This window comes from Sorex fumeus, unplaced genomic scaffold (assembly GCF_029834395.1).
Source record: "Sorex fumeus unplaced genomic scaffold, SorFum_2.1 ptg000002l, whole genome shotgun sequence".
In the NCBI taxonomy this organism is placed as follows: Eukaryota; Metazoa; Chordata; class Mammalia; order Eulipotyphla; family Soricidae; genus Sorex; species Sorex fumeus.
Genome location: NW_026606059.1, coordinates 3,953,797 through 4,025,885, shown reverse-complemented (window position 1 = coordinate 4,025,885; position 72,089 = coordinate 3,953,797). Strand labels below are relative to the sequence as shown.

General features: G+C 42.1%; 1 protein-coding gene across 2 annotated transcripts; it reads left to right on the top strand.

Annotated features, from left to right (window-relative positions):
• The first annotated feature begins 26,557 nt into the window (after positions 1–26,557).
• OPRK1 (opioid receptor kappa 1) lies at positions 26,558–57,151 on the top strand. 2 transcript variants are annotated; one of them, XM_056110659.1, is made up of 4 exons: positions 26,558–26,650; positions 27,337–27,579; positions 45,659–46,011; positions 56,489–57,151. In XM_056110659.1, exons 2-4 carry the CDS (start codon positions 27,344–27,346, stop codon positions 57,019–57,021), a joined length of 1,122 nt encoding a protein of 373 aa, XP_055966634.1. In that variant the 5' UTR covers positions 26,558–26,650; positions 27,337–27,343; the 3' UTR covers positions 57,022–57,151. The 2 variants fall into 2 exon arrangements, with proteins under 2 accessions (XP_055966634.1, XP_055966625.1); XM_056110650.1 differs by lacking the exon at positions 26,558–26,650 and adding an exon at positions 27,042–27,137.
• The last annotated feature ends 14,938 nt before the right edge of the window (positions 57,152–72,089 follow it).

Here is a 72,089-nt window from a genome sequence, read left to right as displayed (position 1 = left end):
TTCCCTCTGCTAACTTCACAGCTTCCCTAAGAATCAGTCTCTGCAGACTCACCCAGTTCTACAGTTCCTGAAGTCTCTGCACTGCACAGCTGCCTTATTGCACTCAGTCATGTGACACCTCCAAATTCCACAGTAATGGGATTCCAGTAGGAGCACACCAAATTAGATGAGAAAGTAACAAGAAGCCCACAAACCCGATAATTCAGAAGGCTCAAGCAGGGACAAAAAGCTTAGTAAATCCAAGGCCAGAGCAATAGCACAGCGGGTAGGGCGTTTGCCATGCACACGGCCAGCCCGGGTTCAATCCCTGGCATCCCATATGGTTCTCAGGGCACCGCCAGGAGTAATTCCTGAGCTGCAGAGCCAGGAGTAACCCCTGAATATCGCCGGGTGTGACCCAAAAAGCAAAAAAAAAAAAGAAGTTTAGTAAATCCTTAAACAAAGACTTAACAACACCAAGGTAAGAAAGAGCAAAATCTTCACAGATTTTCTTTTACAGATTTTCGTTATGGACATTCTAAAGTCTTCTTGCCATTTGTATAATGGTGCTAATACCTTGTGTCGGTGATCTGTAGGAAAAAGACTTTAACAAATATTGCAGAGTACAAATTTGTTGTGAGATTTGAAAAATTAAAGGAACTCGAGGTTTCCACTATCATTGTTTTTGTTTAAACTGTATTTTTCACCTCTATAGTTTTTAGAGATTTTTAACGGCTCTTTTTTGACCTATGACCTGAAAGGAATAGATATATTGCACTGTGTCATGAGTGAAGTAAACCATTTAAGGTGCCTGTCGAAAGGGCAGGCTGGGGGAAGGGGTGTGTGAGAGGAACCTGGGAACGCTGGCAGGCTGTGACACTCCCAGGAAATAATAAAACAGCAGTGTCAAGGCTGTGAACACAGGAACCAAAGCCTGATAAGACTCACCTGGTGCAACAGACCCAGGGAAGACCAGACCCTCCTCAGAGAGAAACGCCAGCAAAAAACAAAGACCAGGAAAGGAATTTCATAAAGGACCATCAACCCCTCCCAACGGTACTCCCTTAGCAACCACCCTAGCAACAGACTTTTACCTACATAGAAGCCCACGTGGGGGCAGGTTGGAGAAACCTTATAAAAGGCACCTTGAGCAAAGGAAGGGTGTGTATATGCTTCCAAGCCAAGCATTAAAGATGTAAGGGGATGAAATATCTGGCAGAAATGTTGTAGGTGGATAGATAGAGAGGGGACTGGTAGTCAGGTTTTTTGTTTTAATTTTTTTTTTTGAATAATAGCATTGTCCTCCCATTGTTCATGGATTTGCTGGAGTGGGCTCTAGTAAAGTCTCCTTTGTGAGACTTGTTGTTACTGTTTATGGCATATCGAATACGCCATGGGGAGCTTGCCAGGCTCTGCTGTGCGGGTGGAGGAATCGAACCGGGGTCGGCTACATGCAAAGCAAACGCCCTACCCGCTGTGCTACTGCTCCAGCCCACGCGTATAATATGTCTTATATGGCTTAATTTTTTCTTTTTGACAGTTTCCCTGGAAGCAAGTTTTACAAGAACATAGAATATTACAAACACGAATATGGGTGAGAATCTAGGTATAAAATGTCACTAAAAATGTCATTTGAGCCAGAGGAACAAATTCAAGAGGATTAGGCACTGTCCAAATACATAATGTCTGATATAGTTCATAGTCAAGCCTGACACAATAAAATACCAAAGCCTTGTAATTTAATAATTCATGAGCCTTGATAATATCACCTTTAACGACATGTATGTGTTCTTTTATACTTTTGAAATATTGTGCTAGAATATGACTTCCAAAGTATAGATTTTATTCTTGGAGTAAAAGGAAAGTCTTTAGTAATCACTTCCCAGGTCCACGGCTGTGATTCATAGATTTGCTATGATTATTCTCAGTATTCGCTTCCCTGGGAGGGAGCAGAGATACGTTCAAGCTCAGGCCCACACAGCTCCCGCCACGTGTGAGATCCTGTGGCCTGGTCTAAATACAGAAGAGCTTGACCTGTATAGTCTTTTCAGAACACCACAGACTAATTCAGAGGTAGCCTTGTCCAATCAGCCTGAAAAAGGATCATTATATTTATACCAAACTGCGTGACTATGAAATTTTAAATGAGTGGCCATTTCATTTCATCTTGAGTTAATATTTTTAGCCTTAAACATTCAGAATACACAGTGACACCAAGTCCACTTAACTTGTGGATCCACTTAACTTAAGTGGACACCAAGTCCACTTAACTTCCGATCAACTTGTGGGCAGTGATGTGTGGCTCCGCCTGGCCCGGACACACACAAGAATCCTATGTGGTCTAGACATCCCTGTCTTTTGTGGGACCTGTAAGGACTTGAGTCTGAGACTATGGTGAAGTTGATAGAAAGGAAAAAAAAAACACCATCACCTCCGGGCCAGAGAGATAGTACACTGGGTGGTTTGCCTTGCACACCGCTGACCCTGGTTGGATCCCCAGAATCCCAGATGGTACCCTACACGCCACCAGGAGTGATATCTGAACTCAAGGCCAGATATAAAGTCTTGAACACAGCCTGGTGTGCCCCCAAACAAAAAAAATCACATCATGTGATAAATGCCTTAATAGATGTGTTGACATGAAGCTATCCATGGAACATAAACTCTGTGCATGTCTATTTGTATGTGTGTGTGTGTGAGAGAGAAAAAGAGAGAGAGAGACAGAGACAGAGACAGACAGACAGACACACAGATTTATATATACCCCAAAAGCCAAGTAGTAGAGTGGAATGTGAGCTTGATTCATGTTGCCTGCCACTCCAGGTTGTCAATCTGTCATTCTATTCACGCAATCAAGTACCAGTCGTACGCCATTAAATAATTGATGTGAGGTATTTTAGGTCACTCCAGGGAGATATTATTATCTATATCCAGCTATTTCTCTGCTTTTGAAATTTATGGCCTTGCTTGGTTAGAATCACCCTTCAGGTAGTAGGAATCACTTTAGCAGTTATGATCTCCTCAGAGGCCTGTGAATTTGAATAGAGAGCCCTTTAATCTAAGACACCTGTAGCTAGAAAGAATGGAGTTCTATCAGTGAAATGTTCTTCATTACGACAGGCCAATGTTTGTACATAGGTGCCCATAAAATTTTGTTGTAGAGACATAGACGTTCAACTTGTTTTTGAGAGAAGACTTGAGTGAATGCTTGGTGAGGGAGGTGAATTAATTTTGAGAGCTAAAGAAGGGGTAAATGAACTAAATCCAAAAAGCTCTCTCTGGTGTAACCGAAGACGTCTAACCACAGGGAGAGGGGGCGCGGTGAGGAAGGACACGGGAGTTAGCCTGGAACTTGAATGCTGGGGAAGCTCGTTCTGCTTTATTCATATTTAAGAAAACTGACAGTCAGCAGGCTGGTGAAGTAGAGGCAGCAAAGTGTTTGCTTGTCAACAAGCTCTTTCATGTTTGTTTGTGTCCTCACAAAACTCACGCAGTTAACATTGAAGCTTCAATCTAGAAGCAACAAAGAATATGATATTCATAAGTATGAAATATGATGTTGGTACTTTACAAGAACCATAAAAGGCCAAAGGAAAAGAAATTTATTGCTTCCTTTGACATCAACCAGATTACTGTAAGCAAAATGAAATGAATATTGAAGCATTAAATTATACTGTTTAAACTATTTTCCACTGAAAAATAGATGGTCTCAGAAAACCAAGGACTCTAAATTGATAGTGTACAGTGGTAAAAATCATTATTTTGTTTCTTGATTCATGATTTCATTGTACCTGGTTAAAAAGAATTACAGTCACAAATAGCTATATATCTAGTTGCTTCCCTTTTTGTGTGATTGATTACTTCTCTGCAATTCATACTGACACTGAAAGGGGAAAAAAATCATAGCTGACCAAAGGATCACTCTAATTTACTGCATAGGCAGGTGGTGTTAAATACCAAAGATGAATTGACCTACAGAGATCAGCTGTAGACTTTAATTTAACATCCCAATAAATTTATTAATTATCTTGGAATAGTGTATATTACTTATTACCTTCTACTTTAAAACTAATGGGCAATGAAATAATAGAGATAAGAAAGGCTAATTAAGAATTAAATCAATTAAGAATTTGTAGGACTGGTTAGAGGAGAAAATAATTGACATCATAAAAAGATGAAATTTTTTTACTGCTTAAAAATTCTACATCTTTATTGGGTACCACGTCACTAATCATTACAAATAAATACAATTTTTTAATGAGATTAAAAAATGCCAAGTGTGCTTTACTACCCCCCAACCAGCCAATCACTACTTGGAATGCTTTAGATATTAGCATCTTAAATTCCATCTTCAAGTACAGCTACTCTGTTTTGTTTTAATGATTGACTCCTATGTCAGATATATTGGCCTTAATTAAAACGTAAAGTATTGCTGAACGTAAATGATAAAAACTCTCCAAAAGGGGGAGTCATAAGAGATTAGAGGAATTTTGGCATCTTAGCTTGTTTTGCTTTTCCCCAAGAAAGTTTGGAACAAGTGCTTATATCTTTAATAACTTGGAAACAGGCTTGACATGTATATATTCTGGAGCAGATTCATCAGTAAGTCTGCTCTCCTTATTCACATGAGTATAGGGAGTGAGAGGAGGAGGTTTATAAAATTAAGAAATTTGATTTCAGGCTGGAGCGATAGCACAGCGGGGAAGGCGTTTGCCTTGCAAGTGGCCAACCCGGGTTCAATTCCCAGCATCCCATATGGTCCCCCAGCACTGCCAGGAATAATTCCTGAGTGCAGAGTCAGGGGTAACCGCTGTGTATCGCTGGGTATGACCCAAAAAATCAAAAAAAATTTTTTTTTTGATTTCATAAAACTTTGTAGACAAAGCAATTTTGTAAATTATTGATTTTAAGATTTTTAAAATAATGTATGCTTTTTTTTGGTTTGTTTTGTTTTCTGGGTCACACCCAGTGGTGCTCCAATGCTCAGGGGTTAGTCTTGGCTCTGCATTCAGGAATTACTTCTGAAGTTGCTCAGGGGACCACATGGAGTGCCAGTTGTGTGCAAGGCAAGTGAACTACCCGCTGTGCTATCTCCAGTCCCAGCCCAAACAATTTTGAGGTTAAAGAAGAATTGCATTCCCCTTCCTTCCTTCCTTCCTTCCTTCCTTCCTTCCTTCCTTCCTTCCTTCCTTCCTCCCTCCCTCCCTCCCTCCCTCCCTCCCTCCCTCCCTGCTTCCTTCCTTTCTTTCTTTCTTTCTTTCTTTCTTTCTTTCTTTCTTTCTTTCTCTCTGTTTTGCATTTGTTTGCCTTTTTCAAGTCTTTGCCAAGAGATCCCTTTCTGAATACTTCCTAATCCCCTATCTAAAATATCATCCCTTAATGCCCATGGGTAGGTTATGGCCAGAAGTCCATCTTCTGGAACTGCTTCCTGCTGAAAAGAGGCTGTAAGCCTTATCCCTCTGGGACTGACATTCTCAGAGTCCCGGTCACATTGTGCTTCCTGGGGCTGGTACATCAGGTTGTGGTGCCCACACTCCCGTCACTCACTGTGCTTTGTGACCCCTCGTGGTGCTTTCTCACACGCTCACACGTTGTGTTTGTCGTGCTCGCCAGAGATCTCATGTACTGGTGTGGGGCTGCAGTACTGACGCCTCAGTCAAGTGGGGAACCCAAAGGGAGACCCAGGAATTGTGTTTCCACTCCCTCCTCTCAGGAGAGGCCTGGTCCGGAGCCTTCTCCACTCAGGGGCGCCCTGACCTTTCCCTCACAGAAAGGATTTCAGAGGGAGGGGAGGTGGTAAAGCAAGAAAGTTTTTTTTTTCCCCCTTTATTTTATTTTATTTTTTTTAAAGTTGTAGATTTACAATTTTTTGTGCTTTGGTTTCAATTATACAATGATCAGATACCCATCCCTCCACCAGTGCCCATTTAACACCACCATGGATAATATCCCTCCCACCCCCATCCCCCCATCCCCCCTGTCTCTGTGGTAGGGCAATCCCCTGTGTTCTCTCTCTCCTTTTGGGTGTTGTGGTCTGCAAAAGAGGCATCGAGTGGCAAACATGTTCAGTCCATAGTCTACTTTTGACATGCATCTCCCCTCCTGGGAGGATCCTCCAAACATCCTTTATTTGGTGCTCCCTTCTCTATCTGAACTGCCCTTTCCTCTAGGATACCCGGCTGGCCTCTAAGTTATGGAGTAATCCTCCTGGTGCTGATCTCAGCTATTCTTGGGTATTAATCTCATACTTTGTTACTTTATATCCCCCAGATGAATGCAATCTTTCTATGTCTATCCCTCTCTTTCTGACTCATTTCGCTTAGCATGATACTTTCCATATTGTACCACTTGTATGTAAATTTCATGACTTCATCTTTTCTAAGAGCTACATAGTACTCCATTGTGTAGATGTACCAAAGTTTCTTTAACCAGTCATCTGTTCTTGGGCATTCAGGTTTCTTCCAGTTTCTGGCTATTGTAAAGAGTGCTGCAATGAACAAACAAGTGCAGATGTCACTTCGACTATACATTTTTGCCTCTCTGGGATATATTCCCAGGAGTGGTATTGCTGGGTCAAATGGGAGCTCAATTTCTAATTTTTTGAGAATCGTCCATACTGTTTTCCAGAAGGGCTGAACCAGTGGACATTCCCACCAACAGTGAAGGAGTGTCCCTTTCTCACCACATCCACGCCAGCATCGGTTGCTTTTGTTCTTTTGAATGTGGGCCAGTCTCTGAGGTGTGAGATGGTATCTCATTGTGGTTTTGATCTGCATCTCTCTGATGATTAATGATGTAGAGCAAAAGTAAGATCAAAATGGATTAAAGACCTCAACATCAGACCAGAAACCATAAGGTACATTGAAGATAAAGTAGGCAAAACCCTCCATGACATTGAAGCTAATGGTATCTTCAAAGATGCCACGCCACTGGCCGAGCAAGTGAAAACAGAGATAGATAAATGGGACTATCTTAAACTAAGAAGCTTCTGCACCTCCAAAGAAACAGTGACCAAAATACAAAGACAGTCTACAGAATGGGAAAGGATATTCACCGAATACACATCTGACAAGGGGTTGATATCCAGGATATACAAAATACTGGTTAAACTCCACAAGAAGAAAACATCCAACCCCATCCAAAAATGGGGCAATGAAATGAACAGAAACTTTCTCAAAGAAGAAATCCGAATGGCAAAAAAGCACATGAGAAAATGCAAGAAAGTTTTTATTAAAACCTATTTAGAAAGATGTCAGAGATGGAGAGGTAAATGTTTGAGAGAGAATACTGGCTTCTCCAGAGTGGAAATCAGCAAGCAAAAAATCATGGAGACAAGGGGCCGTGTGGACACAGAGAGAGAAGCACTCCATCCTATAGACAAGAGGCCATGTGGGGGGGGGGAGAGAGAGAGAGAGAGAGAGAGAGAGAGAGAGAGAGCGTTTTTTCGGGGACTGGGAGGTGCAAGGTGGCATTTGGGTTTGATCCCACGTCCCGGTGATGTAGGCAGGTAGATAGGGAAAGGCCCTTTGCCATGAAACAAAGTTTCCTGGAAGAAGAATTCTAGGAATACTTTGCTTTGGCTACAAAGTTTTATGACCCACCTTGTGGATACAAAAAACAAAGACCTGATAAGACCATCCTCAGACCCTGAGGATGAAGGCGTCCTCTCCAAGAAGTTCCTCTTTTTGGACCTCCCCGGTAACCTCCTTAGCAACAGACTTTTACCTGGAAGGAAGCCCCACGTGGGGGCAGGCTGGACAAACCCTATAAAGGCCACCTTGAACAAAGGAAGGGCACACATATGCTGCCCGAGCCCATGTGCTGCTTGCGCCCATGTGGCCGAGCACATGTGGTGCCCGAGCACATGTGTCGCCCAAGCACATCTGTCACCCGCATCTCCCCTCTTGAGATGTGTACTTTCATGCTTTCGTGTCTAATGCTAGGATGTATGAAGGGGCTCTCTCCACCCTCGGAGAAGCCCACATTCTCTCTGGACGCGTTACTCTCTCTCTTACTCTCCATTCCCCCGCTTATCTGCTTATCCCTTTCTCTCCCTCTCCAAAAATCCTCCAAATAAAATCTATTTATTTCACTGCTTGTCTCCTCCTGAAATTCCTTTCTGCGAGGTGAGACAAGAACCCAGTAACCCTGGGTCCCGGGTGGCAGAGGCGGTTGGGGAGAAAGTGACCGGGGTCCCCGCTTCACATAAGTCACCCTACATAAGTTGGGGCCCACCGACATCAGAGGGACACTCTTGGCGAGATTCTGTCCTTAAATAGTTGCCAGTGGTTCTTATTGTGGGGAACAACATAGTTGGTCACAAAAAAGCTGTGACCACTATGGTGACCCCACTGTTTTCTTTCCAGAACTAGCTGGGGTATCCAAACCTGCCTGTGTGTTTTTTTTCCCCCTCCCAGGTGAGAAAAATACCTCAGTCATTATTTTTTTCATTGTTCAGTAAGTTTTAAAAATTTTTCAGTAAAATTTCTGTCTCTTCTTTCATACTTTTCTTTTCAGGACTCCTCTGGTGTCTCAGCTAGAAAGCAGGATGTGTTCTGTCTCGTTTCATTTGGGGAGCATATCTCGCTGTACTACGGGCTTCTTCTTAGCTCTCTGGTCAGTGCTCTCTCCTGATGGTTCTGGGGGAACCGTTCAAACGTGTGGCCGGGGTTGGTGCCTTTCTTACCCATTCATTGTACTATCTCTGGCCACTAGCTTGATACTTTCTCTTTGCTAAATGAAAGAATAACCACCATTCTTTTTCTTTGGGTGGGGGGGTGATTCAACCACCATTATTTTATTTATTTTTTCTTTTTGTTCTTCTGGTTGGGATGAATCCTATTTCCAAATGACTCATCATTTCTCTATTTGGTCAATTTCTGCCTTTAGTGGCCTGTACTGAATTTTTCATCCACTTACATTCTTCAGCTTTGTGATTTCTATTTGGGTCTTACTAATTTTTCTCTTTGTTAAAATTTTAACCTTTTATAACAAAATATGAGATTAATACCCAAGAATAGCTGAGATCAGCACCAGGAGGATTTCTCCATAGCTTAGAGGCCAGCCGGGCATTCTAGGGGAAAGGGCAGCTCAGATAGAGAAGGGAGCACCAAATAAAGGGTGTTGGGAGGATCCTCCCAGGAGGGGAGTTTCATGTTGAAAGTAGACTATGGACTGAACATGTTTGCCACTCAATGCCTCTTTTGCAGTCCACAACACCCAAAAGGAGAGAGAGAACAAAAGGGAATGCCCTGCCACAGAGGCAGGGTGGGATGGGGGATGGGGTGGGAGGGATATTATCCATGGTGGTGGAAAATGGGCACTGGTGGAGGGATGGGTATTTGATCATTGTATAATCGAAACCCAAGCACAAAAATTTGTAAATCTGGAAGCGTTCAGCATAAGAGAAAAAACACATGGAGGGTGCGGGATCCCGGAGGAAAAAAAAAAAGAAAAAACAGGTTCCAAAAAGAGACGAGATCACCCGCAAGTTCCAGATGGAGTAGGTGCCGCATCCCACCTCCCCCAGATGGAACCCCGGTGACCAGAAGCCTCTACAAACACAGCTCGAGTATGCGGGAACGAGGACTTTTTCTCAAATCTGCCAGACTACACCTCCCAGGTAACCTCTGATTCCGGAAGTCACGCCCACAGCCCGCCCCCCAGCGCCATCTTTGAAGCGTTCAGCATAAGAGAAAAAACACATGGAGGGTGCGGGATCCCGGAGGGAAAAAAAAAAAGAAAAAACAGGTTCCAAAAAGAGCCGAGATCACCCGCAAGTTCCAGATGGAGTAGGTGCCGCATCTCTCTATATACAAAGTGATCAATGAGAAGTAAACCACCCAATCTTTCTCCCTGAAAGTCAGAGTTAAGTTTGGAGCACGGCCACAGCCCCAGAAACACAAGGACTTAATGCAGAACCCAGCAGCTTAGAGCAGAAAAGTGAAAGGACTATGCGTTAATCCAGGCCATCAAGTCTGCCGGAGGGGAAAGGGTGTTGCTCCATTCGCCCTCTCCTCTCTGGAAAGAAAGATGGCGGCCACATGGGAGCCTTGCGGACAGCAGGTATGAGCCGGGGGTGTGGGGGCGACTAAAACCTCATGGGAAGGGGGGCGTTCCGGTCCGTCCTTCACGCCCTACCGAGGTCACCAGTCACCCCCCACGAGCGGCTCTCCAGCACAGCCACTGCCCCAGAAGCACAAGGACTTAATGCAGAACCCAGCAGCTTGGAGCAGAAAAGTGAACGGACTATGCTTTGACCCAGGCCATCAAGTCTGCCGGAGGGGAAAGGGTGTTGCTCCATTCGCCCTCTCCTCTCTGGAAAGAAAGATGGCGGCCACATGGGAGCCTTGTGGACAGCAGGTATGAGCCGGGGGAGTGGGGGTGACTAAAACCTCATGGGTCGGGGGGCGTTCTGGTCCGTCCTTCACGCCCTACCGAGGTCACAAGTCGCCCCCCGCGAGCGGCTCTCCAGCACGGCCATGGCCCCAGAAGCACAAGGACTTAATGCAGAACCCAGCAGCTTGGAGCAGAAAAGTGAACGGACTATGCGTTGATCCAGCCCATCAAGTCTGCCGGAGGGGAAAGGGTGTTGCCCCATTCGCCCTCTCCTCTCTGGAAAGAAAGATGGCGGCCACATGGGAGCCTTGTAGACAGCAGGTATGAGCCGGGAGTGTGGGGGCGACTAAAGCCTCATGGGAAGGGGGGCGTTTCGCTCCGCCCTTCACGCCCTACCGAGGCCACCGGTTGCCCCCCACGAGCGGCTCTCCAGCACGGCCACGACTCCAGAACACAGAAACCAGTTTCTTAACTATCTGACTTTCAGTAGAAATACTTCCAGGGTCAATAGGTAAAATAGCAGAAATCCAAAACCAACATTTAATTCTTTAACCCAGCTGTAGAAAGCAAATCACTTCACAATGCTTTTTCAGCATGTCTGATTTGCGGGGGGGGGGGGGGGGGGGGTAAACTCTAAATAATAGTGGTGAATCTTTTATTGAAACAATGAATCTAATCAAAGCAGATAGAGTGTTAACTAGAATTCATCTGCCTCACAGGGACGGGGAGGGGTGGGGGGTGGGGTTTTATTGGGGTTCTTCATGGTAAAAAATAAGTATTGGTAAAGGGAAATGTGTTTGATATTTGCATTACTGAGACATAAACCTGAAAGCTTTGTAACCTTTCCCACAGTGATTCAATAAATAAATAAATAAATAAATAAATTTAAAAAAAAAGAAGATACCAAAAAAAAAATTTGTAAATCTACAACTGTACCTCATGGTGTTTCACTAATAAAAATTTAAAAAAATTTTTTTTAACCTTTTAAATGTTTTGCTCTTACAGCCTGAATCCTTTGATTTTTAGTGTGTCTAGGAACAACTGACAGTGTTCAGGACTTATTTTCTGCTCAGGGATCACTCGAGGGGAGGGACGGGGAGGGAGGGGTTCAGTGGACCATATGAGATGCTGGGATTGAACCCAGGTTGGCTCTGGGCAAGGCAAGTGCCCTGTCTACTGTATTATCATTCTGGCCTCAATAAAATGTATATGCCCATTACTTAAAATGCTATCAGGGAACCACTTATCTCTGTTTTGTTAAGATCCACTTCTGGAGATTTATCTTGCTTTTTGGTTCAGATCCCATTCATCTATTTATTCAATTTCTTTGAAAGCCTGTGTTTGTATCTTCAGATTGAGGGAATGAACCACATCTCCATGTCTAGAGAGCAGCTTCCTGTGGCTGATGGGGTATTGTGTGGCAAATTTGCAAATCAAATGGTGAGCCAGGGCCCCATCTAAGCTCTGAGGTGTTCTCAAGCCATTGAAGTAATCCAAGTCATCTTCTTCTCTTTAATAACACCCCAGACGAACTGTCATTGAGAGAGAGAGAGAGAGAGAGAGAGAGAGAGAGAGAGAGAGAGAGAGAGAGGTCGCAGACAATACCTAGACTGCTCAGAAACAGGATTGGTATCATCCAGGTCTCAGCCAGAAAAGTGATTAATCATTTCCCAGGCTGAATTTAGGAGAAGGACAGTTATTTTCGGTTCCTTTTACTAAGTCCAAGGCATAGCCATGGTGCAATACTGCTATATCTACTTAAAGCTATTTCTTTCTGGGTAAGGAAGATAGTACAGAGGTTAAGGCACTTGCTTACACGTGGTTGACTCAAATTGAATCACTTGGTACTCATCTGGCCTCCTGAACCACACCAGGACTGAGACAGAGCCAGAAGTAGGCACCGAGGACCACTGAGTTTCTCTCCAAAATGAACAGACAAATAAGCCAAGGCTTTTTTGTCCTTTTATAATTCCGTGGTGTTCATAAATGTTGTCTCTGTTGGCTCCCAAAGCTGGGCTGCCTGGGGTGGTACACACAACTTGTGAGCGTGTCGTGATGATTCTCAAGTGCAGGGAAATTGGAACAAAGATGCATTCCTCGGACGACAAAATAAGCCTCTCAGTAGCATTCGAGATGAAGGCATTGGTGTAGGAGAAACAGACGTGAGTTCTTGAATTATAAAACCCTTACGAAGAGGATTGGGGGGGTGCTAGTGGTGGAAATTGATTAGTTCCTCTTAGTACAGATCATCCAAGCAGAAAAGGTTCTGCCTACTAGTTTCCAGAAGCTGTTTCTGTACAACAGGCAGAAAACCTGAGCCCCAAATGAGCATATTAGCTTCAGAGGACTAGAGCATGTAAACCAAGACTGTCTTGTTCTCAAACACAGTAGCTTAAAAATAAGTCCTTTGCATTTCAGTTGCCAATTAACAAAATAGAAAGTAAGAGGCTAGACGGTTTTCGGGAGATGCCTGAGACAGGAGGGTTTGGGCTCCTCCTCCTTACCCAGCTCTGCGAGGCTGTCATGGTGGATGGGCACGTGCCTATTAGAACTTTCCCGTTTGCTAAATTCCTGTGAGTCTCCTGGAGAGAAGCGTTTTAGTCTTCAGAGTTAGGTGTTTGGCTGGGAGCCCCTTGGAGGGAGATAATAGCCACAGTGCTGGCTGTGTGGTTCAAACTTTTTGACCAGGTGGGTGGGAGGTAGGAATTCTTCATGGCTTTGTGGCACAATCCTGGGGTGAAGCTTGTTTTTATTGTGTTTGGCATATTGAATATGTCACGGGCAGCTTGCCAGGCTTTGCCATGTGGGCGAGATATTCTCGGTAGCTTGCCGGGCTCTCCGAGAGGGGTGGAGGAATCGAACCCGGCTCGGCCGGGCTGGCTGTGCGCAAGGCAAACGCCCTACCGCTGATGATATATTTGACTACTTTGAGCTTTGTGTTATGTATTTATCATGTTTATTGCTGGACATTGATAATCTGAATTAATTTATTGTGGTGAGAGTTATTTTCACAAGTGCTATGTAATCTAGTTCATTTCAGTAATTTCCCACCAACAAACATTTTTGCAGTATTCACTGTTCCATATCTTTATAATTCCTCTGGAATTCTTTCTACTTGCCTTAGTTGTCTAAATAAATCAAATTTATAGGGCAGTTTTGCTCTTATCCTGGTTTTAAATAGCAGTGCCTTAAGTCATCTGAAATTCACAAAAATGCAGTGGACATACCTGAACCGCAAACAAAGCTGCCTTCACTGTCCTCCTGTTGTTCATCGATTTGCTCGAGCGGGCCCAGTAACGTCTCCATTGGAGACTTTGTTGTTACTGTGTTTGGCATATCGAATACATCACAGGGAGCTTGCCAGGCTCTGCCCTGCGGGCGAGATACTCTCGGTAGCTTGCCAGGCTCTCCGAGAGGGGCAGAGGAATCAAACTCGGGTCGGCCCAGTTGGCTGCGTGCAAGGCAAACGCCCTACCGCTGTGCTGTTGCTCTAGCCCTACCGCAAACAAAAATAATGGAAAATAATATCCTCTGTTGATCAGAACGACAGCTCTCAAAGGGCTCAGTGGCCTGAGTGTGATCAGAGGCACCACAACCACACACACACACACACACACACACACACACACACACACACACACACCCCTCTGTCCTGGTGGACACCACACCTCCAGGCCCACAAGCAAAATCATCTCTTTAAAATACATTCTATTAAGCAATTATAAAATCAAAAATGCTTATTATAAATTTCCACTATAATTTATCCCCCTTTTCAGGTGGATATCAAATCATTGATTCCTCAGAATGTTAAGTCAGGGCTATAATGGGTGTAGATAAAAATCAATTCAACAAAGGTCGTAGGATCTAACCAAAAATCCAACCAGCAAAAGAACAAATGGTCTTGCTAATCCAGTCAACATCAGTTGAAATTGGGTGGTCAAAGAAATGAGGTTATTCCTAAGTCTTTTCTGTCCGGTCCTAATCCTCAGTGGCATTGGTCCTAGCATTCAACCACCAGGCCTGCACCCCTGGGCTGGCTATCACCTGGAGTGACCCCAGGGGTACTGTTAAAGGGCCCCCCACCCCCCACCCAATTTTTCCATTGTGCCCATTTTTTTCATAAAGTACATTAACTTCTCTTGTATGCAGACAACAAATCCACAGTTCATGCTTTAATGTCAAACGAACCCTTGACATTCTTCTCACATTTTAATTTTACTCTGTGACTCATCTCTGGTTTCATTAAAACTAAAATTTTGTGCAACCGAGGGAGGTGAAGAGATCACTAGATGGAACTCAAAAGAACAATTCTATTCCAAGTTTTTCCGCTTATTAAATGATTATGGTTTAAGTGTCTTACCCCTCAGAGCCGATTTTGTTAATTATGACATAGTGGTAGGGTTATTTTATATAAAGCGAGAGGAAGTTATGGTCAAATGAGGTAGTGTATCATTTTATCAAAGTTCTCTGAGAAAATAAAAAGCTTACACAAATTTATATTGTCATCACAGCAAAAGCAAAAGGTATTTCAACATACTACATAAACCTTAAAATTCAAAAAATATTTTAAGGTGATTCAAAATTTGAAATAACATTGGGATCAAATAATGTTCGGTTCAACATTGTCTCTCACATTGAAAATATTTATCTATCAGTTCTATTTTTATTTGCTCTTATCTCTTTACCTAAAGCAATCTTTTATAGCACCTGCTCCCTCTGCTGTTGCCAAAACCTCATTTTCTTATTCTGTAATATCGGGACGAAAGGTAAATCAGCAATAAGATCAAACAAAATTCACCTCTGTATCTGCTAAAATTTTCTTACGTAATTAAATTTTTTCTTGAAGATACCATTTAAGAACTGTTTTATTCTTGTAAAGTCTTCTATGAGTGAAGTCTAGATTTTTAATCTTAGTGGCACATGAAACCTTTAATTTTAAGGTTTCAAGAAAAGCAGTAAGTTGGAAATAATTTTCTTGCAAGATGAAAGAGTCGATCTGACAGTGTTATTAGATGTCTTGAGCTATTGTGACTTCTGTAGTCCGGGGATTTTATTTCTAGACTCCAAATGCTAACTGGATAATTGTAAAATTTGTTGCAAAACCAGTAGCAATTTTTAAAGCTTATTTTGAGCCTGATATCTGTTGAGTCCTATGTTCTGTTAAGCTCAGGGATCTTATCGATCTTTGTAAACATACAAAATATGATAAGGATTCACAGAAATGTAGCAATTTATTTTCTCCATACTTATTTTGTCTTGCATACATATATATGTGTTTACATATATATTAGACATGTATTTTCCTTTGTTGTATGCTTTTTTTGTTTATAGTTTTGTTTTAAGAAGTATGTAAGAAAAGGGAAAAATTGCATTAATGCTTGTAAATCAAGTATGATCACTGTCTCAAGTTAATGGTACCTTTCAAATACGTACTGGAGTTCTATTAGTCCATCCTCCCAAATTTTTGTTTTCCTGTGAAACAGTAACATTTAACGTGATAGCAATCACGATCACGATCATCCTGTTGTTCATCGATTGCCTCGAGCAGGCACCAGTAACGTCTCCTTCTTCCTAGCCCTGAGATTTTTAAAGAGCCATATTCAAGGCTCTTTCAGGGCTAGGAGAATGAGACCTATCATTGTTACTGGTATTTGGCATATTGAGTATGACATGGGAAGTTTGCCAGACTCTGCCGTGTGGGCAGGATACTTTCGGTAGCCTGCCGGATTCTCCAAAGTAAAAAAGAGGTAATAAGATGTCACTTCTGGGACCTGGGTTTTATAGTTTCTGGGTCTTGGCTGTTGATGGTACCACCTGGTGACGGCGGCAGCTGGTGGGTATGACGCCTACCTACTGGAAGATGGGGGGTCTGGGTGGAGAAGGCCCAGTCCTGTTCTGAGCAGGCTTGGAGATCTCAGCCCCGGGATCCGCATGCCTGGGTTCCTCTGCCAGTTCCTTCATGCATGAGGCTTGTCTGGACATGTGGAGAGTGGTTTCAGCATGGCTGTGGCTAGTTCTGGAGGTCTTCGGCTGCCAGGGCTCTGCTCAGGGCGGGAGGGAAACTCAACTAACCCCCCTCCAAGGGGCCCCCGGTGAGGACAGCCAGGTGCAGGGGCAGAAGACTCAGAACATTTAACATGCCATTATTATTAATTCATTTGGTCTACATATACACACATGTAGTACGTGTAAATGTCGTGTTAGGGAAATGAGTAACCACATCATTGTGAATACTTATGAGATCAAATAACTTTTCTTATTTGCATATGGCATAGTGAGTTCTGTGAACTTGTGGGATGCTCTGACTCCACTCTGGGGGTTTCATCTGGGCCTAATTTCTCTTAGGTGATTCAGGGCACAGCAAAGGGGGAGAAGCTAGGGTGTGGGAGGTAGAAAGAGACAGATTGGAGGTAGCAGGGGTGGGGGTCAGCTGTGCCTTGATTTCATCGGTGGTGTAGAATTATGTTATAGGCATATACATGTACACCTGTGGTATATCTATGTGTGTGTATATACACATACATACACATGTATGTAAGTATGCATGTATATGTATATACACCCACTATAGAGTCAACAGCACTGCGAGCATGAGATCTAAACTACAATAACCAAAATCAAAAACATGCCTGCGAGGAAGCTGACTGGGCCTGGGAGGGGACCTGGGGTCTCTGGTGGAGGGCGGGTGACAATGCTGTTGGCATCGGTGTTGGGGCATTGTAGGCCTGAAACTCAACTATGAATGACTATATGAATTGTGGTACTTTAGAAGTTAATTTAGAGTCACTTCAAATTAAAAATGACTTTGGCTATTGAGCATCTAAGGAATCTCTGTTATTGGGGAAATCAGTTGTTTTCCCAAGTGGCAGTTGGCTGATTCCTCAACTGATGTGGCTTTTGTAAACATTCTTGCCAAGGAGTGCCTCGGCAGTTAAAATTTATCCTTTTAGTTCCCAACTAAAAGCTTTTGACCTTCGGCTCTCCCTTGAATCTCATGTTTTTGTGCTTAAGGCGAAATCATAAGATGACATATGAACTAGAATCAATACTTAAATATTGTGCTCATGTTTTAAAGATTTTTTTATTCAGTTCTCAGACATTGAAGGTCTATGTCCCTTTGGCTAGTGTTATTAAATAAAGGGGAGCATTGAAGATGGATGTGGAGAGTTACCCTCCTCTCTGTGTCTAGCTAGAGTGTTTTTTTAAATTTTTGCTTTTTTTTGAGGGGGGGGTTATACCAGGCGATGTACAGGGGTTACTCCTGGCTCTGGGCTCAGGAATTACTCCTGACAGTGCTTAGGGAACCACATGGGATGCTGGGAATCGAACCCAAGTCAGCCACGTGCAAGGCCAACACCCTACCTGCTGTGCTATTGCTCCAGCCCGAGAGTGGGTTTTATCAGAAAAAAAATGATTGGTTCTGAAATGTTTGTGAAAAGGATTGCCAGGTGAGATTGTGATCTCTTCTTTTTTATAATGAATCACTGTGAGATACAATGAACAAACACCCATCCCCCCACCAGTGCCCATTCTCCACCACCAATGTCCCTAGTATCCCTCCCACCACCCCCACCCCATCCCCCACCTGCCTCTGTGGCAGGCACATTTCCTCTTACTCTCTTCTTTTTGGTGTTATGGTAGCAATACAGATACTGAGAGGCCATCATATTTGGTCCTTTGTCTACTTTCAGCATGTATCTTCCATCCCAAGGAATCTCTCCAGCCATCATTGACTTAGTGATCCTTTCTCTATCCCAACTGTCTTCTCCCCAAGCACATGAGGCAGGCTTCCAACTGTGGAGCAATTGTCCTGGTCCTTGTCTCTACTATCCTTGAGTGTTAGTCTCATACTGTGTTATTCTATATTCCACAAATAAGTGCACTCATTCTATGTCTGTCTTCTCTTTCTGACTCATTTCACTTAGCATGATATTCTCCATGTTCATTTACTTGTAAGCGAATTTCATGACATCATTTTTTTCCTAATAGCTGCATAGCATTCCATTGTGTAGATATACCATATTTTCTTTAACCAGTCATCTGTTCTTGAGCACTCGGGTTGTTTTCAGATTCTGGCTATTGTGAACAGTACTGCAATGAACTTACAAGTGCAGATATCATTTCTACTGTTAATTTATTTATTTTTCACTCTATCTCTTCGAGTCAAACTGAGAGCAATAGAAGTTACTGGGAAAAAATAATTCCCAGAAGAGTATCCATGGTGGTGATTAATGTGCCATATTAACTAGATCTATGCTAGAGATAGAAAATCCATTTATTTTGAAATAAAATAACAAAACAAACTGAGGTAAAGGAAAAACAGAGAATTCTTTGCAATTCTTTAATGGTGGCTTTTTTTTTTTTTGCAAAAGACCTTAGACAAAACAAGCCGAGTTTGATGACATATCAGTAGAAATATTTTACCTTCTATAAATAATTTATATGATAGGTTAAAGTGAGTTTAGATCGATTTGGTATGGAAGTATGGAATCACTAAACCATCTCCACAGTCAGTGAAGATATCATTTGGTTGATATTTAATTTAGTCACAGCCTGTATCATGTAGAGATGTTTTCAGCACTGTGGAAATATTCGGTACTGATTGTTCAAAGGAAAAGGGGCTTCTGTCTGGATTTTCACCGTACGCATATTATTTTGCAGCTCACATGAACTGTTGCTGTCATTTAAAGACAACTCAAAGGCAAAATCCCTTAGAAAATCAAGACAATAACAGAATCTTTTCAGGGTCAACGATGGCTTTGGGGAAGACAGATGATCAGAGAGAAAAACGCATAATCTTTTGGAATAAGATCAAGGAAAAGCATGGCAACTTCCTTCTGTATGAATGTGGATTAATTGTGACAAAGGTAAATGCAGGAGTTTTGCTGACCAGCCACTTCTTTGCAGCAGGGGGAGTGAGTACAATGGCAATAGACCCCGAGTGATTTGAGGACCGGGGATCCTGAGGGGCGAGAGACCTATCCCGTAAACTCTGTAATGAGAGAGCTTAATAAAGGGATATTCATAGGTTGGGAGATGAACTGAGAGAAAGCATCAAAGCGTCAATTCAGTACCTCAGTGAGAGAAATAGGACAGTGGTCATTATTCCACCTTTCAGCCGGGATGGTCAAAAGAAAGAAGGTATAATGAGGTAAGAGACGATAGCCACATAGGAGGGCAGGCAGGAGCTGTGCCCCTCTGCAGGGGTGGTCACACCACGGAGCCTGATGACAAGGCACTGGAACAAAAGCAGAGCCTCATGCTTGGGTTTTCTGCTAATCATCGCCACACTGCTCCTCTCTGGGGACCCAGATCTTTAAAACACTGGGCAAAGAAGAGAAGGTAGAATGTATGTGTAGCGACAAATAAGACACATTGCCCGGTGAAACAGGAAGGTCGATATCCTCATGCACAAAGGCTAAGGGTTTTTTTTACAGGCTTTTAAAAATTTTTTTTATCTTATTTAAACACCATGCTTTGCAAAGTTGTTTGTAGTGCAGTTGTGAGCATTTAGTATTCCAACACCAAAACCACCACCAGTGTGATCTCAACTATTGTCCCTAGTTTCCCATCCATCCCCCAAGCTTGCACCCTTAGCAGACACACAAAAAAATTATGTTATACTGCTTATTACAACTGATTGGCCAATAGTATTATAAAAAATACTTCAGTAAAAGAAATTTGTGAAAGTTATTGTGTCTCATCATAGGGTCATCAAGTCCTTGTCTGAGGGTCTACTAAGCTGTTTGTTGCTAGTTGAGTCTTCTGCTGTTGTTTTTGCTTATTGAACTCAGTTGAATTCTGTGTTTTGTTCCTTCTGACTTGGTGTCCTTCTACTAGGATGTCAGTGTTGTGGGATTCAGAGGTGTTGGCCATCGTGGCAGAAGCGCCAGGATCTATGGAACAGATTCCTGGCAGTGGCTATGAGATGTGGGTGTGGCTGCCAGGGCTTCTGAAAGTATGCGGGTCTAGGGATGGAGGGAGCGATCCCACTGCCACTCCAGAAGACCCCAGAGCTCACAAAAGCTGAGTTTCGGCTTCCAGCATCATAGAAGCTAAAAGTCTGGGGTCATGGAAAGACATCCCCCACCACTAGAGTATCCAGACTTCCCACTCAGTACTGACTAGTCCAGGTGAATAGTCTCTTCCATAGAATTAAATGAAGTGAGGAATCGATTGGGATCAGAGCATGAGAAGAGAGAAGTACACTTCGCACTGGCCCCTCGACGGAGTTCTCTCTCCCCAGGGAAGAGTTCCTCCAGTACACAAGGCCCTGACTTCAGTCCCTGAACCATTCAAAAAGAAAAAGAAAAATCAAGCAGTCTTCAGACTTTCATTTACTTCTGTGTCAATGCATATCAGTACATTCTGATTTTAACTAAAGAAACCCCAGAGACATTTTCTCTCATATAGTACTTTCCATTTTTTGTTACACGAATGCTATATTGATGTCCTCTCTTTCCTGAAATTCTCTCTGTTCTGGATATTTTAATCATTCTCCTTCGCTGATTAGTTTTCTTTTCTTTACTTTTCCTTAAGTGTTTTTTAAAAAACTTTCCAGCATACTCTCATCATCTTGGTTCCTTTCTACAGCAATCACTACTCCTTTTTCTCTCCAACCATGAAACTCTCCAGCCTTGTAGAGAGCCTACACAGATACGTAGCACATGGACTAATATTTCACCGATGTCTCAAATAGAGCCATGCAGAACTTGAGCTGATTTCATCCGCCCACAAACTTGCTGTGGTTTCTCCCATATTTCCCATTTCAGTTAATGGCACCATCACACACTTGGCCAACCAAGCATAGGCCTAAAGAAGCCCTGTCTGCTTCTCTCTCCCTGAGTTCCATATTCTTCAAACCGATGTCTTGCCAATTTAATTTCCTAAATGGTTCTCATAACTATCATCGCCTCTCTGTTTTCTCAGCAATTGCCTTGCTTTAGGGTTGAGTCATCTCTCACAAAAGCTTCAGTGCTGTTCCCTCCAAATGTACCTTCTTCAAATCTTTCAGCCACCATTGTCCTGTCTCTACACTTCTGTCTCCTTCCACTCTACCCAGTGTTTCTCTTCGTCCCTGCTGAAAAAAAAACACAGTATTCAAATCACCATGACAGGCTGTCATCCTTTTGTTGGGGTATTTCTCACCTTTTTATTTTTAAATCAGTCAATTTTTGCTGCACTTTTTACCCCTGAATTTCATTTTGGTGTAGGAAGCTTCAGGTTTAAGCTTCAGCTCTACGACCAGGCAACAGTGTACATTATACCATCATTTGAATAATATTCAGGGTCACGGTCCACCAAAATGCCTTTTAATATCTGTGCTAATGCTGAGCTTCTTAGAAGCTGACCTTAGGCTTTCCAAGAGATTCTATAAGTTAAAATCCCAAACTTGGGATCAGAGCAATAGTACAGAAGGTCGAATGTTTGCCTTGCACAGGGATGACCCAGGTTTGGGTCCTGGCATTCTTTGAGCACCAGTAGGAGTGAGCCCTGAGCACCTCTAGGTGTGGCCCCAAAACAAACCAAACAAATCCCAAACCTTAGTATGCCCCTCTCCTGTCAGACCCTTCTATGACTCTGTCATTCAGACTGAAACCCAAGTCTTCAGGTATTTGTTAGGGTATGGCGTGACCTTTATCTTGACCTCTATTTTGTTTGGTCCCAAACTTGCCTTTTTCTGAACTGGGTACATTGCTTCACTTTGGTTCCACAAATGTGTCCTTCTCCTGTTCATTCAGGTCCTATATCCAAACGGCCCTCTGCCTAAAACAACCCTTTCCCCCTTTTCACCTGAAGAGCTATTTGCAAGCATTAAATGTTGCTTTAATGAGACTTCATCAGGAGGAATTTCCCTGGAGTTGCTAAACTAAATTCCCAGATATGAGGAATCTCTTCCTGTCCTCATTAGGACCCCTACAAAAGTATGCAGACTGTGTACAAGATCAAACCAGGGACAAGGGGACTTAAATCATTATCATAGACATTTGAAGGATGGGGGCCATTTTGAATTTCTTAGGCCACAGTCATCTGTGTTTGGGGCTGACACCTGGCTCCATGCTCAGGGATCACTCCTGGTGGTGCTTGGGGGACTCTGTGTGGTGCTGGAGAATGAACCTGGGTCTGCTGCAGGCAAGGCAAGTGCCCTACCCATTGTACTATCTCTCTCTCCCTCAGCCTTTAAAATTTTTTTTTTGCACAAACCTACTGCATTTGTTATTGTTTACCATGCTTATGAAATGCCTTCCTATGTAACATTCATCGGAATTAACTGTATATGATTTTTATTATTAATTAGTCACAATCATGATCATCCTGTTGTTCGTCGATTGCCTCGAGCAGGCACCAGTAACGTCTCCTTCGCCCTAGCCCTGAGATTTTAAGAAGTGCCACATTCAAGGCTCTTTCGGGGTTAGGAGAATGAGACCCATCATTGTTACTGGTATTTGGCATATTGGGTATGCCACGGCGAGTTTGCCAGACTCTGCCATGTGGGCAGGTTACACTCGTTAGCCTGCCAGGTTGTCCAAAGTAAGAATGAAATTAATTCGTCATAATTTAAAAAAATGGGCTGTAGTGATAGTACAGCGGATAGGGCATTTGCCTTGCACGTAGCCAACCCGGGTTTGATTCCTCTGCCCCTCTTGGAGAGCCTGGCAAGCACTGAGAGTATCCTGCCTGCACGGCAAAGCCTGGCAAGCTCCCCATGGTGTGTTCGATATGCTGAACACAGTAACAAGAAGTCTCACAATGAAGACGTTACTAGTGCCCGCTCAAACAAATCAATGAACAACGGGAGGACAGTGACAGTGACATTTAAAAAATAGAGTCTGTCTCTCACTGTCCTCTTGGGGGATGGATAGCTTGTTGTTTTCACTTCTGCACTTTCGGAGTCTACTTTTAAGTCTACCCTGGGGATGGACAACCGGAGCTGATGAACGGGGTAGGCTGGAGCCAGTCAGGCAGCCCGAGCAACACGTGAGTCTCCACAGACGCGACTTTCCTCTCAAGTTCTGACCTCACTGCAGGTTTGTGTCTGTTGGAGACACAAGAAAGCGAGTTGATCACAATTGCTGTGTGGAGTTTTTGCTACGTATGGTAGAACGGTCAGTGCGTTAGCCACCAAAGATGTTTTGTAACATTCACCAATAATCATCCCTGAAGACACACTTTCATTAACAAAAGCTGTCTGACTGGTAGTTACAATCATAATGTTGAGTGGAGTGGCAGGTAGAAAGACGGTTTGAGTGAGTTTAATGGCACTTGCTCATAGAATTATATAAAAGTGTACTGCCTTCTAATAGTTCATTTTTTCTTCTCTCTTATCTTCAGTGTAAGCTAAAATAGCCTGTCACTGTCACTGTCCTCCCGTTGTTCATCGATTTGCTCGAGTGGGCCCAGTAACGTCTCCATTGTGACAATTGTTACTGTGTTTGGCATATCGAACACGTCACGGGTAGCTTGCCAGGCTTTGCCGTGTGGGCAGGATATTCTGGGTAGCTTGCCAGGCTCTTCGAGAGGGGCGGAGGAATCGAACTTGAGTCAGCCAGGTTGGCCGTGTGCAAGGCAAACGCCCTACCGCTGTGCTATTATCTCTCCAGCCCAAGCTAAAATAGCCTATCCCTGACAATGGGATGCCATGCAAACAGCGTTCCTCTCTGTGTTTCCGGAAACTGGCCAGGTTACCGCGGTAACAGAGCTTCCTGCAGGTTTCTTCACACTTTTCCCATTCCAGCTTCCCTTTATTCTGACCACTAATTTGTTCCAAATTAACAGAAACACTCAAAGGAAAAAAGTTGATCTGCCATAGTAAGCAATCTCTTTTGCCTTTAAAAGACTCCATAACCAATGGCCTCTGAAAATGAGCATAATGATATAGTTAAATTTTCTTAGAGTTTAAAGGTCCCAGGTTGGCTTCCGATTCAACTTTTATTACAGAAAAATTTTCCAGAAAATCTTTGCACATACACTGTAGACAGGTGAGAAGGAAAATTCAAAAAAATTGAATTATAAATGTACAGATCTGGAAATTGTCTTAAGGAGTTTTATTTTTCCTCTCTCCTTACAACTTTATTGGGCTCTTGTCAAATAATACCTTTCTTACGTGTATTTTTGATCCTCGCTAATAGCCTTTGCCATATTTGTTTTGTCTTTTGGGAAAGATTTGGTTCTCCACTTGTCCCCTGAGAGGAAATAGCTGTGTGCAATTAGCATACGGCAAGAGCCAGAACAACTGTGTTGGAACAGGGCTGGCGTTGCCAGCTGTGGTAGCCACCTGTGCACTAGACTACAAACAAAAACTCCCCTAATGTAGCAAAGGACCGTGAAATGAGGATGGATGTTGGAAACACCTTTTCAAAGATCACAAATCATCCTGTTATTCGTCGATTGCCTCGAGCAGGCCCCAGTAACGTCTCCTTCATCCTAGCCCTGAGATTATATTCAAGGCTCTTTAGGAGAATGAGACCCAACATTGTTACTGGTATTTGGCATATTGGGTATGCCACGGGGAGTTTGCCAGACTCTGCCGTGTGGGCAGGCTACATTCGGTAGCCTGCCAGCTTGTCCAAAGTAGGAATGAGATAATAAGATATTATAATAAGATGTCGCGCGGCCGCAAATGCGGCCGCGCACTTCCCAGAGCTGGTTTTTATAATCTCTGAGTCTTGGCCATTGATGGGATTACACGGTGCCAGGGGGACAGTTGGTGGGTGTGACCCCCGCCTACTGGAATTTGGAGGATCTGGGTGGAGGATGCTTGGCCCAAATCCGAGTAGGCTTGGAGATCTCGGCCTCGGAACCCGCGTGACTTTGTCCCTCTGCCAGTACCTTCATGTGTGCGGAGAGTGGTCTCAGCATGGTGGTAGCTGGTCCTGAAAGTCTTTGGCTGCCGGAGCCCTGGTCGGGGCGGGGAGGAAAGCTCAACCCGCTCCCCTCCAAGGGGTCCCAGCGTGGACAGCCAGGCACGGGGGCAGGAGACTGCACTGTTTTCTTCCGGGAGCTGGTTTTTATAGTCTCTGAGTCTTGGCCGTTGATGGGATTACACGGGCGCCAGGGGGCCTGTTGGTGGGTGTGACTCCCGCCTGCTGGAATTTGGAGGATCTGGGTGGAGGATGCTCGGCCCAAATCCGAGTAGGCTTGGAGATCTCGGCCCCAGAACCCGCGTGACTTTGTCCCTCTGCCAGTAAACACCTTTTCAAAGATGTGCAGCACAAATTTAATGCAATAAAACTAAAGAGAAATGTGGGGGATTGTAATAGATAAATTAGTATGTCTGCCCCCCTCCCATCGCTGTCCTCATCTTCCTCCCCCTCCGATTTTTGGGCCACATCTGGCGATGCTCAGGGGTTACTCCTGGCTCAAGACTCACTCCTGGAGTGCTTAGGAGACCATAGGGGATACCGGGCATAGAACCAGGTCAGCTGCATGCAAGGCAAGCACCTTCCTCGCCCCTGACCCAGATGTTCTCATTTAATATGCGACTTTAAAATTTTTTTAACTCTCTCTTTCTGACTTGGCCACTGCCCAGTTTTTATGATCTGCAAATAAATCATCTTGCTGGGCTTGTTTCATGGGAGACTGGATTCCACAGAACCAAAGAGAGCTGCTGGGAATGAGGAAAAGACAGCCATCTCCCCGAAACAAAGGGTGCCCTCACTCACATGGAGATCACGGAATTAAAATCAATATTTGGTGAACGCAGGCGTCATCTTCCTATGGAAATTTGCGAGCAGACTTAGAAAGGAAGGGTCTGAAATAAATCCACAACTGGGAAGCTTCAGGGCTGACACTTGCCTGTTTCTCCGTGTCCCACCAACTCAAAAGAGCCCCACATGTTGAGGCCTGTGGTCAAATTTGGGGGCTCCATTGTCCTTTAAATGGAGTGGGGAGGCAGAAGTGTCTCACACTACCAGCCCCTGGGGTGCTCAGGTGTTGGTACTCAGGTGTGGACGTGAGCTCTGTCTGGCTGGTAGCGTGGGGGCGTGGAACAGGCGTTTTTCCCTAGTCACTGAACCTTCCAGGAGAAATCCAGGAAGAGGCTGGGGTGTGCTGGCCCCCAGACCCCGATGGGAAGAGGAACTTCGCAGCGGACTCCTGGATGTGCGCGGAGTCCTGGCTCCAAGCCTCTCTCATGCTCCTTCCCTTAGTCCTTGCTGGGTGCGTCTGCACAGAAGGTCTGTTTCACGCAGCAGAATCTGACAGGCAGCATTGTGCAAGGAACACATCAGAATTTCCCTACAGGGGCTCGAATTCCTCTCCAAGGCTCCCGGGGGAAGGCGCTCTCGAGAGCGGGAGCGGGAAGCTGCGGGCAGGGCACTGGTGTGAGAGTCGGGTAAGGACACAGTCGGGTAAAGACCCTCCGAGTCAGTCCTAGGGGCGCGCACTGAGCGCGCGGGCCGGTGAGACCTGAGCATCCTCGCGTGTGCGCACCCTGGACCACTCGGGATGCCCGGGTCCTGTTCCTGATCCCTCCTCGCTCCTTGGGTGGCTCATTCGGATAAAACAAAATTACCATTTACTCATTGTTTTTTGGTGTGTGTCCTCTGCCCCTGAGAGCCGCGGGGCACTGGAAGGAGTTGTAGCTCGGCCGGGAGCCCGCGCCCCCCTCCGCGAGCTGCAGCGTGGGGGGCTGAGGGCGGAGCGCGCCCGCCCGGTTCCCGCCCCGGCCCCCTGCGCGCACCCGGACTGGCGGCTGGTCCAGCCGGCGGGGCTGCCAGGGCGCCGAGCACCCGGCTGGGGGGCGAGCGGGCACCGCCGGCGGGTGGGCACCCGGACGTGAGCGTCGCCCCCCGGGACCGGCGCGTCTGCGGGAGCCGGAGGTGAGGCGCGCGCGCTGGGGAGGGGAGGGGGGTCCTGGGGCGCACCTGTCCCCGGGGCGCAGCGCCCGGGAGGGAGACAGGGAGCACCGGCGCAGGAGCCCCCGCGCGCCCGGGTGGGGTCCCGCAGCCCCGCGCGCGCGCAGCCCGGACCCCGCCGAAGTTTGCAGCCCGGGTCCAGCTCGCCCTGTCGCCCCCGCAGCCCGAGCATGGAGCCCCCCGTGCAGATCTTCCGCGGAGACCCGCGCCCCAGCTGCCCCCCGGACGCCTGCGCGGCCCGCAACGCCAGCGACGGGGACGCCAACGGCACCGCGGGGCCCCGGAACGCGTCCCTGGAGCCCGCGCACGTCTCCGCGGCCATCCCGGTCATCATCACGGCCGTGTACTCCGTGGTCTTCGTCGTGGGCCTGGTGGGCAACTCCCTGGTCATGTTCGTCATCATCCGGTGAGCGCTGGTAGACGCGCGGGGGGCCCGGGACCGTCCACCGCCCTCCTTGCCAGGGGTCCTTGGGGGGGGGGGTCTCTTGGGATCATTGAGACATTTGTGGGGAGAGATCTGAGATGTCCAGTGGCACCCTGGGTGGGGTTCCGAGCCGCCCGCCCACCGACCCACCCATGCTGTCCACCTGTCTCCTCCAGCCTCTGCGGATAACTTTGCCCAGGGAAAGCGCTAGGCTATGGGCCGGGTCCCTGTCCCAGGAACGCAGGAATCCAGCGGTCTGATCCTTTGCCTGGCCCTCACTCACCCTGGAACTCCCCCCACCCCATATCTCTTTGTTTGGTTTTATTTGGGGTCCACACCTGCCTGTGCTCAGGTCCTACTCCTGACACTGTCATCAGGGATCACTCTGGGCCGGCTGGGGCAGGGGCTGGGGGTAGGGAGCAAGCACCATAGGTTGTATCTGGCATAGAACTCAGGTCAGCACCGTCAGCCTAGCCAGGCAAGCTCCCTACCTGCTGTGCTCCTTCATGCATGCCTTCAGATCAAACCCAGGGCCAACAAAGACACTGAAAATAATTGAGAATTTTCTGTGACTCATCAGGTAGGTGCTAGGTTTATGCAGCAACAAGCCAATACAACAGTTAGAGTTGATCTGTCCCCACCGAGCTTTATTTGGGACTGAAATGGCATCTGGTTTGCTTAGATTACCAGTGACCTTTGGAAATAGGCCATCTGACATTTATCCCCTTAATGACAGAACTGCAGAGGCTTGCAAAAATTGTTTAACTTCAGTGTGATAAGTGGAAGGTCTTGTTTCATGATTCCTGTGTGGGATTGCATGGAAATCAACTTCCAAGAGTAAATCTGCACATTTCCACACATATGTGGTTTTCAGGTAGAAGGTTCCTCATGTGTAGTTCTTGTTCATGTTCTTGTGTAGTCCTTCTTATTCTGACTGCTTTCAACAATGAAAAAAAATCTGGAGTTCATTCTGGATATTTTTTAAGGTTTGTTTCCCTTTCTGGGAGACAGTGTTTTCAGAATGGACCTTTGAGAGTGAACAAGAAGCTTACATTTCTTTGAGTACCTGTGAAATTAAACGAAAGATGCATGCCACTCTTTAGAGACATTTTAAGGACATAGAACGAATTGCTTCTTTCAATTACAGTAAATTCAGCCTAGAAACAGTTTCTTTATTAGGGACTTTAAGAATGTTATTTGCAATAGTACAAATCTGTCTTGAGAAATCATCCTAACAGAAATAACCCTTCTATCCTTGGGAATGTCCAGTAGTTTATTCTTATCTGAATTATAACTGCCTCTTAAGCCTACAAATACATTATTATAAAGCTCACTTCTACAGTACATATTTATAGCTTTGTGTCCTTGGTTTCCATAATTGTTTATTACATTTTACCAGAAATTCTATCAGTGGTGAGTAAGGCTTGAAGACAGGGTCATATTTTGAAAGCGATTTGTTTTTCCAAATCCTGTGTAATTTTAGGTTTCTTCATTAGAGAGATTATAGTTACCAAAACAAAAGACAGCTGCATTCTAAATTATAATGAAAACGTTAGACTGTTGTTTCCTTGTAAAACATTGTTACCCAAAAAAAGCACGTCAAAGAAAAATAACTCTTTCTCCTCCCCCCTCCCCCATTGAATAAGTACTTGAACAAAGCAGAAACTTTACCCAAATAATTATTTGAATGACCATCTTAAGTTCAGCGTTCTTGAGGAACCTTCTTAATTATTTTACAATCTTTTATATAAACTGTACAATAATATAAAAAAAAGAAAGAGCAAAGAATTCTAAATTAACTGCAAGGACAGTTCCATAGAACAATTGACTTGTCAGACAGAAAAAGAATCATTGTATATCAACTATGGTAAACATGAATGAAACATAACATATATTTACACATCCAAGATAAAATTGGTTAGGAGGTGATATGTTCAACTTAAAAATCAAAGGAGTTTCCATGGATTATCTAAATTTCTTTCAACTATTGAAGAATTAAGTTTGATGGCCAATGAAATGTGAAGAGTTACATGCGAATCTTGGGATGCCAACCCCAACCTACTGAGTGAAAGCTGTGGTTAAGAGATTAAATATGTGTTTATGATTTGCCCAGAATGATAGCTAAAGAATTTTTTAAAACTCAGAACCAAAGTTGATGGATTTTGATTTTGCTCGGGAGAAGAAAGAACTGAAAATCTGAGAAATCTTCAAATCTCAGTGAAGTTTCAAGAAGACTCATGAGACTAAGAATAGACCTGAGTGATTTTGAAGTTAGATTTATCTGTAGTTAATGTTGAGACTGAACAACACCTTGAAAGGTTGAAAGGCAGAGAGTCAGTCCTGAAGAGAATGCCGTTGTAAAATATTATACCTAAAGCAGGGTTCTGGCATAGTCTAGCCATCTAGAAAAATCATCTTGAGGTGGAATTGAGATCCTTGGCAGTGGGACAGATGCAAATCTAGGAGAGCAAGCCCAGAGCAAGGGTCAAAGTTGTAGAGAAAGCTTTGAATACTTTTGTCTTTCTGTTTGTTTTGGGACTGCACCCAAGAGGTACTCAGACCTCCTCTGCACTCAGGGATTACTCCTGTGGGGCTCAGGAGACCGTGCAGGGTGCCAGGGACTGAGCCCACGCTGGACATGTGCAAGGCCTTCCCTCCTGTTCTCCTCGCCAGCCCCTGTTTTTAGATTTGCCTTACAAACAGCATCTCCTACATTCGACAACTGGACTACTGCCCAGTATCTGTACTCTAAAGATATTTTAAACTTTTGAGGATCTTTATTGTGCAATGTGTAATTCTAGCTTCTAGTTTCTTCATGTTTCGTATTAAAATGTTAAAGTTTTGGCTCCTCGGTCTGCCTTTTCCCATGTTCTGGGCGTTGTGGCCCTGGAGTGGGCAGTTATTACACCAGCCCTTAAACCATGACCTTGGCAGCTCCTGTCACTTGGGGTTTCACCTTTGCGTCCTAGGGTCTGTCCTACCTCCTGATCTGAGGCCCTGCAATGAATGAAACACAGCCTGCCTCTTCTCTCCACAGTCCTGGCCGGCAGCCCTCCGCTAACATCTCACACACTCATTCTCCAGTCTTATCACAGCTCCGCACACAGACAGGTATCTCCACTCTGTACAAAAGATGGTTAGAATTTAAAGAGCACTTAGTATAATGCTGGGTGAAACCACCTGCTTCGGATGAATTATATTACTTCATCTTCACGATCCCGAGTTTTATGCAAGGTTGCCACGTCCATTTAATAGATGATAAAGCTAAGGCCAAAAAAAGGGGAAATAAATTGATTCATGCCCTCCAGGAGCCAGGAGAATAATAACAACTTAGTTCCAAGTCCTGTTTTTTTTAAAATCCACTTATCTATTTATTTTCCAATCTACCACGTCTGCAAGCTATTAGATGCCTTCTTACCAGGCAGCCTTCCATTTCTCACAGGTCACCTCCTGCTTGCTGACTTGCCCTAGACTTGAGGAACCTTCATTTCCGCTTCTCTTCATTCTGCCCTTCAGTTACTGTCTTCCATGAAATCGTAGCCCTGGATCAAACCACTTATTTCTTCCTATACGCAGGTCAGCAAATGCTGCTAATGAAATGAAGTTTATCTCTGTCAGGGCAATGTCACTGCTTCCAGGAGTATCTAACCCTAATTATGACTAGCTTAGCTATGTTCCTCTCCTATTTCCTAGAATAAAGCAAGTCATTTTTCTACTCTCTGTAAAACGAGTTCCTATTGGTACCGATGTTCAAGCTGTTCCCCTGAGTATTTTCTCTACTTTGTCAGCAAATAGTCTCACCGAGCATGTCACGGTGACATTTGAGTCCAGAGGCAGGAACTGCTCCTTCTCTTATAGACATATATTAAAAGCGCTCGCTCCCCCATTTGGTTTTATCTCTGTAGAAAAATTCTCTTCCTTCTACAGAATTCAATTTCCTTTTTCTGTTTGTTGAATTTTCTTACTTCCTGCTTTGCTGGGATCCTTGCCTTATCAGTTGTCTCCTTTCAACTCTATTAATAGTGCTCTCCTTCATTTTTTATATATTCAGCAGCTGGATATATTTAAGTATCTATCTTCTTATAATAAAGAAGCATTCCATTTTTTTTAGTTTCTTATTCCATTTATTCTCCTGTTTGCCATGGGTAAGCATCTTAAAGAAATTCTCCTCCTTTTCTTTGTGAGTTTTTTTTTTTTTTTGAGAGGCCGCACCAGGTTGTGCTCAGGGCTTACACCTTATTCCTGGCTCAATGCTCAGAAATCACTCCTGGTGGGCTCAGGAGACCAGATGGGGTGCCAGGAATTGAACCTCGGTCAGCCAAGTACAAGGCAAAGGCCCTACGTCCTGTACGATCTCTCCAGCCCAGTTCTTTCATTTTGGTTTTCATGTCTGCCTGGAATTATTGGATTTCCTGCCTAATGATCCTTTGCTAAACCAACAGCTCCTCTATGCCAGGTGCTGGTTTTAGCTACCCTGGATTACTGCGGGGAGTCGCATGCTTGGATGAGCTTTCAGCTCTCGATTCTCCAAAGCACCCTGTACTTCCGCCCACCTCTGAGCCCCTTTGCTCTCCATCACAGATTCCTCTCTCCTTCTGATGCCTCCTAAATCATTATATATTTCTAGGGCCTTTGAAGGTCTTTTTCATCCCCACTTTGAATACTCTTAATATTAATCAGGATTTAGCCGGAGAAGTAGGACCAGTAGGGAATAAACATGTTAAGAGATTTATTGCAAGAGATTTGCTGAAGCGACTCCAGAGCTGATTCAGTAGGTCTGAAATCCATGGAGGGTGCTGGAACATCTGGAGCGTGTGACTGATTTCACCAGGTGAAATGTACTTACTTTCTCACGGAAGGGTTAGCCCTGCTCTTTCAATTACTTGAAGCAAATCTGCCTAGAAATAACCCTTTAAAGGAATTCTCCTTTGCTTCAAACAACTGTTAATGGACATTAAGCAGAGCTCTGAAACACCTCCAGGGCATTACTCAGATAAGTGTTTGACTAAAAGTTTTCAGATTATAGTGTGGTCAGATTGGAGACCAAGGTGACCGTGGCCCTCTGACTCAGGGTTATCATCTATTCTTGTGGTTAAAACGGGAAGATTTTGATAATAACCAAGTGTGTAACTCTCCCATTTCTTCATCTTCAACCAGGTCTCCTTCTGGGTGCTTTTATGTGATTTCTTGATATAATCTACTTGTTTTAGCTTGCTAGGGCTGCCATAACACTTGACATCCCATTGTCCATTGATTTGCTCCAGTAATGTCTCCATTTGACCCTGTCCCAAATGTAGCCCAATGGCATCCGCTCACTCCAGGAACATGAAGAGCATCAAACCGTTTGTTCAGGGTCTTGACAAAGAAGTCCGACCATCTCGTAGGTAGGCGGCCAGGTGTTCTTTTGATGTCCTGTGAAATCCAGCCGGTAATGGCTCTAGTCCAGTGGTCATCTCCAAATTGCATTACATGTCCGGTCCATCTGATTTTTAAGAAGGATGAGCTGCCATAACAAAGTCGCACAGATTAGTGGAATAAAATATTTCTTAACCTTTTTCTAACTATGATTCTTTCTGGTCTTGTTTCCTCCCTGTGGCCCTCCTAACCTCTCAGTTAGCTCCCAAGTCTCTTCCCAAGGTCCCCCAATTGTTAAGTTTTCATCTGTGGGCCCCTTGAAACACCCTTGGCCTATAGGATGCCATGTACTCTCACTTGAGAAGTGCTGGCACAAACACTAAAAGTTCCTTTCCTCTCGCAACCTTGAGGCCACAAGTCCCCTGCCAAGGTATCAACAGGGTTACTTTTCTCTGGGAAATCATTTAAATAAAAGATAGTATGCTCCATCCTGGGCATAGAGATGCTCCCTTTGTCTTATTTCTGTATGTTGGTAGTAATCTTTTCTTCTAATAAAGACAGGGGGTTGTGCTGAATTAGGACATGTATGCTACTGAATTTATTTCAATATAATTTCCCCTCATTTTATCTTCAAAGTTCTATCTTCAAATGTAGTAGCATTCTGAAATACTGTGACGTTTAGAATTTTAATATATGAATAAGAGAGGGGGATAATAATTCATTCCTAAACATTATCTACCCCTTTTTAGTTCTCCTTAAGAAAACATCTTTAAAAACTTCAATTTCCATAAATAAATATGTGCTTTTTTTTTATCAAAAGGAAATACTGATTATTAAAAATATGTTTCTTTTCAAGTTGATCATGTTGATTAACAGGAAGCAATGATTCAGACAAAGCTGGTTTCAGAATTTGGTTCTTGGTATTTTTCTGTCTTTGCATTTTCTAAAGACCTCAAGGGATCAGTCATCTGCTGACCTGCTCTGAATGTAGAAGCCCTAATTCAATTTGGGAAATGTTGACATTTTTAAAAAGGAGTAATTTTATAAGGGACTTAAGACATACGACCACAAAAACAACATGGAAATGATTTCTTTTCTTGAACTCAAATATTTTTTCCTGAATGATCACATTTCCTGGGCAAAAATGGGAACTCTCAGGAAAGTAACTGTATTTCACTTGTAGAGAGGAAAACAGAATGTTCCTACTCCCAGTTTTCATGTGTCCATGAAATTCTACTCAACTGACACCATCTTAGATTCTGTCACTGTCACTGTCCTCCCATTGTTCATCGATTTGCTTGAGCAGGCCCAGTAACGTCTCCATTGTGAGACTTGTTGTTACTGTGTTTGTCACATTGAATACATCACGGGTAGTTTGCCAGGCTTTGCCGTGGGGGCGAGATACTCTCTGTAGCTTGCCGGGCTCTCTGAGAGGGGCAGAGGAATCGAACCCGGCTCGGCTGGGCCGGCTGCACGCAAGGCAAATGCCCCACCACTGTGCTATCGCTCCAGCCCTTAGATTATCAGAAAATATTGGGCCAGTGGAATTGAACTTGTGCGTATCCTTTCAAAATTGCATGACTATCACTTAACTAATCTAGAAGTATAGGAATGACTCAGTTGACTTGGAGTGTCTGCCTCTCTGCCCCTTTTCCACCTCAGATGTCTTATTTCTCCTCCATAAAGTACCTGTCAAATCACTGTAAGCTAAGATGATTTCAAAAACTGCATTCCAGTTGATGCTGAACTCCTCTTGGAATAAATATAATACATTTCCTCTAAAGCAAACATGAAAAAAATTTAGAAATTATTTTAATAGACTGCCTGTCATTTCTGAAAATAATTTTGTTGATATTTGACAAACACTTTTAAAAAGGGACAATTGGTTTCGTTACAACTATTTATATCGATCAACTAAATGGAATTATTTCTTCCCCAGGGGACAGGTATTTCTAACTGCATTCCAAACGTTCATGGAAGAGTTTCAGAAATCAGAAACTGTAGTTTCAGAAGGCACTGATTTCTCGCTGGGCGGTGATAACAGCTCTTTATTAATCATTCCCTGTATCTCTTAAGCAGTATCTTTATGGTCACCTTGCCATTGGCACCTTTTTTTTACTCCAGATTAATTGAAAGTGGTGAGGTGAGTACATTCAGTTGCCAGGAAACTCTATGCACAGTTAGAAACCTATAACTGTAGGGTTTCAAAAGAATTGCCTTCCCAAACTTTGAGTTAAATAGATCATTTCATTGGTACAAATAATACAGGCTTAGAACTATATATTAAAGGTGGCATCAGAATAGCATTTGTTTATTAGTCAAAAGAAAATAAGCCAATAATTGACTTTTGTTTTTTTTTTGCAAGGGGTATTAGCATGTCTTAAGGAAAGCTGATATGTGAAGAATAGATTTTATGCATGGAGATAATATAAAATATTGCTTTTGTGTGTGTGTGTGTATGTTTTAAAGTACAGTCCATCTCTACTTGGCAAGTGTGAATTTTAATAAAGGACAATACAACTAGAACATGATAAACAGATTCTAAAGAGATTGGTCTGATGATTGAACAGAAACCTTAAATTAAGAATTGGAAGTCAGAGGCTGGAGAGAAAACACAGTGGTAGGGCCTTTGCCTTGTACACAAACAACCTGGGTTCGATCCCTAGTTCCCTATATGTTCCCCTGAGGACCACCAGACTTATCTCTGAGCATAGAGACAGGAGTACGCCCTGTCCTGGTATGGCCCCCAAACAAAATAAAGCAAAATAAAGCAACACACACACACATTTAGGAGTTAGCTATTTGGATATCTACTATAACAACAGAGCAAATTTTGTATCTCTAGTTGACCATTTGCTTGTTTATCTTCCCAGTTAGCTTCTTAGCTCTCTCTGCCTGGATTATTTTTCCTAGTAAAGATGATGGAAATGCCATGGTCTCTCTGGCATCCTAGGGTTAGACATTAGCTAGTTTTTTTTAAAAAATATATAACTGAAAAACTAATTAAGGTCTATGCATCATATACATATGATATATGTTATATTAGATATATTAAGATACATGTATATATCTTGTATTTCTAGGTATCCAGATAATTCTATACTGGGAACAACAACAAGCAGCTTGTATGCAGCTTTTGACTGGATCATTAGCCATATGCGCTCAGCTCTGCAAATGGCTGAGCACGCTAGAAGGTTCATTCTGGGAGTCAAGAGCTTGACTGCAGGGAGGGTGAGCAGTTCTGGGAGTGAGCGGCTGTTGCAGCAAAACAGTCACTCAACAGCCCCATCTCTCCAGCCTCTTGGGCAGGCTCCCGGAGTGCCGTGAGATCCGTATTCCTGTCTGACTCCCTGTTCTCTGAGAAATACAATGAAAATAACTTGGAAACTCAGAGACCCGCTCTGCTCCCTCTCTCTTCCTTTTGCAGTTCTTCTTGCACGGGCGACTAATTATAGGGAACGGCAGTGGCAGAATGAGCACATGAATGTGACTCCCATAAAAAGCACATAGTCAGGCAATTTGACAGTTAGATCACCAGAGAAACAATGGCTGACTTGTTTCTTTCACAAAAAAATATTAAGCTAGTACCCTTTAGTAAATAAATATGATTGTGATGGTAAATTGCCTAAATGGACATACAGCAAACTAATTTTGTAGGGATGAACTGTGGCTATCTTCATACTTTAATGAAGCACTCCACTGAATGCCTATAAAGTTGTTTTGAAGTGTGAGAAGTTGTTTTCAGTTAAGATCTTTGAGAATTCACGAAAGACATCCATCATTATATCTGATCATTTGAAACATGCAATTGGCAATGCTTTATATCTAGGAAACATAACTAGAAAAATGAAGAAGTGGTATGTGTTGGCAGTGAAGAGAAGAGTGCCCAAATCAGTTCCTAAGGATGGTCGTTTCTACTGTTGGTTAAATAGGCTTACATTTAGTAAGCGTTGCAGGTTTGGGGGCCTTTAGGCCACTTACTGAACTGGGGGCCTTTAGGCCACTAGTTCAGCTGTAGTGTTTTAGAATAGAAATCAGTTTTCCATGGATAAAGAAAGTTTGAGCATAAACTGCATTTTACCAGACTGAACAGATAATTTCTTTTGCTCAGGTAATTTTTCTTGACCTCTTGGTATGTACTATATTCAAGAATTCCATTCCAAGAATTTGTGACTAGGGTTTGTTGCTTTTATCAATTATGTTGGCACCTCAGTTTCTACTTGACATTAATTAGCTAATTTGTGTTTTTTCTTTTTTTTCCTTTTTTTATTAGTGAAACACCATGAGGTACAGTTATAGGCTTACAAATTTTGTGCTTGGGTTTCAGTTATACAATGATCAAGTGCCCATCCCTCCACCAGCGCCCGTCATCCATCACCACGGGTCCCAGCATCGCCCCCCCCCATCCCCCCCCCCCCGTCCCATCCTGCCTCTGTGGCAGGGTATTCCCCCTTGTTCTCTCTCTCTTCTTTTGGGTACTGTGTTTTGCAAGAGAGGCATTGAGTGGCAATCATGTTTGGTCTATAGACTACTTTTAGCATGCTTCTCCCACCCTGGGAGGGTCCTCACAACACCCTCCATTTGGTGCTCTCTTCTCTATCTGAGCTTCCTTTTCAATAGCCAGAATCTGGAAAAAACCTGAGTGCCCAAGAGCAGATGACTGGTTAAAGAAACTTTGGTACATTTACACAATGGAGTACTATGTAGCTGTTAATTTGTGGTTTTTAGCATATACTGTCCTTTACTTCAGTTCTTGCACTGGAAAAATGCGAATTCCATGTGTATATATATTCATTTATTTTAGGGTTACTGGGGATCAAATTCAAAGTTCAAACCCTCACACACGCAAAGCAGTTGCTTTGTTACTGAGCTACACTATACCTTAGCTTACCCAGACCTTACCATAACACGTATGAGTTCATGTATCAATAGAGAGCCCTGTGCTGATATTTTATACTCGTTTCCTTTTTTCCCCCTTCTGGTCCATGCCATTTCTTACTCACGTCATATATTTTTCTACTCTCGTGATTCATACTAAGCTACACTAATTCCTGTTGTTTGTTTTTCAATTTTTAACTGCTAGATGCGCCAGAACTCAGAATCACATTATTTCTCTGATAAAATTTGGGACTTCTGGAGAAGTTTGGGATGTCATCCATAAATGCTTTCACTTATTAGATTGAACTCTGACAAGCTTCAAGAAGCACTTTTAATACTGTTTCTTATTCCAAAATAATGAATCGTTAGTATAGGATGGGGTTGTAAGATGCGCAGGTAGGACTATTGTAGGCAATTGATTATATACTAGAAATGTTAACAATAGTATCCAAATTCTTGTCAATTGTCAATTACTGAGTCCTATGCTAAGTATTTGAGGCACTGCCTCATTTATTTGTCATTACAACTTTGTCAGATAATATTCCTAAAATAGCATATTCCCATAATAAACCCATAAATTCTCTTAGTTATATATCCTCTTGGTATACAAGATCGTCTGACAGAAAACCTCTTTTCCCATCCTATCCTGTCTTGCATAATGCCTTAAAGAGACCCCTCACCTCAGAATAAGACTCTAATCATTACACCACTGTCCTATTCAATCCTTTGCATCTGTATTCTCAAGTCTTTTGAAAAGTTTTAATTTTGGATGTTGGTGTGACACTACATGGGATAAGGCTCTTACTTTTCACGTGGCCAACCTAGATTCACTCCCTGCCATCCCATGTGGACCCCTAAGTACCACCAGCTATAATTCCTGAGTGTAGAGCTAGGAGTAACCCCTGAGCATCACTTGGTGTGGCAGAGAGATAGTACAGCGGGCAAAGCGTGTTTGCCTTGCAGGTGGCCAGCCTGGATTTGATCTTTAGTACCCCACATGATCCCTGAATATGCTAGGAGTGTGCATGGATAAACCAAAGCAAAATAAAAGCAGTCTTAATTTGTTTATTGCACTGTCCTTTCTCTTCTGCTTAATCTTCTGGTTCACATTACAATTTTGACACACTTGTTTAAAAGATCCTAGAAGTAGTGTGTTTACATTGAGTTTATATTCAGTCCTCCTCAGTGTCCAGCACATATTTGTGTGTGAACTGAGCACTTAAAAACATATTGAAGTAACGAGTTGGAGACGGAGATAGAACATGACCCTATTGGAGATAAATGAGAGAGTTTGTGTAAGTCAGTGTGGCAGATGTTTTAGACAAGGGTTAAAAATTGCTGAAAACAATAAAACTGTAAATGTTTTATATTGAAGATGAAAGATGATTAGTTTCCCAAATTATGGATTTCTTATGCTTTGATAAGTTAAGAAGGAGCTCCTTGTTTTAAATTATTCTTTTTTTTGGTGGGTGGGGGGGGTCACACCAAGCTGTGCTGAAAGGCCACTCCTGCCTCTGCACTCAGGGTCACTCCTAGCAGATTCAGGGATCACGTGGGATACTAAGGCTCGAATCTAGGCTGGTCACCTGCAAGGCAAACATGCTTTGCCTGCTGTACTATCTCTCTCTGGCCCCAAGAACTTATTTAAAATAGCACCATTATAAATCACACACACACACACACACATGTAATGCACTACAACTGCAAAAGATGCTAGTAATCTAAGCGTGATCTCTCTTCTGTCTGTATATGCCAAAGTGTAGCAGTCTTGCACATGGATAAAACTGGATTTCACTGCGTCACGTGGTCATTGTTCCGCCTCTGAGAGCCTCATTTCCCCTCCAGAAACTCCACCTGTGACTGACGTTTTTGTTGGCTCAGGGAATAACAGTTTGCCATGACACAGGCGTGCGTCAAGTTCAAGCATGATCTGAAGCCACTTCCCGGTACCCTGCCTCCATGCGCATGAAGGTTGTAGGTTGAAGTTTGACAGGGAAGCTTTGTAATTTTTATATACATTTCCCGACCAAGAAGCTGGGTAGTGAGTTGAAAGCACAGTTTGGTGTCATTTCTAGGGATCATGATCCAGTGTAGAGAGGAGAAACAGACTTGGCCCCGCTGGTACCGTGTGCGCCTTCGGTGCAGACATTGAAAAGTGCATCACTCACTGCCAGACCAACTCTTGCCTTGTCTCACAAGCCAAAATTTCCCATCCAGATGGTTCCATTTCACTAGGAATCTGAAGCCACTTCCCGGTACCCTGCCTCCATGCGCGTGAAGGTTGTAGACATGGAGGAAGACATGAAATTTTATAGGAAGACATGAAATTTTGTAAAGCAGTATGGATAAAATGATGAACAATTTCTTATCTTGTTAAATGAAGAAAGCTTAATTTTTTTTCACCAAAGGCCCATAACTAAAAGAATTAACAAACCCCCTATTCTGGTTAAAAATGAGCAAGTCCAATTTGCTCTGAGGGTGAGAGACTTATAATCATGTGTTCATATGTTCATACCATTAGGTCCAGGAAGATTCAGAAAATTCAATAAACATATGTAAATCAGAATTTATTATTTTTAGTAATAACTATTCATTCTCACCTTTCATGGTTGTAGGCTTACAAGGACAAATCTTCAGAAATTCTGGAAGGTAGTAAGATTTTTTTTCCTGCTGCCTGTTGAAGATTCTCCCACTGAGCACTGACTCTGATAACTTAAAACAAAAGAGCTATCTGAGTCTAATTTTCTGCAAGTCTATTAGGGAAAGTACATAAGTCTCCTGGGAAAACTCTAAGAGGAGTTGTTATGAGAATCAAATAAAATATACAGAAGTCAAAATACTGGGCTCTGTCCATTATAAAGTGCTGGGGAGAGAGTTATGAGATTACACGAATGGAAGTCAAAACTGCCGTTAATTCGTGTGATAAATTTTATATTTTATTGCTTTGAACAATTAGTATAACCTCTGGGATTCTTGGAAGCCTCATCAATACCAATAACGTTTCTCTGAGTATTAGTGTGTAGGAAAGATAGCAGAGTGTCTGGTTTATAGAGTGCTGACATAGAGAATTATTACAATTAATGTCATTGATATGAACTGTGACAAAATGATGAAACAGTGACACCGTGATGTTAGCAGATCCAGATTCTTCACAGTTGGTGAGTGCTGGGACCCTTTGTGCTTCTTGGGGGACTTCTCGAGGCCTTAAGGAAGGACACAATAGCTGCAGTTCTTACATAAGTAACCATTAAAGAAGAGCTGTTTCTGCTTAATGGCCATGATCCTAGAGACTCAGAAACAAATCTCGGAACCCAGCAGCTTTTGGCAGAAATGCGTCCGATCCCTGCAGTAGGTTACCAGCACTGGGCCACCCCAGGTGAGAATAGGTTTCGTGCCTTGGCCTGTTCCCCCTGGCGGATCACTGGTTACTATTCTACAGAGGCTGTCATGCTTGGGCCTACAGTGACGAGACACTCCGGTCCTCACAGGATAGGGGTGGAGCCGGCCCTTTCCTCCCTGCCCAAATGAGACCCTGAGTCACCGCCCATGAACGGCCTCTCTGACTCCTGATCAAGCTGCTTAAGGGCTATGATCCCAGAGACTCAGGAACAAAACTTGGAACCCAGCAGGTTTTGGCAGAAATAGCTCCTATTTAATTGTCAAAATTTTGGAATTCCAAAATCGTGCAGCCCCTACTGTGGCCGTGCGACATCATATGTTATTCATAACGAGAAATTGAAAACAAATTGTCTACGGTTGCCTTTTCAGCAGATTTGAATGTTGGGGTAAAAATCTCAACTAATAATGGTGGGTCTGGTGTCGAAATATTGAATGTAATCAAGGTAGAAAGAGAGTAATGTGGAAATCATCTGCCCCACAGGTAGGGGGAGGGTATGGGATGGGGGAATACTGGGTTTTTGGTGGTGGAAAATGGGCACTGGCGAAGGGACAGGTGTTTCATCATTGTATGGCCGATGCTTAAATTCCCGAAAGCTTTGTAACTGCCCTCACGGTGATTCAATCAATAAATTTATAAAAAAAGAAAAAAAATAAAGAAGAGCTATTTCCTCGGAACAGAGATAGATAGACAGATTGACAGACAGATAAGAGATATATGCTTTAATTTTATATATAGTACATTCAAGACCTTTCAGAGCTCATATCTATTATTCATTAATATCCACTTACAGTATTTAATATATCTTTTTTATTTAAGACCAAACCTTAAACAATTTTGTATATATCCTATAAATACATATGAAGAGCAAAGAAGTTTGTATTTAATTTTTGTGCCTACAAAATTTTGTTACATTCACATACCATTTCATCCATTGTTATCCTAACTTATAAAGTACCAGAATTCATTTTTTTACTCTTATCTTCTATACTCGATTTGAATTGCATTAAAACAACTATGCCCTACCTAGAAACTATGCTGTTTATGCTCCTATGGTAATTGGCACTACCCTTCACATAAGAAAAAAGAGGAGTTGGGAAAGTGAAAAAAATAGACTTATTTTCTGGAAAAGGTGCATTCTGTCAAATGTCTTGGGAGCCATCTGAGAAAAATATTATAATTCTCTCCTTTTTTCAGTGGGAAAACTACAATTCTGTGTTCTTCATCACCATCTCTCCAAAGACTATTAGTTAGAGTGGAAGTAAGTCCCTAGATGTCAGAGCTTACCAAGCACTATAAAGCAGAGAACATCAATGAAAGAGAAAAATATCAAGATTACAAACTCAGAAAGCAAAAGTCAGAGATATTGCCTGCTAAGTCTTTCCTAGTATAATTTGAAAGCATAATATGAAAATAATAGGTAGGCCTTCACGATGCATTCTTTCAAACAAAAATCTTTTTCGGAACACAGTATCTGAACATATAACATTTCATTTTTGCTGATTAGAACCATTTGTTTCTGGTGCAGCAGTGTGCTTGTTTAGATAGCTGGACGTCTAAAGTCTGTGAGGTAAGCCTATCCTTACATAGTGCATCATTTTCTGAAGCAGGTGGATCATTTAATAATATTTGAGAAAAAAACTATGAAGGCAGAATATTTAAAATAAATTGTCCACAGGTTTAAAGCATTATTTGGCTATCCTGGAGTGAAAAAAGAAATCAACAGACTTTGATCTGGCAAATCTGGTCTTCACAAGCCTTCATCCAGGCACAAATCAACCCATTCCTTAGTCAGAAGACAAGAGGGAGGTTAGGTTGGTGAGGAAGTTGGGGCTGGGTTGGTGTGGGATCAGTGGAACACTGAAAGTCGGGTGTGATCTTGTGCGTCAGATATTTTGAGGTCTGCTGTCTTTATATCAGATAGCAGCAATTTGTTTTAAGAGCTATGTTTAATAGGAACCTATAAAATAACTCAAACTCAGACTGATTTGACTTCATATTTGATAGCTTGACCTTCAAAGCAAGTCACTGCTGCTCGATCACTTCAGAGTAAAAAGGATTGTTTTATGTGAAAAGGCATCTATTGAATGATGCTAACCCAGGGATCAATAGATACCATTAATATTGGTTTTACAGAAACCAGAAATACTGTAACAGAAGACATCCTCTTACAAATGACCATTAATAAAAGTCAGGCCTTAACACTGGAGAAGGTTCAGGATATATAACTGAATTAGATGTAATGAAGTCTGAAGTAGGTAGGAAGTTAATTAAATAATTAACGTCTGGATTTTCAAATAGTCTCTGAAAACCTGATGTGGAAATATGTAGTGTGGAAGTGTACTCTAAGTAAAACAATCTTCTTAACTCAATTTCAGTTGAAAATGGAATTATTTGAAACTACTGCTTATAATTTGAGAACTGAAGCAATATTTCTGATACACTTCAAAAATACTGTACTCTTAGTTGGAAACTGAAGCAAACTATGTATGTGCTTAAAGGACATCCTTAAATGGGGCTGGAGAGATAGCACAGCGGGTAGGGCGTTTGCCTTGCATGCAGCCGACCCGAGTTCGATTCCCAGCATCCCATATGGTCCCCTGAGCATAGCCAGGAGTAACTCCTGAGTGCAGAGCCAGGAGTAACCCCTGTGTATCGCCGGGTGTGACCCAAAAAGCAAAAAAAAAAAAAAGGACATCCTGGTGACCCAGGTTCTGTCCCTGGAACCCAATATGGTCCCTCTTGCTCCTCCAGAAAGTGATCCCTGAGTCTGCACAGAGAAGAAGAAAGCCCCGAGTACTTCCGAGTATGTCTGAAAAAATTAAAAACAAAACAAAACAGAACAATGTTAAAAAATTTTGAGAATGTAGTAAACAAAAAAGGAATTATCTTTCAGTTAATGTTGCAGGTTACATTTAATAATGTCAATTAAGTATAGTGTGTATGTGGGAAGGACTCAGTCTACTTTATCTATATAATGCATTTAAAATAAAAAGGTATTGGTGTACTAGCAAACAAAAAAAGCAAGATAGTTATGTGTTAGCTATTAAAATTAGACATGTTGTAAAATGAAAGGTATTTTGCGTTTTCAAAAGTCATTATGATTGGTTTCCCCAACAAAATCTTAGGAGAACTTGTTTTAAAACCTGAGTACCCGAGAACAGATGACTGGTTAAAGAAACTTTGATACATCTACACAATGGAGTACTATGCAGCTGTTAGAAAAGATGAAGTCATGAAATTCACATACAAATGGTACTACATGGAAAGTATCATGCTAAGCAAAATGAGTCAGAAAGAAAGGGACAGACATAGAAAGATTGCATTCATCTGGGGAACATAAAGTAACAAAATAGGAGACTAACACCCAAGAATAGCAGAGATAAGTACCAGGAGGATTACTCCATGGCTTTGAGGACAGCTGCACATGCTAGGGGAAAAGGCAGCTCAGATAGAGAAGGGAGCACAAAATAAAGGGTGTTGGGAGGTTCCTCTCAGGATGAGAAATGCGCGATGAGAGTAGATTATAGACCGAATGAGATTGTCACTCAATGTCTCTTTTGCAAACCGCAGCACCCAAAAGGAGAGAGAGAACAAAAGGGAATGCCCTGCCACAGAGGCAGGGTGAGATGGGGGGGTTGGGGGGTGGCAGAGATACTGGGATTAGTGGTGGTGGAGAATGGGCACTGGTGGAGGGATGGGTACTTGATCATTGTATAACTGAAACCCAGGCACAAAAATCTGTAAGTCTACAACTGTACCTCATGGTGTTTCCCTAATAAAAATTTAAGAAAAATAAATAAATAAATAAAAAGAAATAATTCTAAGAATCAAATAGAATTGACATAGCAGTTCTTTATTTATAGGTAAATATAATTGTGATTCATTAAGAGGATGAAAATGGCCATGTTAAAAATGGCCTGTATTATAGGCTAAATTGGCTCAATTTTAGGCTCAAATGTCCCTATGTGACTGTGGAATTAAACACTATTATATAGCAATTGAATTAAATAAATTAAAGTTTTGTACCCCTAAAAAATTTTAAAAAATAAAAATATCTTTCTTAAAGCCAGAAAATTATAGGTAGGGAAAACAAAATTAATAAGAAGATAAAAACCCCTACATAAATCTGTTGAAAATATCTTTCATATGTATGTACTCATTTAATTATGCTATCTTCATATTTTCTTTATTTTTATTAAAATGAGTTTTCTAGCAAATGGCTAGAATAAAGATCTAGATAATGAGATTTTTTGTCCACTTTTCTACTCTCTCCAAATGTAAAATTTTCCTTTTACATACTAGATGTTCGGTAAATATGTAAGAAATAGATGAATTAGAAAATTCAATAATTCAAAGATTGCCACAGACACATTTGCTTCATTTTTTTACATAATATAGCCAATAATGGTTTTGTTTCTTGTCTTTCAGATACACAAAGATGAAAACGGCAACCAATATTTATATTTTTAACCTGGCTTTGGCTGATGCTTTGGTCACTACCACCATGCCCTTCCAGAGCACTGTCTACCTGATGAATTCCTGGCCCTTTGGGGATGTGTTGTGCAAGATCGTCATTTCCATTGATTATTACAACATGTTCACCAGCATATTTACGTTGACCATGATGAGTGTGGACCGCTATATCGCTGTGTGCCATCCTGTCAAAGCTCTGGACTTCCGGACCCCTCTGAAAGCCAAGATCATCAATATCTGTATCTGGCTCTTGTCTTCATCAGTTGGCATCTCCGCCATAGTTCTCGGAGGAACCAAAGTCAGAGAAGGTAAGAACAGTCATTTCATTTCATCAAAAAAAAAAAAACCCCAATTATATAAACTCTTCATTTGGTAGTAAGTTGTACATGCCGCTAGTGAAAAGCCAAAAAATATCAGTGGAAATATAATGCCTGAATTTGTGGAAGATGAGAAATAAAATAAATTTATCTTTCTTTCCGTGGTTAACCACAGAGTGGGATAATGACATTATCCAAACACAAACACCCAACTATGTTTTATTCTAAAAATATTTTTACCAAAACGTGGGATAAAGCAGGGATCCATAGGTGTGTGGTATTAGAGATTAGAGTTACATTGTATCATGGCAATTTCAAGATGTACATTCTCTTCACTCTTCTTTCTCCCAAAATAAGAATCCTGGAGCTGGAGCAATAGCACAGCGGGTAGGGCGTTTGCCTTGCACACAGCCAACCCGGGTTCGATTCCCAGCATCCCATATGGTCCCTGAGCACCACCACGGGTGATTCCTGAGTGCAGAGCCAGGAGTAACCTTTGTGCATCGCTGGGTGTGACCCAAAAACCAAAATAAGAATCCTTAGAGATATATTCTGTTTCCATTTTCGCTTTTTAAAAAATTATTATGTAAATACTTGATTTACAAAATTGTTCATAAGAATCCTTAGAGATATATTCTGGTTCCATTTTTGTTTTTTAAAAAATTATTATGTAAATACTTGATTTACAAAATTGTTCATAATACAACTGTTTCAATTGTCCCATCACCAGTACCACGACCATTGAGGCCTTTCCTCCACCACTGTCCTGTTTCCCATCCCACTGGGGTTGCCTTAGCAGACATGAACATGTTTATTTTATCTTGCTTGTTACATAACATGGAAAACAGAATTATGGATCAATAAAAGTTAATTTTTGATCACTGTTAAATCTCACAAAGGTGTTACTAAAGCCGTTGTCTGAGGATTTACGGAGGTTGTTTGTGCTGGTTGAGGTTCCTGTGTTATTATTTCTGCTCACGGAGCTTGGTGGGCTTTTAGGCAACTTTCCCATCAAACTTGCTGGGCTCCCACTCAGTGTCAGAACTGTGAAAGTTGGAGGTGTCGCAGAACCACATATGAGCCCTTCAGCACCTCCAGAGCTGGGATAATTTGGCAGTTTGGTGACTTCATGAGGTTCAGCTGTGGATGGACGTGCCGATTCTGTATTGATGGAGTGGGGTGCTACTGGCCTTCTGGCCAGAGGGGATTCTGCCCTCCTCCATTGAGAGAAGGCCCCAGAGTTCTCAGCATGGAGATCCATTTACCTGGGATCATGCAGCTCCTTGGTGTTCTTTATCCTCTACACTCCTTTAATTTACATTCATGTCACCATTATAACAACTTCCCTTTACTGTAGGCAATTCAATATTAGGTTCACAGATGAAAAGATCAACTGTTAGGTTTCAGACCCAATTTCTTACGCCATAAAATAGGAAAGTTATTCTTATTTTCTATGTATTTCTAGGGTAGTGATTCTTATTCTGGGCTGCACAGTGGAATAATCTGGATACTTTAGAAAAAAACTGCTTCCTGCTTCCTGCCCTTGAAGGATCTGATTTACTTAATTGGCCTGACATGAGGTTTGGTCATCAAAATTTTAAGATAAGAATTGCCATTTGGGGAGTTTAGCTTTCCTGATGAGAGAAGAAGATGTGAAAGTATCTTTGGTTTTATTGGGAACTCATTTTGGGGGAGAGAATCAGAATGGTTGCTTTGGGCTTAATAAACGCTATTTATTGCTTCGGCAGTTGTCTGAGTGTTCCAGTTTATGCATAATATCAAGGTTTGTGCATGATAGCATGACTACAGATAATTGAATATGTGCGGCAAAGACTTTCCAGGTCGATGTAAAAAGACAGTTGTTCAAGTCATAGCTTATCATAGCTTGGTACACATTTTTAATTACTATCTGTATTTTCCTTGGAAACTATATGATTTATTTCTAGGGCAGCCACCGCAGGTGTTAAAGATAATAATAGCTAGTAAATGTTATAAATTTTCCAGCTTTATCAGATAAGCATTTGAAAACTTTACTGATTGGCAAGAATTTGTTTCATCATGCTTGCAACAAATGGAAACAAAATTTCAGAAATTCTTGTGAGTCTTGAGTGTCCAGGAACAATAACTCCTACTCAAGAGGAGACGTGGCTTAGACCAACAGGAAAAGAAAATTGGGCTAAATGATACAAGAGGATGATGTTTTCGCAAGTAGACAAATAGCTTTCTGTTTTCACATTGTACTTTAGACTTTTCCACTGTATTCTTCCGGTCATTTTAGTCATTGTTCCAATCCTAAAAAATAAGAAGGAATGGATTTCAGTTAGGTTTTGTTTGTTTTTTTTGGGGGGGGTGGGACTCACACCCAGCGACGCACAGGGGTTACTCCTGTCTCTGTACTCAGGACTTACTCCTGGCGGTGCTCAGGGGACCATATGGGATGATGGGAATCGAACTTGGGTCCGCCACGTGCAAGGCAAACGCCCTACCCGCTGTGCTATCTCTCCAGCCCCATAAGTTAGGTTTTGCAAGAAGAAATGAAGATGGATGAAACTCTGGGAGCCTGATAAGTGGTACTCAGGGGTCCAGGATACTCAGCCAATAGGGTCTGGCAATTGACTGGGAGGGTCTGAGGATGTAGAGCTGATTGGGAGTTTCAGTGTCAGGGACTACCAAGGTGACCTTAGTGGTGATTGGGGGCCCCAGGGCTACAACTGGAAGTGCTCTTAAAGCTGTGATACACACAACTCCTGACCCGGGTACCATCTCCTTCATCCTTAGATGTAGCTTTTCCCGGAAGGAATTGCTGCAGATGAATTTGTGTACATGCAATGGAAGTAAAGACCCAGAGCTGGCTAAAGTTTAATTTCTGTAGCAATTACAAAAAAAATTAGGTGGTCTTCTAGAAGGACACATTTCTTTCAGTCTTTTATTTTCTAAAGCAGATTCTGTTGATGTGGCGAAAGATTGTCTCTAGATTGTAGAGTAGAATAATCACATTGGAAGGTTGCATCTCATCACTGGGAAGACTCTGGGTCACCAAGGATGGAGAATATTCACAGAACGGAATCGGCCAGCGATTGATTCTAATGCAACCTAAAACCAGTTGCTTTGCAACACAAATGCCAGGACAAGAAATCATAACTTTCAAAAAACAAAAACAGAAACAAACCAAGTTTGTACAACTGGTGGAGATAGCCCAGAGGGCTGAAGCATATGCTTTGCGCTGGGGAGTCCTGGCTTCAGTGCAGCATACCATGTGGTCCTGTGAGCAGAGGAGGAAGGAACTAGGCACTGTTGAGTGTGTCTGGTACTTGGACCTCTGTACCTCAATTTCCTCATCTGAAAAATGGGCATTAACAATGCCTCCTCAGATATTTTCAGATGTAAGGAGTCAATAAGTGGAAAGCTATGAAGTAGTGGCCAGTATGTAATGAGTATTTGGGAAATGTTACCTGATGTCATCCTTTGCTATATCACTCAAGTGTCTCTCAGATATTCATTTCATATTGGCGGATCTTGTACACAGTAAAAATCTCATCAATATGTCAAATGAAGAATTTTATATACCATGTGTATGTACAGCATATAATACTGATGTATGTTTTTTGATGCTTAAGTGACGAGAGAATTGCTTATTCATTGACACTGAATTTTTCCAAATGCTTCTTTGACCTCTATTGAAATAACCATCTGAACGTGACTTTCATTTTGTTAGCTGGCGAGTATATTGAGTTGTGTGTGTTGAGTCATAGTTTCAAGTCCAGACATAAATTCATCAGGTATCATGATAGTTCTGATGTTGCTGTTGAATTCAGGTTATCAGTATTTGGTTGTAGTTTTATGTTTATGCTCACTAGGGATATTCTGCTGCAATTTTCTTTTTCTTTTTTAAAATTTTTATTAGTGAGACACCATGAGGTACAGTTGTAGACTTACAAATTTTTGTGCTCGGGTTTCAGTTATACAATGATCAAACACCCATCCCTCCACCAGTGCCCATTCTCCATCCCCACCAATCCCAGTATCCCTTCCGCCCCCCTCCCCCCTCCCCCCCTGCCTCTGTGGCAGGGCATTCCCCTCTGTTCTCTCTCTCCTTTTGGGTGTTGTGGTTTGCAAAAGAGCCATTGAGTGGCAATCATGTTTGGTCTATAGTCTACTTTCAGCATGCTTCTCCCATCCTGGGAGGATCCTCCCAACACCCTTTATTTGGTGCTCCCTTCTCTATCTGAGCTCCCTTTTCCCCTAGCATGTGTGGCTGTTCTCCAAGCCATGGAGTAAAATTCCTGGTACTAATCTTGGCCACTCTTGGGTGTTAGTCTCCTATTTTGTTACTTTATGTTCCCCAGATGAATGCAATCTTTCTATGTCTGTCCCTCTCTTTCTGAGTCATTTCGCTTAACATGATACTTTCCATGTAGTACCACTTGTATGTAAATTTCATGACTTCTTCTTTTCTAACAGCTACATAGTACTCCATTGTGTAAATGTACCAAAGTTTCTTTAACCAGTCATCTGTTCTTGGGCATTCAGGTTTCTTCCAGTTTCTGGCTATTGTAAAGAGTGCTGCAATGAACAAACAAGTGCAGATGTCACTTCGACTCTACTTTTTTTTGCCTCTCTGGGATATATTCCCAGGAGTGGTGCAATTTTATTTTCTTTAAAAACATTTAAACACGAAAATTTTCATAAATGAGTATAACGGTTTTTTTTTTTTGGATCCTACCCAGCAGTGCTCAGGGCTTACTCCTGGCTCTGCACTCATGAGTCATTTCTGGGACTCAGGGAATCATACAGGGGGCTGAGAATGGAATCTGAGTAGGCCATTTGCAAGGCAAGTACACTATCTCTCAGATCCAGTTTATAATGTTTTCAAGGATCTTGAGTGGTTTTTGTCTGGCTGTGGTAGCAAGATAATACTGACTCATGTTTTGAGAAACATTTGAGATGGATTCATACTCTGAACAAATTTTTGTTTGGACCTATGGGTAGATCCAATTGGCACTTAACTTTACTGGGTATTAAAAAAATTTAATCATTTTATTTGCTACTAAGTAAGTAAGTAAGTAAGTAAGGCCCTCCCGTTGTTCATCGATTTGCTCTAGCAGGCCCAGTAACGTCTCCATTGGAGACTTTGTTGTTACTGTGTTTGGCATATCGAGTACGTCACGGGGAGCTTGCCAGGCTCTGCCGTGCGGGCGAGATCCTCTCGGTAGCTTGCCGGGCTCTCCGAGAGGGGCGGAGGAATCGAACTCGGGTCGGCCATGTTGGCTGCGTGCAAGGCAAACGCCCTACCCGCTGTACTATGTTCAGACTTTGTAATCACACATGATTTAGTTTTGATAGATTTTTATGTTCCTATGTATTAGTCCTTTTATTTTGTATTTTCCAGAAGTTTAAATTATTTCTCATGTATGACCCTTTATCAGTTATGTCCCACATTTTTCACTAAAGATTTGATGTATTTCACCTGTGTCTTTTCCTAGTCTAGCTAAGCATTTATTCATTTTTTCACCTTTTAGAATGTAAAACTATCTTTGTATTATTTTCCAATATCTCTACTTCATTCACTCCTGCCCTGTGTTTTGATTCCTGCCTTGGAGATTATTAAAAGAATTCTCATTTCTGGGGACCAGAAACGTAAAGTGACTACTTTGTACACAGTTGACCCAGGTTTTATTCCTGGAACTACATTAGTTCCTCCAGCACCTCCAGGAGTGACCCTTGAGCCTTGCAAGTGTGGGCCCCTGACCCCCCAAAAGCAAACAAAAATTTCCCCTTGATTACTATTGACACGTTATTATTTTAGAAGTGTGTTACTTAATTTCTATACAGTTATGATTTTTCAGCACTTTCCAATCTTTTATTTCTATTGTTAGAAAAGATGCTTGATATGTTTATAATATTTATAAATGTTTTGACATATTTTGTGGCATATGCATGATCAGTTTGGTAGATTTTTTTTATATTTGAGAAGACTATATTTTCTCTTGAATGGAAGGTTTTGCAGAAGTCTATAAAATATATTTTAGGTATAGTGTTGCTTAAATCTTCTATTCCTCTTTGGTTTTCTATTTAAGGTATCTATTCTTTTCTTCAAAAGTTTTATTAGTGAAACACCATGAGGTACAGTTGTAGACTTACAAATTTTTGTGCTTGGGTTTCAATTATACAATGATCAAACACCCATCCCTCCACCAGTGCCCATTTCCCACCACCACGGATCCCAGTATCCCTCCCACCCCCTTTCCCCTCCATCCCACCCTGCCTCTGTGGCAGGACGTTCCCTTTTGTTCTCTCTCTCCTGTTGGGTGTTGTGGTTTGCAAAAGAGGCAATGGGTAACAATCATGTTCGGTCTATAGTCTACTTTCAGCATGCATCTCCCATCCTGCGAGGATCCTCCCAATTCCCTTTATTTGGTGCTCCCTTCTCTGAGTTGCCTTTTCCCCTAGCATGTGCAGCTGACCTCCAAGCCATGGAGCACACCTCCTGGTACTTATCTCGGCTATTCTTGGGTGTTAGTCTCCCATTTTGTTACTTTATATTCCCCAGATGAATGCCATCTTTCTATGTCTGTCCCTCTCTTTCTGACTCATTTCGCTTAGCATGATACTTTCCATTAAAGTATCTCTTCATAGTTAAAAGTAGATCTTAAAATCCTGAACTGACTTTTGTATTACTGTTTATGTCATTCTTCCACCAATACTCACTTTATGTGTATCATTGTGTCCATATATTTGCATGTCTTTCTAATTTTGCAACTATAGGCACAATTGTTACATCATATAAAAATGCACACTTAAAATATAATTTGGTTTTGTGCCACATCCAACAATGCTCAGGAGTTTCTCCTGGTTCTGCACTCAGGAATCACTCCCGAAAGTGTTCCAGGGACCATATGGGATGCTGGGGATAGAATTCGGGTCAGCTACAAGCAAGGCTAGTGCCCTATCCGTGGTACTAATGCCTCTGCCTCTTAAACATTTTAATTCATTTGTTTCACTTTTTTTTGCTATTTTTTCATTTGCAGAGCTATGGGATGGCAGGTGTATAATTTAACTTCTCTATTTGTATAGGATTTATCACACCCAATTCCAAACTTTCAGAACACACCCACTTATGCCCCAACCATGGTAGCCCCCATGGTTTAGACGAGTCTAGGGTTATGTTGCATATTTGCCAGTTTATATGATTTAGTTATTTCCAGCCCACATATACGGAATACAATCCATTGTCTTTAATTTCTTAACCAATTAGACTTAGGATAATCACCGCAAGCTTCATCTTGTTTATCCCAAATGGTATTTTTAGAGGAAAAATAGTCTTGTTTGCTACATATTAGACATATTTTAGGTGTCTAAAGTTACATAAATATTATACATTTAAAAATACTTAAAGTGATCTATACAATCATTTGTCAGTGGACATTTAGGTTGATTCTATAGTTTGACTTTTGTAAATAATGCTGTAATAAACAGAGGGGAAGAAGTTTTTGAGTTGGTGTTTTTATGTCCTTTATGTAAATAACTAAGAGTGGTATTGCTGAATTGCAGGATATTTAAATTCTGCTTTTAAATATACCCCTATATCTTTCTCTATAAAGACCGCACTAATTTACCTTCCCAACAGTGTATCATGAATTTTTTCTATACTTACCAACACTTGTCATGTCTGATCTTTTGATACAGATCATCTACTCAGGCATTAAGTGTTTGCTCAGGGTTCTGATCTGCATTTCCCTGAATTTCCCTAATAAGTGGCACTGAACATTTTACATGTCTGTGGGCCACATAGATCTTTGGCGAAGTGCTCATCCAGGACTTTAGCCCACTTTCATAAAATTGGTTGAATATCTTTTTTATTGCTAATTTGCATGATTTCTTTCTACAATTTACAATAACCCCTTTGTTACAATTTACAATAACCCCAATAACAGATACACATATCTGTTCCCAAATTCTGTGTTGTCCTTTTGTTTTTATGATAGCATATTTTGTTGTGTAGAGATTTTATGTCTAGCAACGTTGTCTTTTTTTTTCTTGTTTTTGTTTCCCTGGCGAATGAAGTTGAGTGTCCAAATAGATCTCTGATGTTCAGACACTTTAGTTTGTTTTTATATTAACTTCATGCTTTTAGAGTCAACATCCAATCTCTAATGCGTTTGAATTAGTTTTATGTATACTTAGAGTGAAAAATATGCTATTTTCTCCTAAAACATAATATTTAAATGATAGTTGTGATTTTATTTGAATTTCCTTGGTAGTTTAAAATAGTTTAGAGAGGAAACTGTTAGGAAAGATAGCCCATTATGACAAAAGAGCTCCTGTCTAGAGAATTAGTAGGATGAGTATAATATAAGCAGTTAAAAGCTCCGTGGTTGCGAACTATCCAAATGTATCAGCAGCCACAAGAACGAGACAGCACTGGAATGCACAATTTTTAAGCAAAAAAATAGAACAATTGATACTCTCGGTTGCTTGCTGGGCTCCCTGAGAGGGGCGGAGGAATCGAACCTGGGTCGGCTGGGTTGGCCACATGCAAGGCAAACGCCCTTCCACTGAGCTATAGCTCTAGCCCAAGAGTTGTATAATAAATAATTTTCTGTGATTATAGTAACTTTTATTTTTGGAGGAAAGAAGAGGTTGTGTCACATGCCTCAGTGCTCAGGAATATGTCTGACTCTGTTCTGGGGTGACCCCTCATGACATCTGGAGACCATATGTAGTGCTGGGAATTGAACCGGTTCAGCTGTAGGCAAAGCAAACTTCTTACCTCCTATACTGTATCTCTGGCTTGATGATTAAGTAATAATTTTTAAAAAATGATTTCAATTGTTATTATTCCTGTAAATAGTAAATCAAAAATTAAAAGGTGCATGCTATTTTCTAGCAGTCTTCTTAGTAATTACAATTGTGATTTTTGTATTGCAGAATCAAAACTTGTAAATATTGATAAAAGCTATACACCAGCTGGTAAAGTTTATCAATTTGTGAAAATAATTATATCCTTTGCATTTTTAATTATATCTGATTGAAATGCTATGAAGATACATTATGTTTTACTTAGGATCATTTTATTCCAATCATGTTAAATGTTTTATAAAACATTATTAATAGAGCTATCAGCTTAAATATTTTTTGTGCTATTTTGTTATGTAATTTTTTTCAGTGTAAAAAATCATTATAGATCTTTCACTTGTAGGTTCATTCACTCACTGCACTCACATTAATAGTTGATTTTGTGTGTGCAGGATCAGGGCAGAGATTTGCTTGCTGGGTGTTAGGGCCCATCCCAGACAAGCGAAAAGGCAGAGGGTTGTAGATGTTTGAAATGAAACCTTGAAGGGATGAAGAGCCCCAGTAAAAATAATATAAAAATTTCTTATCCTGAATCTTTCCTCTTTCTTGTTTCTGCTCCTTCACATATTAAATCCTCTCCAAAGAAAGAGCTCTTGAGCAAAGAGAGACAGTCTGACAGTCTGGAGTGCAGCTTTCTAAGTAATCAGATACATATGTATATATATATATATACATATATATATTTGTTTTAGCTCATTTATACAGTGGTGACAAAATAAGAAATGTGCTTGTCTCACTAATTCATGATTTTTTCCCTTGCTTTTCTCCTCTTCTGATATTTTTCATCTTTTCCCCTTGATGTATCTCTAAATTTCAAACAATTTTCTATTTCAACAATGCCCTGGATTTTAATTTTCACCTTTGATTCCAAGTAAAGCATAATACATACTTCACATTTGGAAAATGTTTATATAAATTTGTATTGACCTGATGTTTATTGTAAACAAGTTAATTATTTCAGGGAAACTAGTGTTTGTTATATTTAGTGGCTGGATCTGAAATACTTAGAAATTTTAGATATTCCTTTTTGTCAGAAACTTTAGCTATGTGAAAATTTAAAATAACTGGGAAGGTGAATGCTAAGGCAGCTTATCAGTTCTGAACCAAGTTTTCAAATCAGATTCCACAAGTAGATATTCTTAACCCCCTTTGTTTATTCAATCACATTGGCTATGCTAACAATGAATGATGACTTTCTGACTTGTTGTAAGATAGGTTAAAAGCATATGGCGTTAAAAAATTTTAAAAATGAGACACACATTTGGGGCTGGAGCTATAGCACAGCAGGTAGGGTGTTTGTATTGCACACGGCTGACCAGGGTTCGATTCCCAGCATCCCATATGGTCCCTTGAACACTGCCAGGAGTAATTCCTGAGTGCATGAGCCAGGAGTAACCCCTTTGCAATGCGGAGTGTGACCCAAAAAGCGAAAAAAAAAAAGCATATGGCATTCATTCTTAGTTCGGTCATCTGCTTTAGATAAAATTGTTGCAACCAAGGAAGTAGAATTCACTGCATGCAGAGTGAACATCTTGTATCAGAGTTCTGCGAATGATTGGGTTTTGCTGTTCTTGGTTTCGTTGATGTTCCTGGTTTCTGTTGATCCCTCCAGATGTGGATGTCATTGAGTGCTCCTTGCAGTTCCCGGACGCCGACTATTCCTGGTGGGACCTCTTCATGAAGCTCTGTGTCTTCATCTTCGCCTTCGTGATCCCGGTCCTCATCATCATCGTCTGCTACACCTTGATGATCCTGCGGCTGAAGAGCGTCCGGCTTCTTTCTGGCTCCCGAGAGAAAGATCGCAACCTGCGTCGCATCACCAGGCTGGTCCTGGTGGTCGTGGCCGTCTTCATCATCTGCTGGACCCCGATCCACATTTTCATCCTGGTGGAGGCGCTGGGGAGCACGTCCCACAGCTCAGCGGCCCTCTCCAGCTATTACTTCTGCATTGCCTTGGGCTACACCAACAGCAGCTTGAACCCTATCCTCTATGCCTTTCTCGACGAGAACTTCAAGAGGTGTTTCCGAGACTTCTGCTTTCCCCTTAGGATGAGGATGGAGCGACAGACCACCACTAGAGTCAAAAACACAATTCAGGATCCTGCTTACACGAGGGATGTTGATGGGATGAGTAAGCCAGTATGACTAGTCGTGGAGATGTCTTCTTACAGTTCTGCAGGAAGAGAAGAGTGCCCTGATTTAGGCTTAACTCAGATTACCACTGCAGTCTGAAACGGAGGGGAGGATTCTAAACACTCTTTCAGAAATCTGGTCTCATCAGAGGATGGAGGTTGCATTAGTGACCTGAGTTGGTGAAGGCATTAAGGCTGTAGGGATAGAACGGAGAGGATTCAAGCAAGCAGATATAACCCCTGTCCTAGCCAGATTAAAAAGGCTGATACCCAATTCCTATGAAAAACAAAGACAGAAGCTGATTTCTTCTGGTTACTAATATTTAGTTTAAGGCTCATTTACCCTGGACTTCCTATGCAGTGGGATTTTAAAAGCACTGTTTAGGGGGGAAAATGGTTTAAAAGCTTAGTGGGCACCCAATACAGGTAACATTGGCTTCAGGTAACAGTAACAGACTTTGCAAGAACAAAGAGTTTGCAGGGCTGTGCACAGCTCGATCTGTACCATGAGATCACATGCGTTCCATGTGACTTAGCTTACCGTAAGAGCTGGAATGGTGTCTGAAATATCTAATGTTCATGTCTACTAGACAATTATCTTGATATTTGTAAAATTACTTAAACATGCAAAAGTGGCTTCTCACGTAGTTTAGTATCTTAAAACTAGGTTATTCTTAGCATGCTATTACAATAATTTCGTGATAAAGCATGTCCTTATGTAATATCAAATGGATTTCATACCACCAAAAGTATATCTAGCTTAATCTGTAAATAATAGTATAAATACAAGCAACTAGTGGCTCTCTTCCAGCCAGGCAGTTTCCAAGGGACAACAATGGTGTCCCCAAGTTATTTAGAGTTGACATTGAGACATTCAGAATGCTATTGTTTTTTCAGACTTCCTGACTACTATTTCTAGTGGTTTTTAAGGAAAAAAGTTTGTTAAGTCATCAAAGCTGTGGCCATGGGGCTAGAGCGATAGTACAGTGTGTAGGGCATTTGCCTTGCAAGTGGTCAACCCAGGTTCAGTTCCCAGCATCCCATATGGTCGCCTGAGCACCGCCAGGAGTAATTCCTGAGTGCAGAGCCAGGACTAATCCTGAGCATTACCGGGTGTGACCAAAAAGCCAAAAATAAACAAATAAAATAATTAGTAGTTCCAAGAAACATTAAAAATAAAGTAAGCTTTGGTCACCTGTTTAGAAAAATGTTAACAGTGTACACAGCATATGTCCCCATGGCCAAAGTGCCAAAGATACTCCACCCATGTTCTTATGTCACTTCCTGTCTACTCTTTCAACCCCCATTCCCTTCTTGGTTAGGAACCTCTATTTTGTAACGGAGGGCCTTGGGCCTGTTATTACTTGATACTATCTATTCCTGTATTTTGTTTCTCTATATACCATGGATGAATGAGATTATCTGGTATTTGTTCTCCCCAGAACCTATTTCTCTTAACATGATAACATCCACTACGATCCACTGAACTGCAATATTCCATCTTTTCTTATGGCTGTATTTACCAACTTTTTTATTCATTCATCTTTTGATGAACTTTTGGGTTGTTTTGATATTCCATTTTGTATAAAACACAGCAATGAGCATAGGTCTGTATACATCTTTTTAAATTCATGAGTTGTCTTTTTGGGGTAGGCACCAACAAGTTAGATCGCTGGGTCATATGTCAGTCTTTCTCTGCTATTTTGGAGAAATAACTATGCACTTTTCTATGGGGAGTAAACCAGATAACATTCTCACCCAGAGTGAACGAGGCTTCTTTTTCAGCACATTATCACCAGCTCTGCTTGCTTCCAGCATACCAATATACACCATTCCCACAAGGGTGAGATGGTATCTCGTTGTTTCTTTATTTGCATTTCCCTGATAATAGGTGATGAAAAACACTTTTTCACATACCTACTCATAATCTTGTATGGCCTCTTTGTGGAAGTGTCTGTTTATCTCATCTCCCCATTTTTGGATGGAGTGGTTTGTTGCCATTGCTGTCTTTATGAGTGCCTCGTATATGAGATTTCAGCACTTTATCTGATGTACAAGGTACAAGCATTTTTCCATTAATTACGTTCATTTAAAAAATTATCCCACTTCTTTTTTTTTTTTTTGGCCTTTTGTATCACCCCCAGCGATGCTCAGGGGTTACTCCTGGCTCTGCACTCACTGATCACTCTGGCAGTGCTCAGGGGACCACATGGGATGCTGGGGACCGAACCTGGGTCAGCAGTGTGCAGGGCAAGTGCCCTACCTGCTGAACTATTGCTCCAGCCCCAACTCTCCCATTTCTTCTGTTAATTTCTGACACAGAACCTGGAGGCATAAAGTGGAGCAAGGAAAGCCTCTTAAACTAATCATCTTGGGAAAACTGAGTACTCACAAGCAAAAAATTAAAATGGATCAATCTCAAGTCGGTTAGAAAAGTTATGTCCGAATCCATAAAATACATTGATGGAAACAGGTAAAACTCTCCAGAATACAGATATTAGAGGTGTTTTCAATGATGTGATTCCACTGGCAAAATAACAACACCAAAAAATGAACAAAGAAGCTTACTCCAACAGCTACGTAACTCTTGTATTAGGAAATCAAAAAACATTTAATTGGGCTCCAAGATGTAGCCGTGGCAGAATCTAGGCTATAGGCAGTGTCTCCTTGTGAATGGGTTGCTATTGCAGAATTCTCTCTATTTAGGGAGGAAGGGCATTTTACTGATACAACTCACAAGCTATCTGTGGTTTTCAGCAGGAAGCAGAATTGTTCCTAATTGCAAGCTGAATGAAGGCATTATGTCATTTGTAATGCTCGGACATAGCTTGTGCTGTGTTCTCTAAAGAGCTGCCCGCCGAGGGTGATGCTGTGAGTGACACATTTGGAGACATTTTGGTGTTTCTTCCCATGCTACATAAATTCCCCCTTCTTTTCCTGAAACCGTGGTTTCAGACGTAATGGCTTCTTCCCCTGCAATTTTCCTGAACGGAAAAGAAAAGATAATTTAGACATAACACCCATCTCTTCTTAAAGTCTATATGATTTGGGCATTGCCCTCTAGGATTTAATAGAAAAATCAAATATATCTACTTGTCTAACTAGAGACATCCCTGCTTCTGTTGACTCTGCCTATGGAGTACATTTCTTGTGTAATTACTCTCTCCTTTCGGAAACAAAACCTATACAGAAGGCTTTACATGTGAAATTTGTATCTATACTTCACTTTTTTTTAATTATACAACACAGTTTACTTCTCTCTAATGAAAATGAAATTTTCTTTTGAGCATTTCTTAAATTTCATTGATTTTCCTTGTGTTCTTGTATTATTACAAGTAAACATAAATGGGAATGAATCAAGTATTGCCATTCATTCCATGTTTAAAAATATTAGCTATCATACAGAAGGGATATTTATAGGGAGAGTAGTCATAGGAACAAGCTCTACAGATGTGGGGGATAAAAATATTTTTATTAAACTATAAAATTCAGGAGATTTTCTTGACAGATTCTTATTCAGTGTGAAGAGTTAAGCAGAGGTACAGTCATGGAATAAAATTAATAATGTGCTCTCTCTAATGTCCTCTGTACCCTCACAATGCCCATTGTTATTAGAGTATGAGCTTTATCCTGTTTATCCTGCATCTCTACATATCTAGGTTTGTAGTTAAAAGACAGAGGGAAATGTACCCTTGAGTATTTGAAGTTTACCCAGGTGTATTAAATACCTAGTTTCCAATATTAAAAGACGTAGAAAGGTGATAGTGTCAATTTAGAGCACTATTTTATGACAACATGAGTGTAATTGTATTTTAGGAAAAATCCCACTATACAGTGGAGTTTTACTGTCATGCAGGTGTACATATGTAAGAGTGCATTAAGTTGTGTGTGTTCATAGTGCAGAGGGAAGGATTTATGAAATAGTGGGTGTATGTAACATGTATGTGTGTGTGGGAGAGAGTGTGTGTATGTATGTGAATGACATATATGTCTCACCCTTTGATATTACTGTTATTTCATCACAGCAAAAAAGAGCACTGTCCATTGCATTTCTGTGATCAGACCTATAGATCAACTCTGTATACAACTTCATTTTCCTAGACCAGCAACAAAGTTTAGAAGAAAAAATATCCTAAGAGTCCAGGAAATAAATGGGAAGAAATGAAGCAGCTATGCAGGAGGCAGCAATGATGATTTTAAAAATAATTCTGAGGGCAGTTATAATTCGAATAGCAATTCTAAGAAAGAAGAACCACTATTAGGTCTCAGATTCCTTGTCTGAATCTAAAGGATCCCTTTAACAAGAATCAAGATTTAGTAGTAAAATGAAATCAGAGTTTAAAAAGATAGCTTGGCAGGAATAAAGAATATTTGTGTAAATCTAAAGAACTGGCTGTATTCTGTGATGTATTACTGAGTTATAAACACTCAGTCACCATCTGTAGCACTGTCACTGTAGCACTGTTCTCCCGTTGTTCACCGATTTGCTCGAGTGGACCCAGTAACGTCTCCATCGTGAGACTTATTGTTACAGTGTTTGCCATTTGGAATACGTCACGGGGAGCTTGCCAGGCTTTGCCATGTGGGCGAGATACTCTCAGTAGCTTGCCGGGCTCTCCGAGAGGGGCGGAGGAATTGAACCCGGCTCGGCCAGGTTGGCCGCGTGCAAGGCTAATGCCCTACCACTTTGCTATCTCTCCAACCCAATCACCATCAGTTTGTAGATCTCTCATTGAGTATTGGAACATACAAGAGTAGGTCACTAAAATAAAAGGAGAACATTGACTGGACTTAATATACAACTTTGAGGAAGAAAACTGTGATGGGTTGTATGCCCATCCATGATCACGATCATGATCGTCCTGTTGTTCGTCGATTTTCTCGAGCAGGCACCAGTCACGTCTCCTTCTTCCTAGCCCTGAGATTTTAAAAGAGCCATTTCCATGCTCTTTCGGGATTAGGAGAATGAGACCCATCATTGTTACTGGTATTTGGCATATTGAGTACGACATGGGAAGTTTGCCAGACTCTGCCATGATGCCCATTCAATGAGATATATTTTCTAAGCAAGAGCTGCTTGGAAGATACAACGTAAAAAATCAAAATCCCGTGTCGAAGATAGAAATCTGTTTTGCCTAAGTCAATTTACTTCTCTGAAATAAAATATGTTAACATACTGTTTGATAATATATATGAATATTGTTTATATATTGTACTTTAGGAGATAATTATGAACTGTATATATGATTGTATGACTTGCAATAAAATATTGTACCTGCTAAAAAGCACAGCTGTCAATTACTCTGGTAAAATACTCTGTTCTGTACTGGCTTCAATAGTATTGCTCAAAAGTATAAATAATTGCATTAGGAGTTTACCAAGTAGTACTCAGAAGACTTGTGGGTACTCAGAGGACTTTGTAGTGATCTCCGCCAGTCGGGCTGGACCGCTCAGCCGTAGGTGCTAGGATATGCTTGGTCACAAGTGGCGATTCTGGCGCAAAAGTGATTGTCCTGCTCTGCTGGATTCTCGAGATTTGCAAACAAAACTTGGTAGGTGAAAAGTTGGGTTATTGCACAGATAATGGTTGATAGATTGGTGGATCCGTGTTGGACCCCATGTCCAGTCCTCTCCTTTACCTGTGACTGGCGTCACCTGTCCTGTTTCAGGCCCCCTACCTCCTCCAGGAATAGTGGCCAGGTCCTGTCCCGGCTGTCCCGTCCTGCAAACGCCTGCCTTGCTGCTCCCCTGCGCTGCTCTCCCTCCATCCTGAACCAGCTCTCCCAGGCTCAGCCAGGGCCTCGTGAGAGACCCCTGTGCCCTGGACTCTGATTCTGCCGGGCTGTGAGGGGCTGCCAGCTCTGAGCTCACATCCCCACCTGATCCTGGGGGTCAAGAAGAGAGGAGAGAGTCCAGAAGACACGTGCTCAGAGAGACAAAGAGAGATAGAGAGAAAGAGACAGAGGCAAGGAGACAGAGACAAAGACAGAGACAGAGACACAGAGACAGAGAGGCAGAAAGACAGGGAGAAAGAGACAGAGATAGGCAGAGAGACAGAGACAGAGGAAGAAGCAGAGAGACAGAGATAGAGGCAGAGAGACAGAGACAAAGAGAAAGAGACAGAGAGATAGAGTCAAAGAGACAGAGAAACAGAGACAGAGGAAGAAGCAGAGAGAGAAACAGAGACAGAGACAGAGGCAGAGAGACAGAGAAACAGACAGAAGTAGAGAGACAGAGACAGAGAGACAGAGGCAGAGGTGGGGGGCAGAGGGCTTGCTTTTATCTGCTGCCAAATTCCACCCGGTCATCCCATTCTCCATTCTGATTGGCTGCCTGTTTCATGGCGGAGATTTAAGTGACTTGGCTCCATACCTCAACTTCTGTCTCTTGGGGATGTTCTGGAGAGTCTTGTGATATATATATATATATATATATATATATATTAGAGGGGTCTTGTTTGTGTTCTAGCCCACCCTAAATGGTTCTTTAGCTTTCCATCCATAAATGTTTTGCAAATTCTTAATTAAAAGGAATAAGCATGAAGCTCATTTATCATTTTTGATTCTCAAGCATGTCCGTTGCAAATGATAATTCAACTGTTTCCCCAGCAATGCTGTCAAGACCCCAGGTTTTGTCCTTTCTTATAGCTAAGTAGCAGTTCATTGGCACATGTACCATCGTTTCTTTATCCAGTTCTCTGCTCTTTGGGGGAGCAAACGTCATGGTGCTCACGGCTTATTCCCTGGCTCTTCACTCAGGAAACACTTCTTTTTTTATTTTTTTAAATTTTTATTAGTGAGACACCATGAGGTACAGTTGTAGACTTACAAATTTTTGTGCTTTGGTTTCAATTATACAACGATCAAATGCCCATCCCTCCACCAGTGCCCATTTCCCACCACCATGGATCCTAGTATCCCTCCCACCCCCCATCCCCCCATCCCACCCTGCCTCTGTGGCAGGGCAATCCCTTGTGTTCTCTCTCTCCTTTTGGGTGTTGTGGTCTGCAAAAGAGGCAATGGGTGACAATCATGTTCGGTCTGTAGTCTACTTTCAACATGCTTCTCCCAACCTGAGAGGATCCTCCCAACACCTTTATTTGGTGCTCCCTTCTCTATCTGAGCTGCCCTTTCCCCTAGAATGCCTGGCTGGCCTCTAAGCTATGGAGTAATCCTCCTGGTGCTGATCTCAGTTAAGGAATCACTTCCTAAGTAGCTCAGGGAACCATATACCACACTGATCTCAAACCCAGGTCAGTCACATGCAAAGCAAGTGTTCTCCCCGCTACTATCCCATTACAAAATATTTTAATATTACAAAATATTTTTTAAAATATTTTTATTCAAATCTGTCACTGTCACTGTCCTCCTGTTGTTCATCAATTTGCTCGAGCAGGCCCAGTAACATTGTGCGACTTGTTACTGTGTTTGGCATGCCATTTGTAGCAACATGGATGGAACTAGAGGATACTATACTGAGTAAGGTTAGAAGGAAAGGGATAGGTATAGAATGATCTCTCATATGTGGTTCTTAAAGATAGGCTGCAAAGTAGCAACACAGGGTCAAAGGGAACATGATAGCAGAATTGGTCTACAGGATTGAATTGGGGGAACAGTCTGGGGGGGGGTTGGAGGCCTTAGGGAGAGGTAAAGGGTACACTGGTGAGCGGTATGGTGAATTATGTGCATGAAAAATTATTATTAAGTGTTGGAAACCATAAAACCTCAATTAAAAATGTCTAGAAAAAGAGAGAACTCACGTTCTTTTTTTTTAATCGAATCACCGTGAGATAGTCACAAGCTTTCCTGTTTGGGTTACAATCACACAATGATCAAACACCCATCCCTCCACCAGTGCTCATTCTCCACCACCAATGTCCCCAGTATTTCCCCCTTTTCCAACCATCCCCCTGACTCTATGGCAGACAATTTCCCCCATACTCTCTCTCTCCTTTTGGGCATTATGATTTACAATACAGATACTGAGAGACCATCAAATTTGGTCTTTTATTTACTTTCAGCACGCATCTCCCATCCCGAGCGATCTCTCCAGCTATCATTGACTTAGTGATCCCTTCTCCATCCCAGCTGTCTTCTCCCCCAGCTCATGAGTCAGGCTTCCAGAACACACATTTCTTGGAAGAAAAAAAAACAGAGGCAGAATGAGAGAGACACATACTCAAAAAAGAGAACATGAACTTGAAAAACTCTCTCAGAATAATAAAGACAAGAAATGCCAAGCAGTGCTCAGGGGGCCGGAGACTACTTCTGGCAATATTTGGCCAATTAGGTCAGGTAGTGAATGCTAGGATGGAAGATGTGGTACTGACTGAGCCACCAGTGCAGGGGGCTGCCAAGGCTAAACTTGGGGGGTGCGTGAGACCCCAGGAGATGCTGAGATTGAACTTGGGATCTTGCTCACACCAATCATGTCCCCTGGCCCCTCACTCCCTGGCCTTTGACAGGGTGTCTCTGGGCAAAGACGATTTGCAATAAACTTGCTTATTTGGGGGTATCAAATGAAAGGCTTCTCATTGTTTGCACTCTCATTACTGTTTCAGTTCATCTGCTACCTTATTAGCGAATTCAACCATTATTTAGGAGAAAAGACTGAAGCGCTATTGAAATCTCTGTCCCATTCTTCACCTACGGTGAGGATTTTCTGTATTCTTAAAATTGTCAACAACTGTGATGATATTTCTATGCCACAGAGTAAGTCAATCAAAACTTCAGACTGAATTTTAAGGCTGAATTGGGAATGAGAGTTGGAATACAAGAGAATGGAATGAGTCACGTTTTGGTTTGAGAATGGACGCAGACACTTTAATGCAGTGTGAGAACACCTCTCATCTATGCCGCATCTCCTTTCTGCCGGAAATTACTGCATAAAACTGAACTTTGCTGTATTCTAAAAGGAGTGCCTGCTTTCCTAGAATGATGAAGAACAGGTCATTGGTTTTCCAGCACATTAAAACATCTAGTCCAAGTGCTTTGTTTCCTTCTCCAAAGGTAAAAGTTATTTATTTCTGACATAAAGTTGTTCTCATCCTCAAAAAGTGATCTTTCCTCCAAGGGAGTGATCGTGTTAGGAATGTAGACGAAAGACCAGGGTCCTGGTTGGGATAGAAAAACGGGTACCTTGGAGCCCAGAGAGACAGTTTGGAGGCAAGGCTCTCGAGCAGCCAACTCCAGTTGGATTCCCTGTATCGTATGTGGTCCTCTGAGCATCACCACGAGCGATCCCTGTGTACAGAATCAGGAGTAATCCCCCAGCACAGCCAGGGGTGCCTCCCCAAGCCACAACTTAAACAAAAACAAAACAAAACACAAGAGAAGTGGGCACATCACCTTTATTTTATTTTATTTTTATTTGGGGGGGGGTCACACCTGGCTAAGCATAGGAATTACTCCTGGTTCTGCACTCAGGAATTACCCCTGGCGGTGCTCAGGGGACCATATGGGATGCTGGGGATCAAACCCGGGTCGGCTGCGTGCAAGGCAAATGCCCTACCCGCTGTGCTATCGCTCCAGCCCCGCACATCACCTTTAAAGGAGCTGTGCTTCTCAGAAGCATTTGCAGGTTGAGAGTGAACTCGGGGGAGTGGGGATGAATGAAGATTGAAAGCCTTAGTATCTTAGGTTGGCTGTGCAAGGTGGAGGGACAAGATATCCGGATAGTCTGCATCGCGTTTCTCCTCCTCTCCTGGGGACTGGGCTCCTGATTTATAAATTACCAAGGAGAAGAAAAGTCACATTTAAAGTATGTACATTATCACTATTAAATCTTAATAGATCTCAATAACAAAATTCCACGTTTTTGTTAATAAAAGAGAATAGAGTATTCCTAAAATTGGCACGTAAAATTTAATGCACAAGTCACAGACTAAAAAATATTTTTGAAGAGTTCTGACAATGATAACATTTTATAAATAATACAAGGTAATAGCATTAGAAAAAATATAAGCAGGCATCAGAAATATTACTAAAATTGCACTGTAAATACAAAACACAATGTATAATTGTTGGCCATTCATGATTTCAAAAGTGACATTTTGAAATCATTCCTCTGAAAGCAAGCATTTGTTTCTAAGAGTTACTTTTATACTAAATATAAATATAATCCTTTTTATACTAAATATAATCAGTTTTATACTACATCAACGGGATTTTATGTCTTCTGTAGATATAATACAGACGTAGATATAATAATAATAAAAGATATAATACAAATATGAATATTTGTACCTGCTATCCTACATTTAACCCAAGTTAGAAACCGTTTTGAGGGAAATGGATCTCGGTCTTCTACTGCACGGAGAGTAGATTGTGATACAAGGACAGTATGGGAAAGGTTGTAAAACCAAACAATCTGCCTTCAGCCGATGTACAGCAGAAAGTGCTCGCATCATTCCTGCAAGCACACCGAAAACTCAGACTTATGCCAGTTGTAGCATGTTTTCAGTTGGGTGAAAATTAAGAGTGTCTGTGTTAATCTCAGATTTGATATGAGTATTGTATCAGAATGCATGGAGTAAATATTTGGTGCCTATATTTTAAACTGGAAATTATATTTTCATAGTTGTTTTTCTACTTTTCTACACACGGTGAGTGAATGACTCTCAAGGCCTTTCTGTTTATGCTTTCTTCATTCTATGATGCTTTTCTTAAAAACTGATTTTCATGTTTAAAAATAGATTTCAGTGTTCCTATAAGTCACATTTTGAAGCCATTACTTTGAAAGCAAGCATTTGTTTCTAAGAGATACTTTTAAAGGTACTAAGAGATATCACAACTCAGACAACATTCGTTTAACTTCTGGAAAATTCCATTACTATGGTATTCAAATATTATTTTAATTGATGTTAAGGACTAAAACAGAATCCTCTTTACCAGCACCAGAGATGCCCTGTTTTCCGGAAAAGAGTTAATCAGGCAGAACATCTCTCACAGAGTTTCTGCCTCCCAACTTCTCTCCGTTCGAAATAACCAGCATGTCACTTAGAGACATCCTGGGTGCACAAGACATCCTGGGGCACCAAGAGCAACAACTGCCACGTAAATAGAATCACACGTGAATACCCCTCCCCAGGTAATTTTTTAAGTGGACCAGCGTTGTTTTCATTGCACATAGACTTTCACTAACTGATCCGAAAGCATTAAACTGAGCTTTCTTGGATGCTCCTAACTGAACAGACTTCCCGGTGTCTTTTTGTTGTTGTTTGGTTGGTTTGGTTTAAGAGCCATACCTGGCAGTAATCAGGGCATACTCTGCACTCAGGGATCAATCCTGGCAGTACTTAGGGGACCACATGGAACGCCTAGGATCAAAACCGGGTCAGCTATGTGCCAGGCAAGCGCCCTTTGAGTTGTGCTATCACTCTTATCCTCTCATGACTTATTACCACTGTCTTAGAAAAGATTCTGATGATTGGTGATCTATAATCAAAGCACAACCACATTTTATAGACCACAAAAGGAAAGAAGGAGCAAAGTTTTATTGACAATAAGGCCCTCCCATTGATCATCGATTTGCTCGAGCGGGCCCAGTAACATCTCCATTGGACACTTTGTTGTTACTGTGTTAGGCATATCAAATGCGTCACGGGGAGCTTGCCAGGCTCTGCCGTGTGGGCGAGATACTCTCAGTAGCTTGCCGGGCTCTCCGAGAGGGGCGGAGGAATCGAACTCGGGTCGGCCATGTTGGCTGCGTGCAAGGCAAATGCCCTACCGCTGTGCTATCGCTCCAGCGAAAGTAATATACTTTCATATAATGAAAGTATATTACTAAGATTTAACCTATTGTAGCAGACTGTGCTTTTCAAATTGACTTGCAAATGTCTTTCATTCCAAGAGATCTTGGCATTCTTTTTAGCTAGAACTGCATTCATATCTGTTCCTTAAAACTAGAAAGTAGTATTTCCATATCAATCTCTAGATTATTATGGAAATGGTGCCATATAGCTTTTCAGACAAAATCAGAAAACACCATGTCCTTCTGTCTTTGAGTTTTGGGGAGCTTTCTCTCAGAAGTTTCTGCTATTTCGTGAGATAGCTTGAAGGAAAGTTGAAGAGAGGCCACATGGATAGTTGATGGGTGATATGAGAGCTCTGCAACAGATGACTTCCTAAAGAAGAATCTAACCCTCAGTTTCTTTCTAAGTTTAGAGGCAGAAAAATAATAAATTGACATGGGGGGGGGGACAGCAGAAAAGACAAACCTTAATTCCATGTGCACACAAAATCCTACACATAGAATAACAGATTCTGCCATCTGGTCATTCCAGTCAAAGACTTAAGATCCCTGAGCCTCTTTCTGTTTGTCCCCAATGCTGTGCCCGGTCTTCTCCTTCTCCCAGGTCAGTCATTATTCGAACCTAGGACTCCGCTTTCCCCGCACATGCCCCAGGAGTCCTCTGGGACCCTGGGCGCCCACCATTCCTGAGCCTCTTCCTGTTCATCCCCAAAGCCAAAGCCTGTCTTCTCCTTCTCCCAGGTTGTACCTCCCCCCACACACACACCAGGGGCATGGCCTCTTCAGAAGTGGGCGTGGCTTCCGCAGGAGTGGGAATCACCTAATTTTGGGTCGTATGTATATTACTCATACCCAGCAATCTCGTGTAACATTTCAGTCTACATACCACCACACCAACATGAAGAAACAATGCAAATCCCCACCACAAGGAGAGGATGATGAAAAGGTCCAGAAGCCTAATTAGGTGTTACTCACTTAAGGGAGCTCTCTGATAGAGATTTCAGATATGAAGTAATGAATATGTTCAATGAACTCAATGAAACAGTGAGACAGATATCCAGTAAATTAAACGAGGACATGAAAGAAACAATCAAGAAAATACAGGAAGAAATGAGAGCAGAAATTGGAAAGCTACTCACAGAAATGTCATGAATAAAAGAATCAGTAGATGAAATAAAAAAAAAAAAACTTAATGTGTGCTCTCAATAGTAGAATGGCTACAGCTGAAGACAGAATCAGTGAGCTGGAAGATCAGCTGCACAAAGCCTACAGGCAACAACAAACAATGGCAAGAGACCTCAAAATAGCTCTAGAGAGAATCAGAGTCCTAGGGGATGATTCCAAAAGGAGCAACATTAGAATCATTGGAGTACAAGACGGTCAGGGTAACAGTCCCAATAAAAATGCCACGGTTAAACAAATCATTGCTGAAAAGTTCCCAGAGCTGGACAATGCAGGCATCCAGATTCAAGGAGCCCAAAGGGTGCCAGCTAAAAGAGACCCTAACAAAAACACTCCAAGACATATCATAGTTAGAATGATGGATGCCACGGATAGAGACACAATACTGCAAGCAGCAAGGTCAAAGAAGGAAATCACATACAAAGGCGCACCCCTTAGATTCACAGCAGACCTATCAGAGGAAACGCTCCAAGCCTGAAGGCAATGGTGGGATATAGTGAAAAAACTCACTGAAATGAACGCTTCACCAAGAATACTTTATCCTGATAAACTCTCACCAAAACTCGAAGGAATGGTACACTATTTTCTGGATAAACAACAGCTCAGAAACTTCAGAGACTCAAAACCAAGTCTAAAAGAAGGGCAAAAGGGGCTCCTGTAAGACAAGACAAACCTCTACAAGCACAACAAACCCTTACAGAAAGATGACACAAAACCCCATAACAATAATCTCTCTCAATGTCAATGGTCTAAATTCACCAATTAAGAGACACAGAGTGGCAAAATGGATTCAGAGACAGAACCCAGCATTCTGCTGCCTACAAGAAACACATCTGAACAATCAGAACAAACACAGACTCAAAGCCAAAGGATGGAAAACACCTCTGCAAGCAAACAAACCCTCAAAAAAGCTGGAATGGCCTTACTAGACAACATATATTTCAGTTTGAAAAAGATTAGAAGGGACAGTGAAGGCCATTTTTTTATTAAGTCAAGTAGTTTCAAAGAAAGTATTATGCTAAGTGAAATGAGTCAGAAAGAGAGGGATAGACATAGAAAGATTGCGTTCATCTGGGGAACATAAAGTAACAAAATAGGAGACTAACACCCAAGAATAGCCGAGATAAATACCAGGAGGATTACTCCATGACCCTGAGGACAGCTGCACACGCTAGAGGAAAAGGCAGCTCAGGTAGAGAAGGGAGCACCAAACAAAGTGTGTTGGGAGGTTCCTCTCAGGATGGGAAATGCATGATGAGAGTAGACTATAGTTCGAACAAGATTGCCACTCAGTGTCTCCTTTGCAAACCACAGCACACAAAAGGAGAGAGATAACAAAAGGGAATGCCCTGCCACAGTGGTAGGGTGGGATGGGGGGATGGGGGAGGGAGGGAGGGATACTGGGACTGGTGGTGGTGGAGAATGGACACTGGTGGAGGGATGGGTATTCGATTATTGTATAACTGATCGACACTACCTCCACTACCCAGCCACCGCCACACTCTAGGACGCTTTCCGGACCCGCATGGCAGCTCCGGCTGAGACTCACGCATGACTGAAGACCCACAGAACAAGATAAGCGGAACTTTCTGAGACCTTGGACTCCAGGCTTGGCGGACTCAGGGACAGAGATTCTCTGCTTGCTCCCACCAACCACAGGTGACAAAGGGATTCTAATCAGGAGCCCCACCCTACCCTGCCCTGTCTGCTTCCACCGACCACCCAGGGATTGGATTGCGCACAAAAGACCCACCCTACCCAGATAAATACCCCACTGGCAGACTTCCACTATCGACACTACCTCCACTACCCAGCCGCCGCCACACTCCAGGACGCTTTCCGGACCCACGCAGCCGCAAAGCGGCCGCGCGACACATCATAAGACACTAAATACCCATCTTCCGGAATTGTTGTACCATATTTGATAGGGTTCAAATATGGTAACACCTACAAGGGCGTTTAGAGGTCGCCCCAAAAGCCTCTATCCCTCTCGGAAAGACTGGCAAGCTACCGAGAGTATTCCGCCCGCACGGAAGAGCCTGGCAAGCTATCCGTTGTGTATTCGATATGCCAAACACAGTAACTACAACTGGTCTCATTCACCTGACCCTGTATAACTGAAAGCTAAGCACAAAAATTTGTAAGTCT

Bases quoted from the DNA above. Each gene is read 5' to 3' on its own strand.
- OPRK1 (XM_056110659.1), top strand. From the start codon at position 27,344: ATGGAGCCCCCCGTGCAGATCTTCCGCGGAGACCCGCGCCCCAGCTGC. The intron at 27,580-45,658 runs GTGAGCGCTGGT...CTTGTCTTTCAG, and splicing joins GTCATGTTCGTCATCATCCG to ATACACAAAGATGAAAACGG. The intron at 46,012-56,488 runs GTAAGAACAGTC...TGATCCCTCCAG, and splicing joins AGGAACCAAAGTCAGAGAAG to ATGTGGATGTCATTGAGTGC.